This window comes from Podarcis gaigeae (genome assembly GCF_964106915.1).
Source record: "Podarcis gaigeae genome assembly, chromosome: 16".
NCBI classification, from domain to species: domain Eukaryota; kingdom Metazoa; phylum Chordata; class Lepidosauria; order Squamata; family Lacertidae; genus Podarcis; species Podarcis gaigeae.
In genome coordinates this window covers 6,730,383-6,802,318 of record NC_139693.1, presented here as the reverse complement: position 1 = coordinate 6,802,318, position 71,936 = coordinate 6,730,383, and the positions used below count along the sequence as shown (strand labels likewise).

Below are 71,936 nucleotides of genomic sequence, written 5' to 3'. Positions count from 1 at the left end.
CTTAACGGACAGTGCTGACACTAATTACACCCCCACAAGAGGTGGGAGTTGCCCCCTCAATCCCATATCGTCCCGCCCCAGCCAGAGGACCTCTGTCTTTGAAGGATTTAACTTCAACCAGCTCCCACGTAACCATCCAGCCACAGCTTCCAAACATCTGATCAGTGTGTCTGGGGCCGAGTCAGGATGGCCATCCATCAACAGATAGAGTTGGGTGTCATTAGCATACTGATGGCAGCCCAGCCCAAAACACCAGACAAGCTGGGCGAGGGGGCGCATAAAGATGTTAAAAAGCATCAGGGAGAGAATCGCACCCTGAGGCACTCCACATGCCAAGGAGTGGCACGATGAAAATTCCCCCCCAAGCGCCACCCTCTGTCCCCGACCAGAGAGAAATGAGCGCAGCCATTGAAGGACTGTGCCCTGGATCCCCACGTCGGCAAGGCGGTGGTCCAGGAGTTCGTGATCGACCATGTCGAAGGCTGCTGACAGATCTAGAAGAATCAGCAGCCCCGACCCGCCTCGATCCAGCTGCCTGTGGAGATCATCTGTTAGGGCGACCAGAGCCGTCTCAGTCCCATGACCAGCACGGAAGCCGGACTGGAATGGATCCAGAGCCGATGTTTCATCCAGAAACCCACCAAGCTGTTCAGCAACCGCTCTCTCAATCACCTTACCCAGGAATGGAAGATTCGAAACCGGGCAGTAATTGGATAGATCTAAGGGATCTAATGATATTTTCTTTAAGAGCGGGCGCACCACTGCCTCCTTCAGTTCCCCAGGGAATGTCCCGGTGCCAAGGGACAAATCGATGATATCCCCCAGGGTGGCCCACACCTCATCTGGACACGATCTAAAGAGCTCCTTCTCTTATTTTTCATAGCTTATCTGCTCAAGAATAACAAAAGCATCCAGTAGTGCAATGGTGAGTTTAGAAGTTCAGTGCCTCTTCATGATAATTGCAGCCATGCTCCTTTCTAAATCTATGCAATATAATTATGCAATAATAATAATAATAAGAAGAAGAAGAAGAAGAAGAAGAAGAAGAAGAAGAAGAAGAAGAAGAAGAAGAAGAAGAAGGGATGTGTTGCAATGATCAATGCAGATCTCCATGTATTGCCTTTCAATTTGATCTACTATATTTTGTGCATGAATATGGGCAGATGATTTGGAGTTTTCCAATATCTTCTTTTCAAGTGACTTAAGTTGTTCTTTTCTTGAAGTTCCTCAGTACATGAGAGAACTTGCACATCATTCCCTTGAAACAGGAGACCTTGTGTTTTAACATTCCTAAATGCTCAACTTTGGAGCACATAGAACAACTCCTCCTTGGTGTTCTTTCAACACACCTTCTCCTGAGGGACCTTAGGAACCCATCCCCAGTGGCCAACTCTCACTGATTGGCTGCAATCAGTGCAAAGAGTGGAAAGACTTCTTCTCAGTGGCTAAAAAGTTCCCTTTTGTTCTGATCCCCTGCTGGGGATCTTCAGCTGCCTGTGACCCTGATCCACTAGATCCACTGGACCTCTGAAAGTACTTAGGTTGGTTTGCTGCTATGTGCAAACACACTGATTGCCCCTATCTAATAGGGGTAGTCTCTATGTTTTGGAGGAAGTGAAGTGGCTCAATGGTAGAGCAACTGCTTAGCATGCAGAAGGTACCAGGTTCAACCCTAAACATCTCTAGGTAGGGCTGGGAAATACTTCTAACCCTGGAGAGCAGCTGCCAGTTGATGTAGACCCCAGCTAGATGGACCCCAGTGGTCTGACTCAGTTTAAGGCAGCTTCCTGTGTTGCTATTTTCCTGGTTACTTGACATACATTTTAATGCCATAACACAGTAATAAAACATCTGCTTTGCAGGAAGAGGGCTCCAGGTTCAATCCTCGGCATCTCCAGGTAGCTCTGGGAAAGAATTCCTGTCTGAAGCCCTTGTAAAGTTGTTGCCACTCAGTTTGGGAAATAATGAGCTCAATGGACTAATGGTCCAGGGTGTTATGGTCTGGCTTCTTATGTTCTGAAAAACCACTGCCCCCTTGCCTCTGACCTGCTATAGAGGAACATAGGGACTCTCTTCGCAAGCCAGTTTTCCCATGCTGGATTTTCTCCTCTGAAGTGACCATGTCCAAGCATTAAAATCACCAATTGAGGTTCAGCTCAGGAATAGACAATGTGGTGTCTTCTAAATGTCCCTTTGTGGCATGGTGGCAAGGTAGAGATTGAAACCCTTTGCTTCTGTTTCTTATTAACCATGGTTTGAGGTGTTGTCTGAACTCTCTGTAGTTAATAGCTCAGTCTACTTCATTCCACCTAGATGAATCATAACCATAGAATTGTTGGAAGGGATTAACTCACTCTACTGCAGTATTTACTCCCTCCCTCCCTAATCTTAATCCAATGAGCCAATTTAACAAAGTTAATTAAAGTCCAGCATTTAATTTCCCACTCAACTTTTGTGGACACCTCCGTTTCCCCCCAGTGTTGAGCTATGAAAGCTCTTGTTGCCAATTAAAATAATAGTGCCCCTATTTTCATTAAATGATTAGTGCCTTATGGGTTATTCAAAGACTGCCTGGCCCGTGGCAAGGTCTAGTGGAGTAGCAGAGTCATTGCTACATCCTCAGTCCTACACCACCTGGGGCAGAACATCTGAAACTGTCTTATACCAAGTAAGACCATTGGTCCATTGTCTCTGCTGTCTGGCAGCAGTTCTCCCTGGTTTCAGACTCAGGGGAAATTCACAGCCATACCTGCAGATTCTTGGGGTTGAAATTGTTTTTTTTAATATAATATTTATTAAGGTTTTTAATAATAATACAATAAAGGTAAAAATAAAATAAAAAATAAAAAATAATAACAAAAATACAAAAGTAAAAATATTTTTTTAAAAAAAGAAACATGCAGATTTTCCATTTCTCATTTTCCTTTAACATGTTTCCCGGACCTCCTCATACCTCCCTTTTTTGTATTCCAATTCAAATTGTTAGTTCAGCAAATCCTTGCCATTAAGTTTTAACCTGTTTCTAAGCCTGTTTCTCATATTCCCTTAAAGCATTACAGCTGGAAACCCCTTAATTTCTATCCAACATCATTCTAACATTCATTAATTTTACAATATTTCTGTAGGTAGTCTTTAAATTTCTTCCATTCTTCTTCCGCCGACTCTTCTCCCTGGTCTCGGATTCTGCCGGTCATTTCTGCCAATCCCATATAGTCCATCACCTTCATCTCTTTGGATTGAATTTTGGACCTTCTGCATCTAAAGCAGGTGCTCTACCATTGAGTTAGTAACCTTAAGGCTCATTCACACTTCTTTTTGGAATGAGATTTCTTTCGCTCATCCATGACTTCTAGGCATCGGTCCAAGTGGGGGTTATTTGGTTTTGCTGCTTTCCCAAGAAAAAGCCTGTGGCTTAGCACTGAATCAGAACAAAAGTCAATCCGCAAAAAAGATTGGCATTTCTTCCAATTCAGCACTAAACTGAGGGGTTTCCCGGGGAAAGCAGTGGAACCCCAAAATAACCCACCACTACTTCTGGGAAATGTGGGTTGGTTTTGATCCCAACCAGCTGTGTTGCATGTTATATCCCCTTGGTTATGTACTATGGAGCTCAATGACATTGCAATACCTGAGTGGGCTCTCGTTTGCATCCCACTTCCTTCATCTGCACATCTTGGGTTCTATTTATTGGTCACAGTCAAGTGTGACAGAATGCTGTGTAGTGTCAGGTATAAGCTTGACTTTCTGTTTGTAGTATTTATCTGCATTTGTGTGGAGGAAGGACCAAATGCTGGGTGTGTGGACAATAAAACAACACGAGAAGACTGGAATTATGATGCAAAGCAAGCTTTTATTTATTGGGTTGGTTATTATTCTTGTCGTTTGAAATTTGGGATCGTAAACTGGATTGTATCATTGCAAAATTGCTGGCTTTCATCTGAGTGAAAGGACATAGGCAGAGACCTAAAGAATGTTTCTATTGTCACGTTGGAGACAAAATATACCTATATTACAATAAGTGGCCACAGCATAAATCGTTGGATCTGCCTTTAGAGAGACAACAGTCCGGAGCAAGTGCAGAGCAGTTTAACAGAAGCAGGTACAGGATTGGTTTGCAGAAGTGCTGAGTACCCACTGATTCCTTCTGGGATTCTTCAGGGCTCAGCATTTCCGAAAGCAGAGCCCGGCAAAGCTTAATGATGTGTTTGGTTTTTCATGTTCCACTAGAAGGTCCTCTCCAGGGCTTAGCAGGGTCCGCAGGGTCCACAGGGTCCACAGATGCTGTTCCTTCGGACGATGGGGTAAGAGAAGCTTCCACGCCTGGATCCGTAGCCATAGCATGGCTGATAGCAGCTAGAGCCACGGCCATAGAGGCCCCCATAACCGCAGCTGCCATATCCGTACCCACCATAGCCCAAGCCGCCATATCCGTACCCACCATAGCCCAAGCCACCATATCCGCCTTGTGGGTAGCAACCACGGCCACCGTAACCCCAGCCGCCATAACTTATTGGCTGGTAGCAAATACGTCCGCAACCCTGACCACCATAGCCCCAGCCTCTGGAACCAAAACCGCCATAGCTCAGTGGCTGATAGCAACCACTGCCATAGCTGTAGCCTCGCCCGTAACCTCCTTGCCCGTAGCCACCATAACAGCTTCCGGAGCTAGAGCGGATTCTGCGCCCAGAGCCTCCATAACAACTTCCAGAGCTGTAGCCATGCCCAGAGCTGTAGCCATGCCCAGAGCCTCCATAGCAGCTGCTGGAGGAGGTAGTGGGTCTGCAATAACCTGGGTCACACTGGGATTGGTGCTTGAAGGTGCTCATGTTGCTTGGAGAAGGAGTTGGATCTGAAACAACACAATGCAGAGCAGAGTCAACTTGGAGGAACTTCAGACTAGGCATAGCGAAGTTCAGAAAGGGTCAAGTGCTGGAATGGAGTAACACTGAGGGGAACACAATACTGTGGGCTGGATCAAACTAAGGCCACATTCTCACCATAGATGTAAAAGCATTGTGGCATCACTTGCAACAATCATGGCTTCCTCCAAAGAATTCTGGGAGCTGTGGCTTGTTAAGGCTGTCAGAAGTCTGCCTCTTATTCCCCTCACAGAGTTATAGTTCTCGGAGTAGTTTAACAATACTTCTTCACAGGGAACTCTGGGAATTGTGTCTCTGTGAGGGGAATAGGGAGTCTCTTGACAATTCCCAACACTTTTAACAAATTACGCCTCCCAGAATTATTGCATACAATCCTGAAGGTTCTAAACCCTTTTGCCATTAGAGGGTTAAAGGTAAAGGCAAAGGGACGCCTGACCATTAGGTCCAGTCGTGACCGACTCTGGGGTTGCAGCGCTCATCTCGCTTTATTGGCCGAGGGAGCTGGCGTACAGCTTCCAGACAACTAAACTATATTCAGAGTATATCCACTGAAATTAATAGACTCTACTACGTTAACCACATGAATTGAGCTAATCTAATGTAGATGGATACAAGCCGGGTATTAAGATGGTTGAAAAATGGAGTTGAGTTTTGTTGGAGAACTGCAACTCCTGCCAGCCACACCAAAAACAGCCAATGGCCAGGGATGAAGGAAGATATATTTCAGCAACAGCAGAAGTGCCATATTCCCTAAACTGGAAATCCAGAGGAATTTAATCTAAGGCAAGAGGGAGGAAGTTGGACTCCACCTCTCATCATTCCTGGTATCTGGCAATGCTGACCAAGGCTGATAATTCGTTTGTTATATTTCTATCCCCACTTTCCTCTAAGGAGTTCATAGCATGTACATGCTTCTCTGCTTCCCATTTTATCCTCACAACAATCTATTGAGGTATGTTAGGCTGAGAGACAGTGGCTGGCCTAAGGTCACCTAGTGAATTTCCTGGCTGAGTGGGGACTTGAAACCTGGTCTCCCAGGCCTTAGTCCAACACTCTTCCTACAACACAACACTGGAGCCCAGCACCATCTGTTCTAAAACCTACAGCCAAGATATTTTCCAATAAGTAAATAAGGACTAGGAGAGGAATCATATGAAAGAGAGACAAAGTCAAGTAATGTACTTCTGAGAGCCAACCACCACTGCCACATTAGGAAAACAATAGGAATCAAATAAAGCTCTGAAGCATCACTAAAAGACTGGATCACTGCAAGGACTTACTTGGACTTCTGAACGATGGAGATCAAGTGAGGATCCTGGAGAAGTGTTGGATGCCTTGCCCTTTTATACCCTATCTGGGGCAATCTTTTGATTATGAGACATCCCTCGTGCACAGGATTTTCAAATCCTAATTAATTATCAGCCCAGGTAGGCCACGCTCACTCACACAGATGCAACATCCTAATTGCTTTAATTGTCTTTTCCTCCCTCCTTTGAGGCTATTAGTTTATCAAAGGCATCTCAGTGTCAACTCAGCATGCAATGCTCGTCAACACCCTCCTGCTCTTTCATATTTTAACAAGCTGGGGGATAGACATAATGCTACCCTTGGATGGTCATTGCTAAATTTTGGGTAGGGATGGTCATGCTGAACAGGGTGAACCCAGCATCCTACAAAACCTACTGTGGAAGAGCTTGACAAATCCTAGTTGGTCCGCCATGCCCTCCTTCTAGTCCACATGTGTCACAATTAAAAGCATGCATCATTTTCCTCATTGTATCTTGGTGTGCTTCATGTTGGTGTGCTCACACTACTTTTGACAAGGGATGCACCATTGAGCAGGAGTGACTTGCAATTGAGGAAAGGGTCCCATTTGGACCCCCATGCCTGGGCCAAACCTCCAATTGCCCTTATCAACATAGTGGTATGCCACAAGCCCAATCTAATTTATGATGGTTGTGGGGGTTTTGTAGACACCAAAAAAACCTTCTGATGATGACAGTGGACCAGATTACTATGGAAGGTGGTGGGCTCTTCTTCACTGGAGATATTTAAACAGATGTTGGATGGTCATCTGTTGGGGATTCTTTAGCTGTGATTCCTGCATTGGAAGGCATTAGACTAAATGGGGGCCCTTCCCACTCTTAGGGGTCCCTTCCAACTCTATAATTCTCTTATTCTGTAATTCTATCTTACTTTTTCTTTTTAAAGAAGATAATGGTTATAATGAGAATGCCATTTTCCGGAATGAAATCCCCTCCACTAGATTTATGTTAAAGTGATCAGACCACACGACCTACCTTTCAACTACACCAACAAGATGGACTAAACGATTCAAGCTCAAAGCTCTTAACAGAGCCTCCAAGTGTCCCTATTTTCCAGGGACAGTCCTGGATTTACAAAAGGCATCCTGGTTTCTTATTTAATCCTGGAATGCCCCACTTTCCCCTAGGATGTCCCTATTTTCACCAGAGAAATGTTGGAGGGTATGGAGTTATTTAACCGCCGAGCCATCTGAAGGCAACCCTGTATAGGGAAGGTTTTTTTTTAAATGTTTAATGTTTTATTATACTTTCATATGTGTTGGAAGCTGCCACTCAGTCAGATGGGTGTTATATAAACAATAATATTAATAAGATTATTATGGAATAGGGTACTCCTATTTTCATCAGAGAAATGTTGGAGGGTATGCACCTAACACTAATGAAGAGTGAATTTAATACAGTCAAATTTAAAGTCTGGAAGATGAGGGATAGGCAATGTTCATACATTCGGCAGCCATGACTTATCTGAAGATTTTATAAAGATCTACCAGCTTCCACCACTGAATGCAGTGGGGAGAGGAGGAGCTCCCTTTCATTTGTGGGGGGGCCCAGCAAGGCTGCAGCAGGAGCTCAGGGCTTCTTCCTAAAACCAGTTTGCCCTCAGACCCAATCCAGTTGCCATATTATAGCATGGAGCCCAACTCCAGAAGAGATCCTATCATCACCATCATGTGTGGTCAGTGCCCATCTTAACGTTGGTTCCATTTATGAGCAAACTATTCCCAATGTTGACAAGTGATGCCCAGTGATTATTCTTATACATTATATTAACATTGTCTCAATGTAGGTACATCTAAATAGTGCATGCATATTAGATATCAAATCAAATCAGAGGTGTTGACTTAGGTGGCTTTAATAGGACTTTAAGAGGAAGAAGAGAGGTCTACCAATGGCTCTTAGCCACACTAGTTAAAAGGAAGCTCTGTATTCACAGTGCTCTTCTGAATACCAGATGTTGAAGAGGACCAACCAGATGGATAGGCTGTTTTCTTCCTGCCCCACTTGTGGGCTTCCGAGAGGTATCTGATTGGCTGCTGTGGAAAACAGGATGCTGGACTAGAATAGACCTTTGGTCTGATCCAGCAGGGCACTTCTTATGCATCCAGAATGGGATTAAAGGGCCCTTCTTTGTCAGCACCACAGGACTGGGAGAAATGTCTCCTCATTCAGTGTGTGTGACTCCTAAAGGATGCAGCAATGCCCGTGAATCCATTGGGCTGGCATGGATAAGTCTAGCCATATCTTACAACCGTGATATCTCAATGGGATTCTCTACATTCAGAAGCAATGCACCTCTGAATATTTAATACTGGAAGCAAATGGAAGGGAAGGATATGTGCAGTCTTGATTGGCTTCTGGGAATCATTGTGCCAACCACATATGTGCAGGTTGGGCCTTTTGTTCTGATTTAGTAGGGATATTGTGTTTTTTATGTGACATCGTTCCTATGCCCTGCTCCATTTCTCTTTTTTAAAAGAAATATAAGGTTGTGTCCAGATATAACCTACTGAGAATAGATGCACTGAAATCAACAGCTGTGGCTGACTGATCTCAGAAGCCCACTCCACAATAACCCAAAGCAGGGCTGATAGTGTAGTTGCCCTTGTTCTGTGGAACAGCATTCCTGTCAAGATATGTGAGGCACCCATTAGATCTACTGTTTCCAGGGGGTGAAAATCGAAGGCATTTTTGTTCAAACAGCCTTTTCCAGCTGGATAAATGGTTCCTTGACATTGGTGTCTATTTCACATTGTTTTAGATTTGTACTGGGGACGCGGGTGACACTGTGGTCTAAACCACAGAGCCTAGGACTTGCCCATCAGAAGGTCGGCGGTTCGAATCCCCATGATGGGGTGAGCTCCCGTTCCTTAGTCCCAGCTCCTGCCCACCTAGCAGTTTGAAAGCACGTCAAGTGCAAGTAGATAAATAAGTACCACTCTGGCTGGAAGGTAAACAGTGTTTCCGTGTGCTGCTCTGGTTCACCAGAAGCGGCTTACTCATGCTGGCCACATGACCTGGAAGCTGTCTGCAGACAAATGCCGGCTCCCTCGGCCTTTAGAGCAAGATGAGCGCCGCAACCCCAGAGTCGTCTGTGACTGGACTTAACGGTCAGTGGTCCCTTTACCTTTACCTTTTAGATTTGTATAAAGTGTATCAGCTGTTTTTTTTGTTTAAATCTTTTTCTTTTCTTTTCTGTTTCTACTGTACATCACTTTGAGGCAACTGTAGCAGGGAATTCATTAGGAGCTGGACCTTTGGGTCCCTGGCAACTCTCCAGTTCTATGGAAGACTATGAGTCATGGGGGTGGGGGGAGAGAGAGTGTGTGAATTCAGCAGTGCTTAATTTGTTTTTTGCTTGTTAGTTTGTTAATGTTCTTAATATCGTTTTGTGGGTTATGAGGGCTGAAATGCTTTGTGAATTTTATAATAGGACTTGTGGTTGTGCCGTTCAGCCTATTTTCAGAAAGTTCTTTTGTTAATAGTGTTTTATAGAAGGTAGCTGTTTTACTGATGACTTGCAATTGTTTTACTGATTGTTTGTTAATTATTTATGTTGTACCTAATTGTGATGCTCTACTATGTCATTATTTACTGTATGGAAGCTGCTTTGTCACTTGTGTGAGCGAAATGTAACATACCCTCCAACATTCTTTGGATGATAATAGGGGCATTTCTCACTCTTCCCCAACTGACCCTCCTCGACCCTCCATTTTTTTTGTCCCCCCACTCACAAAGCATTTCCTAACAGAATAATGGTGAGTATCACCATCACTTCACCATCGAGAAACAGTACACATGCCCTCCACTGTCCTGAGAACACCTTTTAATCCTTATTTTATTTTATTCTTTAGTAGATTTACAAAATAAAGCACACACCAATAAATACATTTTAGAAAGGGGGCAAAATTAGACTCAGGTGCAGAATCAGATGCTGATGCTGATTTAAAAAGACTCATTGCATCCACTCTGCTCCCCTGCTCACTGTGTGTGACTTTTGGCCAGTCACTGCCTTCCAGCCTAAGCTACCTCACAGTAACCTTGTAGGGATTAAATGAGGATGGGTAGAGCCACGTATCTATATGCAGTAGATTTTATATAGTAATAATTTATATAGTAAATAAATTATATATCTTATATAATTATATATACTATATAAATTATATAGTAAATTGTATACACTATATTATATCGTAATAATAGATTTTATATAGTTATAATTTTACTTGTATGCCACCTTTCCACAGTTCAAGCTATGCTCAGGGCAGCTTACAACATTTCGTTTTATTTTTTATTTAATTACAAAAGTAGTCATAAACAATAAATAGAACATCACAACTGGACTGAATAATTTCCACATGAATCTCAAGATCTAAAATAAAAATAATAAAATCCAGCAACAACCTCCCTCAAGCTACCTTGAGCTCTGTGGAGAGAAAAGCAAGAAATAACTAAATTCAATTTCATTTATTTTAAGGGGTTTCCTCTGAGTAGGTCTTACCCAGATGCAACCTATACTGCTCATTCTTTCAAAGAAAAATGCATAATTCAATTTCAAATGAGGATTGCTTTGAGTGATTTGGAGGCCACATTTTGATACGGTTGTGATGTACCCTTGGCCCTTAGGCAGATATTAAATGCACTAAAGAAAAAGAAAAGAACAAATACATAAATTAAAAGGAGAAATGGGGTGGGGTGGAGTAAACCTATCAACTTTTCTTGAAAGGTGAAAAAAATGCCACTTCTTGCCTTAAATCAGGCAATCTCCACAGGGGTTGTCAGGGCAAAATGCCCCCTGTGTTCCAGGCTGCCAGTCCCAAGTTGTTATTTTATTTATTTCACAAATTTATAAATTGCTTGATTGAGGGGGAGGGGAACCCTCAAAGAAATATATTGCTTAGCGTGTTGGACTAGGACTTGGGAGAGGCGATGAGACTTTGGGTCAATCAACACCTCTCAGCCCAATCTAAGTCGCAAAATTCTTTTGAGGATTAAATAAGGAACAAGAGAACCATAAACACCCCATTGAGCTCTCTGAAGAAAGAAAGAAAGAAAGAAAGAAAGAAAGAAAGAAAGAAAGAAAGAAAGAAAGAAAGAAAGAAAGAAAATCTGTGCTATAGAATGTGTCGTTGCACACCATCAAGATTTTTTTAAGGTCAAAGTTGTTATATTGCATTGAAATGTATAAATACAAGTTAACAACTGGTTCTTAATACGATATTTTGCGCTGCCAGGGCTTTGAGTATCATATGATTCATGCACCGGAGATCTTTGAAGTCTTGGGGCCACGCCCTTTAATCAGGTAATCCCTGCCGCGTGTCTAAATCAGCGGGAACATGTGAAGTTGATCTTCCTCAGAGTGAACATTGACTCCTTGCTGACTCATCTGGTAACAGGATGGAGGAGTCCAAACTTCTAAAGTGTTGTCATTAAGGATGGAAATACTGACAATACTGACAATATATTATTTTTTCTTGCAACATTTTTTTGGGGTTATTATAGAATCATAGTTGGAAGTCATCCCAAAGGTCATTTAGTCGAAATCCCTGTAATACAAGAATCACAGTTAAAGAATCCCTGACAAATGGACATCCAAACTCTGTTGGATGAGAGAGAGAGTCCAAAACCATCTGAGATGGTCCATTGTACTCCTGAACAGCTCTTACCACCAGAAAGGTCTTCCTAATGTTTAGTTGGAATCTCTGTTCTTGTATCCTGAATCATAGGGATGCGGGTGGCGCTGTGGTCTAAACCACTGAGCCTCTTGGGCTTGCCGATCGGAAGGTTGGCTGTTCGAATCCCCGTGACAGGGTGAGCTCCAATTGATTCATCCCAGCCCCTGCCAACCTAGCAGTTCGAAAGCATGCCAGTGCAAGTAGATAAATAGGTACTGCTAAGGTGATTCTGTGTGCTCCGGTTTCCATCATGGTGTCCCGTTGCACCAGAAGCCATTTAGTCATGCTGGCCACATGATCCAGAAAGCTGTCTGTGGACAAACACCGGCTCCCTCGGCCTGAAAGCGAGATGAGTGCCGCAACCCCAGAGTCACCTTTGACTGGACTTAACTGTCCATGGGTCCTTTACACTACCTTGAATCCATTGGTTTGGGTTCTACCCTCTAGAGCAGTAGAAAACAAGCTTGCTCCATCTTCTATGTAATGTGACCGAATTTGGGATAGTATACTGGCATAAAGTTATTTCCTGCTGTTTTCATGGGGGAATAATAGGGGAACACAAACAAACATGCGTGGAAAGGGTGGCTAATGATTATTGTACACCATACCCACTGGTTAGCACAACATGCCGACATATTGCTCAAAAGCCACCCTTCCATAACACAACAGGTACTGCCATGTGAAAGGAATATTAGAAAACAGGGCAGAAGAACTAGCATTGTAATCAGGAAAACTAATATGATATTCCCTGAGTCTCTATGCACCCTCTATGGGTCTACTTAGAATAACTCAATTGGATACAATGCAGAATATTTAGAAGGTGTAAACTGAAATGATTTGGTATATGTTAGACATGCTCCTTAATTTCAATGGGGCTACTCTTAGTGGGACTAAAGTTGGACGCACCCCAAAGTGTCTACCTCCTGTGCCCTGAAGTAGCTTGTCTTGTGTTCTTCCAAAGTCAGGTGTGTTTAATAACCTAACCATGATGACTTTGAGGATAGGGGAAATAAACTTGATTTGCAAAGACTTAATCTCCCCCCGCAATCTTCTTGGGCTTATTACAGAATAGCTGGGTCCCAGTACACATTCAGCATCATTTGCTATCTAGATAAGAAGTCATGGGTTGGGGAGGAACAGAAGTGGTGCTCTAGTAATTGATGTTCAAGCAGCCAAGCAAGCATCAAGGTGGCTTCAGCTTGGAACTGGTCCCACGAGTGGTAAACAAGGAAGAAAACCTGAAGTATTGAGGTGCACCAGCACAAGCACAGTTGTCCCCAGACCTGTTATGCTGTTTAACAGTTCAAAATCAACCACCAAGCCTGTGAAATGGGAGGTTGTGCTAAACAGAGTGTGTGCTGTTGTTTTTGCATAATTCCATCCATGCATGTGAGTGAGGCTTTTGTTCATGTGCTGTAAACTCAAGATATGGCTCCCTCCTCCTGTGGGATTCAACCTATGCTGTGTAAGGGTCCCTGAACCTATTATGAAAAGAGCCCTCATCCAGTCTTGTAAAGCTCAGCCCTCAAGAACAGGGAGAAAGAGGTTCAAACCTATCAGAAAGACCTGCAGAGCAGTGTTACCCATGGAGAAGATGTGAAAAAGGTAAATTCCATGCTACGGATCATTAGGAAAGGAAAACAAAATGATATTACAGTGCAGATTACGATGTTACCACGTTTGCAATGCTATGTACTGTTCTGGTTGCCTCACCTGAGACCGGATATTGCAGAGTTGAAAAGTTTCAGAAAAAGGCAACGAAAACAATCAAGGGGATGAAATTCACATATAAAGAAAAGTTGCAGTGTGGGGGACTTTTTAGTTTAGAGGAAAGGTATATAAGAGGTGAGGGACACGGGTGGTGTTGTGGGTTAAACCACAGAGCCTAGGACTTGCCAATCAGAAGGTAGGCGGTTCGAATCCCTGTGACGGGGTGAGCTCCCGTTGCTCGGTCCCTGCTCCTGCCAACCTAGCAGTTCAAAAGCAGGTCCAAGTACGATAAATAGGTACCGCTCCAGTGGGAAGGTAAACAGCGTTGTCCGTGCGCTGCTCTGGTTCGCCAGAAGCGGCTTAGTCCTGCTGGCCACATGACCTGGAAGCTGTATGCTGGCTCCCTCGGCCAATAAAGCAAGATGAGCGCCGCAACCCCAGAGCCGGCCACGACTGGACCTAATGGTCAGGGGTCCCTTTACCTTTATATAAGAGGTGACATTATAGAAGTTTATAAAATTATTCATGGCATAAAGGAGGTGGAGACCTCTCTCACATTGCTAGATGTCAATGCAGCTGAAAGTTGGAAGATTCAGGGCAAATAAAAGAAACCCCTTCTTCATGCAGCACATAGTCACATTTTTGAACTTGTTCCCACAGGAGGCAGTGATGGTCACGAATCTGGATGGCTTTGGAAGAAGACTGGACAAATGCATGGTGAAGGAGGCTATGAATGAATCATAGAATCATAGAACTGTAGAGTTGGAAGGGACCCTGAGGATCATCTAGTCCAAACCCCTGCAATGCAGGAATATGCAGCTGGTCCATACAGGGATCGAACCTGCAACCTTGGTGTTATCAGCACCATGGTCTAACCAACTGGCCATGATGGTTATGCTCTGCCTCCTTGGTTGGAGGCGGCAATGCTTTTGAAAACCAATAGCTGGAAAGAGGAGAGAGGAGATGCTCTTGTGGTTGGTTACTGCTTTCTGGTTTTCCAGAGGCATCTGGTTCAGCCACTGTGAGATCAGGGTGCTGGACTAGATGGGCCATCAGTCTGATCCTACAGGCTCTTCTTACATTTTAATGTCAGCTGTTTTGCTGAGAGACCGGCAGATGTATTGCTGTTACGAAGCTCAGAGAACTCAGTGGAACTCCAGGTTGGGTTTGGAAAGACCCCTATTTGAAACCTTGGAGAGCACCTAGAGGTCAATATTCAATTTCCCAGTTCAATATTTGGCCAGTCATATAGTTCTTTATTCATGAACTCCTGGGGCAGTGCTGTGTGTGTGTGTGTGTGTGTGTGTGTGTGTGTGTGTGTGATTCTGCTATTGTTTCACTGTTCTAAGTGTCTAAAGTGTTTTTAAACATTTTTGAGCAGTTTTTAATCTGCGGGGTTTCAAGTTTTAGCTGTCTTGTTTTGTTTTAGTTAGGTTGTGGTTGTTTTTAATGCTTTAAAAGGTAATGGTAAAGGACCCCTGACAGTTAAGTCCAATCACGAATGACTCTGGGGTTGTGGTGCTCATCTCGCTTTACTGGCCAAGGGAGCCAGCGTTTGTCTGCGGACAGTTTTTACACATCATTTGGCCAGCATGACTAAGCTGCTTCTAGCGAACCAGTGCAGTGCATGGAAACGCCGTTTACCTTCCCGCTGGAGTGGTACCTATTTATCTACTTGCACTTTGACATGCTTTCTAAGTGCTAGGTTGGCAGGAGCTGGAACCGAGCAATGGGAGCTCACCCTGTTGTGGGGATTCGAACCACGACCTTCCAATCGGCAAGCCCTAGGCTCTGTGGTTTAGACCACAGATGATTTTAATACTTAACCTGTCTGTAATTTTAAATTGTTTTTCTCCCTATTAGTTTGCTGTTTGTTCCATAGTTGTTATACAAAAACTTGTATTTATGGGATAGGTTCAGGACTGCCCTTGGAGTGGGCCTTAGCCAACAGAATGGCTGAGGTAGGTTCTACACGGGGGTGGGGGGGTGATTCTCTGGGACACCTGATCTCAGTGATCATGGGCATGAAACTGTCATCTGAGCATACACAATGACTCCCTCAAATGTACACTCCTTATCTGAACTCCAGAGTGAATGTGAGTTACGTTTTCCAATTGAATAGAAGCTGTTTTAGGGAAAACACAACTAATAGCAGTACAGTGGTACCTCGGGTTACATACGCTTCAGGTTACAGACTCCGCTAACCCAGAAATAGTACCTTGGGTTAAGAACTTTGCTTCAGGATGAGAACAGAAATCGGGTGGCGGCAGCGCGGCAGCAGCAGGAGGTCCCATTAGCTAATGCGGTGTCTCAGGTTAAGAACAGTTTCAGGTAAAGAACGGACCTCCAGAATGAATTAAGTATGTAACCAGAGGTACCACTGTATAGCTTTAAAAAAACAACCTACAGGGGGTTGGGCTGTGTCTAATTTCATGTGTACACAGCTTAAAACACCAGCAGGAGCAGCACACTGGAGCAGGAGTAAATGTTAAAGTGTAAACAAGCTAACTATTTGAGGAAATTAATTTGATGCATGGATGAGTGGATGGGGAAAGCCCCACAAAAATGCAATTATAAGTGACCTATCTCCCAAGGATTTAGTCAAGCGGCGTTTTACAATCATGTATGTAAGTGATTTCTTCACAACTTCCTGAGGCAAGGAGTACCTTGGAGGAATGGTGTGTTGCGAAGAGAGGAAAACATTCCAGAGCACTGTCACATTCAGTCCGGGATCTTTTCCCTGTCAGTGGATGATAATTATGTTTTCATAACAGCCTTGTTTCAACCTCAGTTGGTTTCACTTGGAGTTACTCAGCCAACTGGAATCTGGAAGGTACCAGCAAGGGCTCTGAGTGGTTCATGTGCTGGTGGTCCAATTCAAGAATGAACGTAACCAATGAGAAACTATTGAAGGATGCCAAATCTACATGTTCTTATGTTCTGGATCTTTATCTCTTTGTCTCTCACTTTCATCTCTCTCTGAGAACATCTTCCAGCCTTGCGTCAGGAAACTGGAACAACCTTCCAAACTGGAAAAACCTCTTGAGGTTACTGTGAGGACAAATTGTGCAGAATGTGCTTTGCATATTCAATTTATTATTGTCATTCCTTTTTCTCTTATCATTTAATGCCTTGCTGACGTCTTCATCCAGGCAGTATCGAAATTGTTTGGCCTATTTTATCCTTACAGCAACCCTGTCAAATAGGTTAGGCTGAGAGACAGTGACGGACCTAAAGTCACCCAGTGAACATCATGGCTGCATGAACCCTTGTCTCCTAGGTACTAGTCCAACACTCAAACCACTTCACCACCTCTGGCTCTCATTCTATGTCTTCCACTGACTTAAATCCATTGGGGAATGCCTCTAAAAACATCTGTGTTTCAATAACTTGAGAACCACTTCATGTCTGAGTGGGAAATTGAGCTCTGGCCTCTCCCAGGTCTTAGTCTAGCCCTCCAACAACTACACCAGCTCTCACTTACCCAGTAAGACATATGGATGGTTGGATATGTGAATATTTATTTCGCCAGTCCAAAACTAGACGCTCACATGCCTGCACAAGTAATGACCTGGATGCATATGCAAACTTCAAAGCCTTGTGAATAATACCTCGATCATCCACTTTAAAACTTGTTCAGAGGCTATCCCATTATATTCTCACAGCAACATGAGGTGGGTGAAGCTGCAGAGAAGTGTCTGATTGGTTCGTGTTCACCTTGCGAGATTATATAGATGGCTGGAGAGTTGAACATAGCCACAATTGACACTTTCAGAACCGATGTGCATACCACGCTTAGCACACTCATATGCATGACAACGGACCTCACGGACATGGCAATAATATAATTATTACAATTATAAATGAACTGGCTAATGTTATAAATGTAGTACAATTATAATGGGATATGGACATTGCTATATTTCCCTGTTTGCATTTACTGGATGTCCGATCACTGGAAGGTATTAATTGATTCCAGTAGGAAGCATGCACCCCCTTCATGGATCACTGCCTTGCTGTGGTGAAGGGGCTTGAATAACTCAGAGAAGCTATGAGCTATGCCATGCAAGGCCACCCAAGATGGATCCATAGAGCCAAAAACATGGGGTGTATTTATTTCTCTGGTGATAACAGGGGCATGTTCTCCTTGATGTTGTGGTCATAAGGACTATAACAAGAGCCTGGTGCCTCAATACAATGGCTCACCTAGTCCAATATCCTGGATGGATAATGAATAAAAGTGAAATATAGTAGGTACAAATGCAGACAATTCCAACAAGAAAGAAAAGTGGGAGACATTTAAAGAAATGACTGTGGATGCATAAGCAGATTACAAATGAGCTGAGATTTAAGAAGGGCATGTATAAGAAATGGGGGGAAATCATGAAGGAAGAGTATACAGTGGTACCTCGGGTTACATACGTTTCAGGTTACATATGCTTCAGGTTACAGACTCTGCTAACCCAGAAATAGTACCTTGGGTTAAGAACTTTGCTTCATGATGAGAACAGAAATTGTGCTCCGGCAGCGCGGCAGCAGCGGGAGGCTAAAGTGGTGCTTCAGGTTGAGAACAGTTTCAGGTTAAGAACGGACCTCCGAAATGAATTAAGTACTTAACCCGAGGTACCACTGTACATGATTAGCCAACAGTTGTAGAGAGAATGCCAGGCGGGCCAAGCCTCAGAATAAGCTCAGGCTTGCAAGAGAGGTTAAACATAATAAAAGGGCGTCTGCAGCTAAGTTTGAAGCAAGAGGGAAAACAAGAAGAAGACAGAGAAATCCTAGTGGGTGAGAAGATGGAAAGTGGAACTGATCCAGTGGGGCTCTTCTTATGTTCTTAGGTTTTGTACAGCCTCTAGAATGTTGGGAAACCAGAGAATAAATGTTAAATAAATATAGATCATCCTTCATCAGTGATGGAAAGTTAAATCAACAACTGAGGTGTCATTCCAACAGCATACCAATCATATCATATTTGCAAATGACACATCTGGGGATGTGAGATTAGGAGGCTTCCTGATGGGGCAGCTTCATGAATCACCACAATATTAATATGGAGAAAGAGATCCCAACAACATCCTCTTTATATGACAATGCTAAGAGTGCCCTCGGGGCTGTATTGTACTGAAAATATCTCACAGCCCCCATCAAATCTTTGGTGTGTCAGTCTCAAGGTGGCAAAGGGAGTCTAGCTGACACACCCTGGAAGAAGAACCAGTTGCTCTTCTGAGGTGTCACTAGAGGGCAACTGTGCCTTCTAGTGTAGAGAATGAGATGGGAGAGGCTGTCTCTTTGGGAAAGGAGCAGGAAGTGAAGGAAATTTGGGTCCTACTTCAGGGATATGTAATAAAGCACTAGTTTTCAACTGCTGCGCCAGGATCCACTAGTGAGTCAATTAGAAAAGGAGCACTACCGCCAAGCAAATATATGGTAAAAAGATTAAGAATTGGGATCCCAAATGCATGTGTGTTAAAAGAGGGCCCTGGGTCTGAAAAGGCTGAAGTTGCCTGCAAATTACTGAACTGTGCTGGTGGGGAAATTGTATGACTCCTTAATCTTCATCATCATCATCATCATCTTTAAACTAGATGTAGGGGAGAGGAATCCTAGCTTAGTGTTCTACCTCACATACTGGGTTTCCCCTGAGTGATCCACCCCCTATCAAAAAACCAACTGCTTAATTCCAAGTCTAATCCAGAAACCATTGTTCTTCAACAATACTTATCCTTCAATACCAGGGCTGGATAACCTGCAACCTGTGGACCTAATGAGTCCCTCCTCATCTGGAAGCTGCCCTGAAAACTAGGGCTCATGGGAGTAGAGGAACATTTGGAGGTTTTCTATCTCTGGCCTAAAACTTCATCTCTTGTCACCACCACCTGCCATACTCATCACACTACTAGAACTCAATAGGGTCATCAAAAGAAGTTGAATAGTGGGAGTCTGAGGACAGACAAAAGGAAGCTCTTGTTCACAGTGCTCATTCATAAATTTAGTGCCACAGGAAATAGTGGTGGCCGCCAATTTGAATGGCTTTTAAAAGGGCTTAGAGGAACACGTTTGTCAGATTTGGCCACTGACAATTCAAGGGTCCTTGTAGTTGAGATTTGCCAACATTTCTTAATGATTTCAAGCATTTAAATTGGAGATGGCCTTTCCTTTTTGGAATCATTTGAAGCAAGAAGAGCCTACTGGATCAAGCCAGTTGCCCAGCTCCGTTGGTTAGCGCATGGTGATCATAATGCCAAGGTTGCAAGTTCGCTCACTGTATGGGACAGCTGCACATTCCTGTATTGCAAGGGATTGGGGCTAGATGATCTTCAGGGTCACTTGCAACTCTACAATTCTATGATTGCATGATCTAGTCCAGCTTCCTGTTCTCACAGCGGCCAACCAGATGAATCTGGGGTGTCCACAAGCAAGAGCTGAGAACAACAGCACCCTCCTCTGACGGTGGAGGGAGAACAGGTTTAGTAGCAATTGTGAGCTTATCCTACAAGTACAAGCGTGGTGTAGTGGTTAGGCTTTCGGACTAGGACCTAAGGAACCAGTGTTCAAATCCCCACTTGGCTACGAAGCTCATTGGGCTACCTTGGGCCAGTCACTATCTCTCAGCCTAACATACCTCATGGGGTTGTTGTGGGGATTAAATTAGGAGGTGGAGAACCATGTGCTCCACTTTGAGCTCCTCAGGGAAGGTGGGATATAAATGCAATAAAAAAAGAATACAACATAAATGAATGTTTTCAGTGTCACATTCAATAGATCTCTGGGTATAGGGCAGTATATAAATTCACTAGACAACCATTAACAGCAAGAAAACTCTTTCCAGTGTGAGTTACCAATGGTTTGGTTGAATGACAGGTGATAGAGGCAGAATAATAATAATGATGATGATGATGATGATGATGGAAGCAATCTTGGGATAAGAAGGAATCAGATTTTTGTGACAGTTAGCAATTGTCATGTGCATCGCATTTTCACATATCTTGCTGCCATTCACACACGACAACCATATGTGGAACAAGCAAGTAGAAAGGTAGACATGCATTGTCTGTAAAGATTTGCAATCCAAGCCCTGAATCATTTACTTTTCTTTATTTCGGCTCTTATCTCTGCCTGTGCTTTTTTAATAAACTGTGCTGCAGAGATGCTTTGAAGATTACTGTGCTCTATTGACTATAAAGTTCTTTGATACCTTCTGGTATTGCTTTGAAACCGAGAAGTTTGCATTAACTCTGTATGGGGTGTGACCAGAATGCTACATTACACAGGGCTTGGATGATCAAGTAATAATTTCAAATGAGAAGGGAAAATAATTACAGCAGTTTGAGAAGTTACACATAGCATCTTCTGGTTGCCTGGATAATTAAGAGTTGTAGAACAAAGAAGCTGCTTCACAGCCCCCTAAGGGTGCATTAGGAACGTATATAAGAGTGTCAACTATGATTTTCACAAAAAAACTCTTCCTCTCAACTTCATCTACTCCTTGAAGTCGGTAAGTGCAATTTGACTTGATTTATTGACAAAAGATTTTAAAATGTTGCTTTGCTGTCTGAACACCTTGGGTGGGGATTGGATTATGAAGACAATGTCCCTGAGATGTAGGATTGAATTGTACTGAAAATGGGTTGGCTTGCTCAAAAGTCCTCCTTCAGGTCTCGCCCACAGAGTAATCTTCATGTTACGTTGCGACAAACTCAACTATCAACCCATGGCTGTGTGGAAACCTTACCAGAGAAACTTTTGCTTGTCTCCTCAATATTCTCATTCTGAAAATAAAATAAAATAAAATCCTCAGTGTTTCATTTGAGGGTGGTCAGATGGAAAAGAGGAGAGGGCTCCTGAACATTTTTGTGTTGAAGAGGGAGTTTCATTGAGAAGCTACACCTTATTCTAGTCCACCATCAAAGGTACAGAAGCCCTGTCTTCTAGCCACCCTAGGAGGAAACTTCCTAATTGCCTAGAATTTTGCTTTAGGGGGAAATGGAGTGTGAATTCTTGGATGACTGTAGAAAATGAAAATGAAGAAATAGACGAGTCCTCCAATTTCACACCATGATCTGAAGCCAAAAGGAGGGAGACCCATAGATCCCCATGGTGTGATTTGAACTGAAAAGATCACTAATGATCTTCATACCGGCTTCCTGTGTACTTATTTATAGCGTTTTATTTATTTGAAAGCATTTCTAAACAATGTAATGTTTCAAAAAAATTCTAAGTGGTGTACAACATGTCAAGCAAAACAAAAATCCATTATGAAAACAGTGAAGAAGGAAGTATAACAGTATTTAAAAGAAAATGAAACAGACTTGGGGGATTCAAACAGATAACAAGCAGTCTAATTTTATGGATCAGAGTCACTTGTACCCAAAGTTTGCTGTTTGTAGCCAATGGCCATTGCAATATAAACATAAAACACATATGTGTAAAACACAGAAAAAAGAAAAGCATAGGCTCAATAAGAGAGGGATAAATGCAGGTAAACAGGACTTACAGAAATGTTCCCTTACTGACTTACTGGGAAATCTATTATGGATCAGAGGGAAGAATACTCCAAAGTGCAGGGCCAAGTGTTGAAAATCCCAATTTTGGGGTCGCTGCCATTTGATATTCTGCAGGATGCAGTGCCCCCAATTGAATTTCCACAGGTGATCTAAATTGTCCTATAGGTCTGTACAGGGGCAGGAGATCTTGCAGATACTTAGGGTGCACAATACAATCGCATTCCCATATATGGAGAAGTGGGTCCAATTCAAGTCAATGGGACTTACTCCATGGTAAGTGTGTCTTGAAGCTAAAAGGAAGTCCTACTGAACTCAATAGGAATAACCTGCCAAGAAGCCTTGTCAAACTCAGTGGGACTAATACCTGAGTAGACATGTATAGGGTTACACAATGCATTTAAGAAAGATTGTACTTCACATGTTTGGAACCATAACCAGAAATTTTACAGTGAGAGGGGGAGCTCCTAAGGAAATCATTGCAAAATAGCTTAAACATAAACTGTAGAAGCTTGACTTATTTAAGATGCTTTAATTGCATTTCTACAATTGCAATTATAATGACTAATAGTGGAGACTCCTGCTTGTCTGCTTCACCATATATTCATGTGGTGTTTTTTTTAAGGACCAGAATGACAGGGTCTTCAGGGAAGCGCAGGAGTAGAGCTGTAGTTTGCTGTGGGTTTGCCGAGTTGTTAGGCAACCTCTATATTCCCCTCACGGAACTTCAATATCCGAAATTCCCTGGGAAGAGGGATTGTTTGCTAAAAGACTCTAGGAGTGGTTAACTCTCTGAGAGTAGTAGGAGCCACCAAACAACCTTCAGCACCCTTATCAAACTAAAACTCCCAAAATCCTTTTGGGGGAAGCCACAATTGTTTTTAAAGCATCGTTATTGTGCTCTGAATGCATTATGTGAGTGTGACCTACGTTAGATGCAACCCAGACCCATGTTAGATACAACTGATTTTATTATTTGATTGTATGTATCGATTGACGTAACCTGTCGTGAGATCAATGGACAAGGGCGGAATATAAAATATATTCAAAAATGAATTAAGCACCACCCAAATTAATTCTGTTGACTTTCTCTCTTCTATTACAGACCCACCTCCCCATTTAGAAAGATGATGCTCTATAGGCAATCAAGCTGCTATCAGCCTTGTTATCAACCATGCTACCAACCTGGTGGCTATGGCGGTGGCTATGGCTATTCCAGTGGCACAAGCTGTGGCTATGGTTACAGTTCTGGCTGTGGTGGTTATGGTTCCGGTGGCTATGGCAATGGCCCAGCTTGCATGCCACCGTGCAGTTACGGTTACCGGTACAGTCGCAGAGGGGGCTGCTATGACCCCAGTGCCTACAGGTTGGGGTACGGAGCTCGGCTCAACTCTCCTTCAAGAAGATATGGCGGAAGCTATGGAGGAAGCTGTGGTGGAAGCTATGGAGGACGCTGTGGTGGAAGCTATGGAGGAGGTTACGGAGGAGGCTATGGAGGAGGCTATGGAGGAGGCTATGGCGGAAGTTGCGGATGGCCCTGCTAATCCCAGCAAGAGCACCCATGGGATCAAAGGCAGAGCAGCAAATCCAGGGCTAAACATGGTTTCAGAAAGGCTGAGGACCAACAAACTCCTTTCATTGGTTTCATGAGTGGTTTGGGCACTCGGCACTTCTGAAACACTGAGCCAGGACTCTCTTTCCCCCATGCTAAGGGAACAAAACCTGACAGCCATCATTTTCACCCAGTGACAATTGCATCTTTTTCAAGACTCGAGATGAAACTGACCTCTTTGCCTTTTTGACTTGTGGCTCTACCTGGAGGGGTGGGCAGAAGCTGGTTGAAGGAAAAGGAAAGGCGGGGCTGAAAGGTTGCCTGTGTGGAATGATGAAGACTTCTCTCACTGTTACACTTTCATGTGCCATTCAATAAAACTCAAACTTACCAACAAATTAGTAAAAATGATTTTTTATTGTTTGTGTATACTTGATATATCGTTTCTCATTTTGACACAGGACAGGGATTGTGGAAGTGCTTTTTTAAGCGGGGAGGGGTCAAAATTATAATCATGTTGCTTATTTTCCAGAAACACATTTGCCTAAGCCATAAATACATGGGATCGGTAACTTATCAGGACAGCGAGGAATGCTTCTGTTCAGGGTTCAAACCCAACAGATAGGTAGATGCCCTCTTCCATGAAACTCTCATTTTTTATTTATTTATAAGGGATTGCCCCTAACTAAGTCCTACCCAGAGTAGACCCACTGAAGTTAATAGGCACGACTAATTTAGGTTCATTAATTCCAATGAGTAGACATTCTACTGGAATAGAACGTAGTTGGATGCAACCCAAGATTTCTTACCTGATATTCACCACAATGTCCCCAGGAAGATAGGAAGCTGCCTTGTTCCATCAACACTGACTGGCAACAGCTCTCCAGGTTTTGTGGCAGGGAATATTTCCCAGCCCTTCTTGGAGACACCTGAGATTGAACCTGGAGCCTTCTCTTTGCAAAGCAGATGCTCTGTTTCTGAGCTATGGACCTTCTCCAGGGTGAGTTCCAATAATATAATTGACAATTATAAAAACAAATTTAAACAATTATATAAGAAACGTGAATGGAATAAAACAGCAACCGTATGCTAGATGTGGTCAAATGCCCATCTAGTCTACCATCCTATTTCCCAAAGTGGCCAATGAGATGCACACAAGCAGGGTATTAACACAAAAAAACCTCTCACCCCTTCTTCACCCTGAAGATAATATATACGTAGCCTTCTTGGCTAACCATAGTCATTTGATAGCTTTATTCTCCTTGGTGTTGTTTATCCGAAAAAGGTGGGCTTCCACTATAAAACTGATATACAATTTGTTGGGAAGGAGAGGAAGTTGCTGTTGTCCTCGGGATCTTCTTCCAGTCTTCTCACTGGGGCTTCAGGTTGGCCAGTGTGTGAACAGGACGCTGGAATGGATGGGCCATTGGTCAGGTCCAGTAGGGTTCTTCTTATGTTCTTAAGGCAGCCTTCATCAAACTGGTACTCTCCAGAGATTTTGCTTTGTGAGGCTGGATGTTGGTTCCTTTAGGTCTAAACCTGTATCAATTTATACATGGCATGGGTAAAGGCCCCCACACAAAAGATGTTGTTGTTGTTATTATTATTATTATTATTATTATTATTATTATTATTATTCAGTTTTCTTTTTCATTCATTACATACATCTCATATCCATAATATTTACTATGCATTCCTCCCTCCCTCCCTCCCCTCCTAGGCTTCCCCCAACTTCCGCTTCTGGTTTGTTTCTCCTTTCACCCACCTTCCCACCTCCTAAAAGAAAAAGTACTAATAACATATTTATACAATAACAACAAACCTAAAAACATAGAAATAACGGTGAATACACCATATTATTTCTCTATCTTCTACACATTTTCTAATACTAACAATGTGAATGTTTATTTAAATCCTGCCATCAAGTCTATATACTTTCTTTGTTTCTGCAAATATAATATAAATGGTTCCTATTCTTTTTCAAAGTCACTGTTGTCTTTTTCTCGTAGTCTGTCTGTCATTTTTGACAGTTCTGCATAGTTCATCAACTTCCCTTTCCATTGTTCTTTAGCTGGTGTTTCTCCAGTCTTCCAATTTTGTGCAATCAACATTCTCACAGCTGTAGTGGCATACATAAATAGAGTCCTCTTTTCCCACACAAAGGATTTTTTATTTCTCCCTGAATTCCAGTCGCTGGGAATCACAAGTGGGAGGACTCAGTGCTCAGGTTCTGCTTTCGGACTGACCATTAGGTATCTGGTTGCCCATTGTGAAGCCTCTGGCCTCACCCAGCAGCAGGGCTGTTCTTACGTAGATGACATTTGAGGTGGCCTCCAACTCATCATTATTCTATGATCAAGCAATTTAGTTAGATTTGTGGGACCCGCTCATCAATATTGTCATCTCGATGGGGTGTTAAATGATCTGCAACTGAGAGGAAAGCAACAAAAGGGAAAGTTGAGGGCATGGTGGAAAACAAGATTTTGTTTTTGTTTTAATTTTAGAGGAAGGAAGCTCAGGTAACCTACTACCCAAACAAGTCTGTTATTACATGTGTGTACGTGCGGAGCACAAACACACACACACACACACATTGTGGCTAATGTCTACCCATTGGAAGTCTGCTCCTTCCAATAATGCCTCCTCTTGTATTTATAATATCTGTTTGTGCTGTAAAAGCCACAGGCAAAAGCTATCCATCTTCATCTTGAAAGGCAGCAACTAATTTGTTTAGTATGCTCCCGAATCTGCCCCAGCACGTTGGTGCTGTTCCTACAGCCCCTGGGGCAAAGACACTCATGTTTACTTCAAAGTTCAGCATTATTCATTTGAATGCATATTTTACAGAAGCACAAGAACACAGGGTAGAGGCAATTATTCTACTCTTGTTCTCTCTCTTTTTCCATTTGCCCATTATATCCTCAGTGTCCTTGACTTCATCTGCCCATTATTGTCCTCATTGCCGTCTGGCTCATTGGCTCATTGTGGCCTTTATTCCCTTCTCACTTTGGTTTCATAATATTTAAGCTTGTCTGCCAAGCAAGTGCTAAACATATTGCTCTGCTTTCCTTTGGTCTACATCAGTGAGGCCTGAATGTGGGGTCTTCAGCCAACAAGCACATGCCTGACTTTGGGGAAAAGAATCATAGAATCATAGAATCATAGCGTTGGAAGAGACCACAAGGGCCATCGAGTCCAACTTCCTGCCAAGCAGGAAACACCATCAGAGCACACCTGACATATGGTTGTCAAGCCTCTGCTTAAAGACCTCCAAAGAAGGAGACTCCACCACACTCCTTGGCAGCAAATTCCACTGTTGAACAGCTCTTACTGTCAGGAAGTTCTTCCTAATGTTTAGGTGGAATCTTCTTTCTTGTAGTTTGAATCCATTGCTCCGTGTCCGCTTCTCTGGAGCAGCAGAAAACAACCTTTCTCCCTCCTCTATGTGACATCCTTTTATATATTTGAACATGGCTATCATATCACCCCTTAACCTCCTCTTCTCCAGGCTAAACATGCCCAGCTCCCTTAGCCGTTCCTCATCAGGCATCGTTTCCAGGCCTTTGACCATTTTGGTTGCCCTCCTCTGGACACGTTCCAGTTTGTCCGTGTCCTTCTAGAACTGTGGTGCCCAGAACTGGACACAGTACTCCAGGTGAGGTCTGACCAGAGCAGAATACAGTGGCACTATTACTTCCCTTGATCTAGATGCTATACTCCTATTGATGCAGCCCAGAATTGCATTGGCTTTTTTAGCTGCCGCGTCACACTGTTGGCTCATGTCAAGTTTGTGGTCAACCAAGACTCCTAGATCCTTTTCCCATGTACTGCTCTCAAGCCAGGTGTCACCCATCTTGTATTTGTGCCTCTCTCTCTCTCTCTCTCTCTCTCTCTCTCTCTCTCTCTCTCTCTCTCTCTTTGCCCAAGTGCAATACTTTACATTTCTCCCTGTTAAAATTCATCTTGTTTGTTTTGGCCCAGTTCTCTAATCTGTCACGGTCGTTTTGAAGTGTGATCCTGTCCTCTGGGGCAGTTTGGTGTCATCTGCAAATTTGATTAGGATGCCCTTGAGTCCATCATCCAAGTCGTTGATAAAGATGCTGAATAAGACCGGGCCCAAGACAGAACCCTGTGGCACCCCACTAGTCACTCTTCTCCAGGATGAAGAGGAACCATTGATGAGCACCCTTTGGGTTCGGTCAGTCAGCCAGTTACAAATCCACTGAGTGGTAGCATATTCAAGACCGCATTTTACCAGCTTCTTTACAAGAATATCATGGGGCACCTTGTCAAATGCCTTGCTGAAATCAAGGTAGGCTACATCCACTGCGTTCCCAGTGGATGGAGGACTCTAGGTTATAACAGGTGCTGAAATTTGCTTTAGAGGAAATCTGTTGAGAACACTGGCACCTCCTTCCCTTCTCTCTTCACTGGTCTTATGAAAACAAAGGTTTAGCCTCCCCTAACGGTCTGCAGATGTTTTGCCCAAAGGAGGAACACCCAAACTAGCTTTTCAAATCTCCCTTAAGGTGACATCTCAGAGCCAAATGTAATTCCAGTTCTTGTCTGGTTGGTGTAATAGCGTGTTTCTTGTTTTTAAGTGTATAACCCCTATATAAATAGGTATGGGCAAATGTGTCAGTTCCAGTTTTGCTCCATTGTTCACCCCACTCCCCTAACCTTAATTACAGTTTGCCCCAAAATTCACCATAAATTTGCATTTTAAAAAAAATTCACATGGAAGTCATGCACTTTGGGGTCTGCATACCAATACTGGCTGGGTTCATAATAAAAAGTGGGTGGAGCAATATATATGATTTTTTTTCTTTCATAAATAGGCTGGTTTGTTCATGCACCTCTAGCCTTCATGCAGGCAAGCAAGACTGTGTTCAAGGACAATTCCAGCCAGGCAAAAGCACTAAAGGAAGGTGTGAAGCAGGGTCAATAGAGGGTGTGGCCTGGATAGAGAGGGTGCAGTGTGGGGAGAGTTTGGGGGGCAAGATGGAAAGGCTTAGAGAACCACATTCACACCCCTGAGGCAGTGGTGGTCAACAACCTGGGTGGTTTTTAAAGAGTATTAGACAAATTCATAGAGGATGAGACTATCGGTGGCTACCAACCATCGTGATTCTGTTCACCCATGATGCTGCTGGGATGTCAGGGGTCATGCTGAAAAGGGCTGCACTGAGGAAGAATGGTGGGATCCACCCCCTCCCCCTCCTCCTGATCCTGAATCTTCTCAGGAGCAGGAGGATAGTATAGATTTGGAACAGTGGTTTGCAGAGGGGCAAATTTCAGAAGGCAGAAGCTGGGAAATACTGGATGGGGAACAGCTAGCAGAAGAAACTTTAGAAGAGAGAGAGTTAACAGATTCACAGTCTCTGGACAGCATTCCTCTGCTCAGCCCAAGGTCAAGAAGAGCTCAGAAAGTGTCAGAAGAGAAAACACAGAGGCTTCAAGCTCAGATTACAAGTAGGAGTGACGTATATTAATAGGGACGGAGGGGGGAGGAGTGAAATGAATTGGGAGCACCGCCATTCTGGTTAGATCAGGGGTCGGCAACCTAAGGCCCATGGGGGTTGTTTAAGTGGCCCATGGACCCCTGCCACCTGCTCGAAGACCCCCGCTGCCCACTTGGTTGGTTCCATGAGTTGTGCTAACCTGGCGCAGAGCAGGGAGCACTTTCTGTGATGCTGGCCAGCTTCCCATTGACTGCAGGAAGCTCTTGCAGCCAAGCTGTGCATGCCTCCTCCACACCGGAAGGAGTGCCAGAAATGGTGTTTGTGCATGCATGCACATGCATGTGTGTGTGCATGGACTCTGGCCCAGTGCAGTGTCTGCGAGATCAGAAACCGGCCCAAGCCACAAAAACTTTGATGACCCCTTTGTTAGATGCTTTCTTTTGTCCCTCACAGTGTTTATTAAAGAAACTAACTGGTAAGAATTCCCTTTAATTTGATCTGCTCATTTACAGCCACGGAGGACGAAGCCGATTCTCCAAAGACTGACATGGAGGCAGTGTGCCTCTGAGTGTTAGTTTCTGGGAATCACAAGTAGGCTGTTGCACTCAGATCCTGCTTTCAGACTTTCCAGAGGGATCTGATTGGTCACTGTGAGAACAAGATGTTGGAGCTTGTGAAGCAAGGCTGGATAGGGGTGCAGCCAGGCCAGAGGGAAGGTATGTGGTCTGGTCCAAAGGGTTAGATGAAAAGGGAACATTCAGCCATGGTTCCTGGGGTCCTCCACCCTGGTGATAAAAGATGAACACAGGTAAATGCTTCACTGCATACTTTAATGCTAATAAGAAAGTGAGGAAAGAACTATTCATTACAAAGCAGAAGACGTAATATCAAGGATACTTAAGAACATGATGTGTCATGATGGATGAGACCAAAAATATTATGAGCTTATCCAATCCATCACCCTGTTTCCTACAGGCTCACCATGTTCCCCAGAGAAATACACAAGGGTTGTGTGGAAAAGCAGAATACACTCCCTTGTGGTTAGTCTCCAGGAACATCTATTAATCAGAGATATGATGGGTTGCACACAACTAATTCCTACTCATAGTAGGTGGATTGATTTTGATGTTCATGCTCATTTATTTCAATGGGTACACTCTTAAGTAGGAGTAAACTGAATACAGCCCATAGTCTCTGAACATAGAGGTACAATTCTTAGCTATTCTGTTGAACAGCTGTGGCTAGATCTCTCCTCCATGGATCAATCTAGATGTGCCCAAAATGCCATCTAATCTTGAATGGCCATCTCCTGACCTCTGGAATCCTTCCTTCCTTCTCACATACTGACCTACCTAAAATGCACAGCTACCCTACCTAACTAACATGCAAAGGTCCCTCTTGTGCCCTATAAATCATTTTCTTTCCAACAGTAGCCAATTGTCTGGATCATGTTGAGGGCTTCTTCTGACACCCCTCCCTTTGTTCCATGATGAACAATCTCAACAAGCAAAAAGGGGAGGATATCTTTCCCTCTTAGCAATACATATCTTCCTCATACCACCATTCACTGGCCTAAACCACATTCTAGCTATGCGGTTTAGGCCAGATGGCATATATGCAAATTGTTCTGGCCATTGTAGGATGTGCCTTCACCAGAAATTCCTGTGATAAACTCACGCCGGCTAAAAATCTACACATTACTGGCTGGATGCGGAGCAACCACAAAAGCTGCCATGATCCTGCTACTCAATATAATATGCAAAATAGCCCTAAGCTGGTGGCCATCCCAGAAATGGGTTTGAGAAACAGTGGTTTTCATGGTTCCTATCTTGGGGAGAACACTTTCAAATAGTTTTGGAGGAGCAGATGTGAGTGGTGTGAAAACCAGTCGCCATCCCCTTTTAAATTTGCTTTGTCTTTTGTTTTGGGACAGTGGAGACAGCAACAAGAACATTCTTCTAAATGTTGAGCTGTAATTATATTTTCACTGTCCCAGCAGGAGTGCTTGGAGTGAACTAATTCTGATTTAATCAATTCATTGAAACTAATTCAAAGGAAATCTCTGAATTACACACTGTGTGTGTGTGTGTGTGTCCATTGCATTTGTCATTTATAACTACATGAAAAGTGATGTTGCTGTTTCAGTGCAAATGCCATAGTTGTTAGAGGGAAATAAATAAAACAATTGTTCACATCACGCTGTGTGTTTTGATGTTTCCTTACTCTTCTTAACTATATCTTATCCTTTGGCGACATCCACACCTTACATCTGAAGCACTGTGATACCACTTTAAACAGTCGTGGCTTCTTCCAAATGATTTGGGGAAGTGTAGTTTGTCAAGGGTGCTGTGAGTTTCTTGGGAGACCCCTATTTCCCTCCAAAGTCCCCTGGGAAGAGTGATTGATTGTTACGTTGCTCTGGGAATTGTACCTCTGAGAGTGAGAGAACCTTCCACAAACCACACATCCTAGGATGCTAGGTGGGGGCATGACTGTTAAAGTTGTCTAGCAGTGCTTCTAATGTGTGTTGTGGAGATGGCCTTTAGCACAGCAGCTTGTGAAAGCTGGGGGGGGGGGAATATGTCAAGGAACATGTGAATGAATTGTGAATCGAAATAGAAGGGGTGTGTGGAACTGGAAATGATTTTTCTTTTTAGAATGAGATTTCAAAGTATTGGTTCTTCAGTGATTCCCTGTCCTCTTAGCTCTGCTCACAGAGGTTGATGTTGTGTGTTGCTGTTTTTTAAATGCCCGCAAACCCCAAGTTTCCTCAGAACACAGTTTGAAAACCACGGTACAATACTTATTTCCCCCTCCCGCAAAAAGAAACAAGCAGAATAATTTATGGGCATCTCTGGGATGCTCAAGACTAGTAAGGAGAAAAATGTGTATATACGGTATTATATGCAGTGGCTATATAATAAAGAACATCTAGAATAGCCTTCAGCAACCTGATGCCCTCCAAGTGTTTGGGAGTACAATCCTCAACAGTCCCAGCTGGCTAGGACTTATGGGAGTTGTGGTCCAAAACATCTGGAATGCACCATGTTGGTGAAGGATGATCTAGAACCTGTCCTCTATTCAAAGGTGCAAGAAACTTAATTCTTGACTTTCAGAAGTACTGAAGACACACACCAAAACTGACTTCATTGAAAATAATCTGGGAGCCCATGTTCTTTGAAAGCTGTTCTCAGTCGTTACAGATCGTTTGTTCCTATTTGTGTTGTGTCTTCCTGTCTTGAGGACACTCCTGTCCCAATTTAGCATGGGGAGGAGTTGCTACGGCGGTATCTCCGGTATCCACCAGAGTGGCAGCAGCTTCCTGAAGAGCAGCCATAGCATGGTGAGCAATAGCTGGAACTGTAGCGGGGTGAGCAACAGCTGGAACTGTAGCGGGGTGAGCAACAGCTGGAACTGTAGCGGGGTGAGCAGCAGCTGGTACTGTAGCGGGGTGAGCAACAGCTGGAACTGTAGCGGGGTGAGCAGCAGCTGGTACTGTAGCGGGGTGAGCAACAGCTGGAACTATACCGAGGTGAGCAACAGCTGGAACTGTACTGAGGCGAGCAGCAGCTGGTACTGTAGCGAGGTGAGCAACATCTGGAACTATAACAAGGCGAGCAGCAGCTGGAACTGTAGCGAGGCGAGCAGCAGCTGGAACTGTACCAAGGCGGGCAGCAGCTGGAACTGTAGCGAGGTGAGCAGCAGCTGGAACTGTACCGAGGTGAGCAGCTGGAACTGTAGCGAGGTGAGCAACAGCTGGAACTGTACTGAGGTGAGCAGCAGCTGGAACTGTAGCGAGGTGAGCAACAGCTGGAACTGTACTGAGGTGAGCAGCAGCTGGTACTGTAGTGAGGTGAGCAACAACTGGAACTGTAGGGAGGTGAGCAACAGCTGGAACTGTAGCGAGGCGAGCAACAGCTGGAACTGTAGCAAGGCGGGCAGCAGCTGGAACTGTAGCGAGGCGAGCAACAGCTGGAACTGTACTGAGGTGCGTAACAGCTGGAACTGGAGTTATAGCCAGTAGGGCCACAGCTGGATCCAGATCCACCGCCATATCCAGGGGGGTAGCGGCAGCCAGAACTATTCCCCGAGGGGCGGCAGTAGCTTCTCACCCGGTTGCCTCCCCAATTCGAGCTGTATGGATTCCAGCAATCCTGGGGTCTGTAGCAAGTCATCTTCTTGGTTTGGAGGCGGATCTGGAATGGTGTAAAAGAAAGCGAAATGAGAGGAAAGTCCTTTGCTTGTAGAAACAGCATGGACAGATGTCTCCCACATTTCTAGTTCTTATGTTCTTGTTGTTATTAACCAGAATAACAACAACAAGAAGAGGAACAACAGGAGCAGCAACAATCAAGCCCACTCCCATTTGCTGTGCAGGTTCACCAATTGCTTCAGGGCTGAGAAGGAAGTGTCTCTGTCAACTCTTAGACTAATGTGTGCCTTGGAAATAAGTTATCCACAAGGTTTGGTTTATCTAATTGCCTTGATGCAGTTCTCAGCTCAGAGAGATCAATAGATACAGAGGTCTAGTTACCTAATCTCTCTCTCTCTCTCTCTCTCTCTCTCTCTCTTTCTTTCTTTCTTTCTTTCTTTCTTTCTTTCTTTCTTTCTTTCTTTCTCTATAAGAGCAAAAGTGAGGTATGTAGAGTTGTAGATAGATGATATTAAGGTTACCATATTTAAAAAAGTGAAAATCTGGACACTAAAGTTGTTGAGCTCTATTTTCCCCCACAAAGTTTTTCATTGTTTTTTTCTTTTCTTTTCTTTTTTCTTTTGCCAAATCAATACATCCAAAATGGGCCGCCATACACTCAGGCTCTCCTGGACATTTTGACTGATTTTTGTAAATTTCGCCCGGGCATCATTTTTGGCAGATGAATCCTGGGTATGTCCAATAAATTCCTGACGTCTGGCAGCCCTAAGATAGTTCTGTAGATCTACTTATCATCTACCTAGCATCTAACTGCCATCTATCAATTATTACTCTATTTAATTAAATGTGAAGTTAATTGAGATTATTGCAAATGGGGACAGCATGGGTTTATAGCTGAGCCAATGTGGAAGGACAGGGACAAGAACCAGACTGTGATAGCCAACTAAATTCTGCTCACAGTAGACACACTTCAGTTAGCCATCTCTATTCATTTCTGCTGGTCTACTCTAGATGAGACAAAGGACTTGTCCACACTTAGTTTTTGCTCTGCTCTTTCCAGGCAAATGTCTGCACTTTACAGCTGCTTGTCCCAGCATGCCTTTGTTTGTTTGTTTGCCCCAAACTTCCCCCACAAAAAAACTGAATCAGAGCAAATGTCAATTAAAGCTGAATTGAAACAAATGTCCATTCAGGTTTTCCACAGATTCGTGTTTGCTCCAATTGAGCTTTAAAGAGTGGGTTTCTGCAGGAAAAGCTCTGGAGCAGGGGTCAGCAAACTTTTTCAGCAGGGGGCCGGTCCACTGTCTCTCAGACCTTGTGGGGGACCAGACTATATTTTGAAGGGGGGGAATGAACGAATTCCTATGCCCCAGAAACAACCCAGAGATGCATTTTAAATCAAAGGGCACATTCTACTCATATAAAAACACATTGATTCCCGGACCATCTGTGGGCCAGATTTAGAAGGCGATTGGGCTGGATCCGGCCCCCGGGCCTTAGTTTGCCTACCCATGCTCTGGAGCAAAATAAAGGACACCTGGATGCAGGGTTTTAAATCATGGACCATGTCTGGAAAGAGCAGAGGAAAGGTAAGAGTGGATAAGCCACAAGGTAAAAGGGAAATGTAAAGGACCCCTGGATGGTTAAGTCCAGTCAAAGGTGACTATGGGGTTGTAGCACTCAGCTCACTTTCAGGCCAAGGGAGCCAATGTTTGTCCACAGACAGCTTTCTGGGTCATGTGACCAGCAGGACTAAACTGCTTCTGGCGTAACAGGACACCATGACGGAAACCAGAGTGCAAGGAAACACAGCAGCGGTATCTATTTATTTACTTGCACTGGCATGCTTTCGAACTTCTAGGTTGGCAGGAGCTGGGACAGAGCAGTGGGAGCTCACTCCTTCGCAGGGATTTGAACTGCCGACCTTCTGATTGGTAAGCCCAAGAGGCTCAGTGGTTTAGACTACAGTGCCACCCACGTCCCATCAAATAAGCCACAACATTGCATGCAGCTCTGAAGCTGCACTCCTACACTCACATGAGAATAAAGCTCAATTTAGTCACATTAGTTTTGAGTAAACACACTGTGATTTCCCTACCCCATATCTTTCTTTGAGTTTGTTATCTGATGGTGTTTGTGTTTGTTTTTCATTAATGTATCAGGCACAATGAGGAGGAGGAGAAAGATGATAACAATAAACAACAACAACAGCAACAACAACAACACAGGCAACTAAAATTCTCTTGTTTTGAATTTCAATTTTCCTCCCTAACCCTAACCCTTTTCCCTAAAATCTGTTGGCCCCACTTCCTTTTAGCTGATTTCAAGAAGGTATCTCACTATGGTGCAAACTTAGGTCCATTGATTTAGTTAAATATGTTCTTCACATGTCTCTGTGTAAGATAAATCAAAAGTGGACTTACCTGGATCACGGTTGATAGAAATCATCGAGATGTTTCTGAGAGTTCTCAGCGATGCTGACCTTTCTTATAGAGTTTCCCTTGGGTGTATAGAGTGTACATGTGGATGGTTAATAAACCGGAAGGCCAAAATTAGCACCCACATATTTTCCCTTATTTTCAGAAAGATAATTTGGTTTAGGCTGGGCTCACCATCACACCCTTGCAGTCTCTCTAATTTTAAGAAATTAAGTGTCATTTGTGTTCCAGGAGTCCATATATTAGACTTATGAGCCGCATTAGCCAAACAGATGGCTGACTCCAAGGTATATGTGACCCACATATCATGCCTATTGGGCTATTTACTACTGGAGAGGCTTCCAGTGAGGATTCTTGTTTCACTGAAATGGAAGTTACCCATAGCCCCAAAGGCATTTGCCTTTCACCTGTGTGGTGCTCCATAAAATGTTGGTCTACATCTCCTATTGTTTAGTGGCCATTGGTCAAGGGGCTTAGGGGAGTTCCCGAAAGTATCTGGAGTGATACCATATGTTAGCTACCTCTGTTTTAACTCATTAATTACATGCTAAAATTTTATAATATTTTAACTAGGATTTATATATTGTAAAGTTTGAAATACGAATTTGGTATTGTTGATTACTAAGTGGTTTTTCTCTTCTTTCTTTTTCTTGTTTCTTTTCTTCTATCTTTCGTTTCTTTTCTTTTCCAGTCTGCATTTTGAAGAATGCATAGATAAATATGTATTTTTATGTATTGTTTCTATTTCTTTTTTCTTTTTATATTCTTGTAATATTTAATAAAAATTAATTAAAAAAATTAATTACATGTTGAAATTTGAGGAACCTAAGAAGTCACAGAGAGAGAGTGAGAAGTGCCCAATCAGAACCAAATACCTCCTATCTGAGTATCATGTTCCTTACCGAGGTTAAGCAAACATCTCAGGTAAGCTCACAAGCAGGATAGGATGACAGAGGAAGCTGGTTCATCAGGGCAAGGGGCCACTGCCCCGTGAACCTCAATTTGCCCTTAGCCAGCTCCTACAAACTGCCTGCCTTCTTACTTACAATCAGTCCAGTGAATGGTCTGCCTGCTGGCTCCATCCTCCTTAGTGTCACTAGGGGACAACACTCAGATCAGGTAGGTCCACCTGTCATTGTCTCTGGCTCCAGAATTTGTTGGCTTCCCTGCATTCCACCCCACCAGTCTCAATAGACACCAACCACCACTGAATAGCCTTCACTTGCTGTTCCCCTCAGCCCCCAAATCCCTGGTATTAAAAAAATAAATAAAAATACACTGCCACCAAACATTGAAGTTCATTCATTCTTTATTATTATTATTATATACATCCCACTTTATCTCCAAGGACCTTTAGGCGATGTTTCCCATTTTGTCCTCACCACAATCCTTTGAAGTAGGCGAAGACCAAGTCCATGTCATATACAGTGGTACCTCAGGTTAAGGACTTAATTTGTTCCGGAGGTCAGTTCTTAACCTGAAACTGTTCTTAACCTGAAGCACCACTTTAGCTAATGGGGCCTTCTGCTGCCGCTGCACCGCCGGAGCACGATTTCTGTCCTCATCCTGAAGCAAAGTTCTTCAGCCGAGGTACTATTTCTGGGTTAGCGGAGTCTGTAACCTGAAGCGTATGTAACCCGAGGTACCACTGTATTTAAAACATGGTGATACCACTTTAAACAATCATGGCTTACCCCAACAATTATAGGAGATGTAGTTTGTTAAGGGTGCTGATAATTTTTTAGGTGGAGCCATTACTGTTTAGAGTGGCACCTTAGTACTACTACTACTACTACTACTACTACTACTACTAATTTATTTATAGCCCGTCCATCTGGCTGGGTTTCCCCAGCCCCTCTTGGTAGCTTCCAGCAAAATTTTAAAATACAATAATTCATCAAATATTAAAAGCTTCCCCAAACAGGGCTGCCTTCAGATGTCTTCTAAAAGTCAGATAGTTGTTTATTTCCTTGACATCTGACAGGAGGTTGTTCCACAGGGCGGCTGCTACTACCGAGAAGGCCCTCTGCCTGGTTCCCTGTAGCTTTGCTTCTCGCAGTGAGGGAACCACCCTTGGAGCTGGACCTCAGTGTCCGGGCTGAGTGATGGGAGTGGAGACGCTCCTTCAGGTATACTGAGCTGAGGCCATGTAAATGTGTGGATGTTGCATAAGAGATAGTGAGCGACTCAAGGAGACCCAGTGAGCTTTGTGGCCGAGTGGAGGATTTGAACCCTAGACCAACACTTTAATCACTGGCTCCATTTAGCCAATGATAATTGATAGACTGATACCCCATAAATGTGTCAATTCTTCTTTTAAAACCAGGCCATCTTAGCTTGAGTACATCACATTAATTATGTGCTATGTGTGAAGATGTTCTTCGTTTTGTCTAATCTTTGGGATCAGTTTTGAGAACATTGACCTTTTTCCTTCTGGCAGAATTTGCTAGAATCTGAATTTTACCCTAAATGTATGTGGACCAAAGACCAAACAGCTTTCCCAACCCCACCCCCCAGACTTCAGCATTTACATTCGCATTACTTAAAAGAAAACTTTCAAAGAGAACTAGAAGAGAGAACATCATGACCTTGTGCCTCACAAATTGCTGCTGAAATTAGCAGTTTCTCGTTTCAAATTGGTAGCTGCATGTATGCATTTTGGTCACACCTGCAGTGCTTCATGGGTTATGTAGTCATTCCCTTTAGCTTCTCTGATGACCCCTCCCACTTCTTTATTGATTTGATCATATTGACATGTACCTTTTCAATGAAAATAGACCAACATTTGGTGCTTGTGAAGGAAGGAGAACTGCTGTCCCACCCATGCCCTGTTTGTGGGTATCTAATATTTATTTTGGGAGAAAAGCAATGACCAACCTAGACAGCATCTTAAAAAGTAGACACATCACCTTGCCAACAAAGGTCCATATAGTTAAAGCTATGGTTTTCCCAGTAGTGATGTATGGAAGTGAGAGCTGGACCATAAAGAAGGCTGATCGCCGAAGAATTGATGCTTTTGAATTGTGGTGCTGGAGGAGACTCTTGAGAGTCCCATGGACTGCTAGAAGATCAAATGTATCCATTCTGAAGGAACTCAGCCCTGAGTGCTCACTGGAAGAACAGATCCTGAAGCTGAGGCTCCAAGACTTTGGCCACCTCATGCGAAGAGAAGACTCCCTGGAAAAGACCCTGTTGTTGGGAAAGATGGAGGGCACAAGGAGAACGGGACGACAGAGGAGGAGATGGTGGGACAGTGTTCTTGAAGCTACCAGCATGAGTTTGACCAAACTGCGGGAGGCAGTGGAAGACAGGAGTGCCTGGCGTGCTCTGGTCCATCGGGTCACGAAGAGTCGGACACGACTAAACGACTAAACAACTAAACAACAACATTTATTTTTATATGGCTAAAAATACCTCATTTTTTAAAATAATAATAATAATAATAATAATAATAATAATAATAATACAGTGGAACCTTGGTTTCCCAACTCAATCTGTTCTGGAAGTCAGTTCGACTTCCAAAACATTTGCAAACCAAGGTGTGGCTTCTGATTGTCTGATTGGCCCTGGAACCAATACCGTGAGCCAAATCAGACGTTTGGCTTCCAAGAAACGTTTGCAAAGCGGAACACTCACTTCCGGATTTGCGATGTTCGGGATCTGATTTGTTTGGGACCAAGCCGTTTGGGAACCAAGGTACCACTGTAATGAAACATGAGATTGTGGGGTTTAAGAAATAAATGCATGTACATTTGCTTCTGATATTTGTTGATCAACCAGTCCCCAGTGATTGGTTGTTCTGCAGTCCTAAGGCAGAGGTTGAAACGTCATTCTAATTAAATCTTGTGTCTCCATTATTGACTGGAAAAGGCAGCCAACCTTCATTAGCGAGAACAGAATTGAATCCCTGGATTATGCTTCTGAAAGGGCCAGACATTTACTTTGTCATTTTGACCATGCCAAATATCAACTAATTACCACTTCAGTGGGTGAAGGTTATGAAAAGGTCCTCTTAATACCACATGTCTAGAAGGCATCGCCCCTGGTGATGCTCTACATGCGCAATGTACTGTGTTATTTCACTAATAGCTGGTTCCATTCCTTTTGTACACCCGCTTCAAATTATATGATGGAAGACTATGAAAAAGGTTGTTCTACCCAAACCATCTCTTGTCCTTCCATAAACCAGGCCACAATCATCATGGCGATCTTCCAGATTTCCTGAACAAAACTTAAATGGGAGAAATAAGAAAATATCTTAATCCTTAGCCTTCTATCATCTTAAAGTAAAGGCAACACATTACATTAATTGCTGCCATTAATGTCATATAGGATTAGGATTTTTCCTTAAATCCCCATGGATATTTTTCTTCTTCTAATGCCTATCTCACTTTGATGTAAAGGAAAGATGTGTCTATGGGATTTCTTTGCTGGCTCCACTATATGAACAGTTCTCAATTATCAAATGCATTCTTATACATATTATTATAGTATATAATACACTCTGGAATTCCTAAATTAGCAAACACATAAAATATATAAATGCAACAATTTCATGTTAATATAAAATTATGCTGCAGAAATATGGGACTTTTTTTACAAAATATGTTTATTTCTTTTTTATTATTATTAAGGTTGCAGAAATATATATATATATATATATATATATATATATATGGATAAATTTATTGTTTCCCTCAGGTATACATTGATTCAAGGGTCCCTAGAGTTTTGATAAATATGTTCCAAATATCATTAAATTTATCCATGTATAATCTTTGTCTGAAAGTGATCCATTCATTGTCACAAGAGTTGCAACAAGAGTTGTTGTCGTTGATCGCAAGAGTTGTCATGTCATCTATTCATTGATCGAAGGGGACCATATTTTTTGTCCTTCCAATATATCAATATCAATCTTTTTGCAGATGCAGAGGTTCAAAGAATCCATTTGCGTTGACTGATTCTCAAGCCACATATACTAGATAGTTTAAGATGTTATCTTCAACAATTTTCTTTTTTTTTTAATATAAATTTTTATTGAATTTTCAATTTTTTTTAACACACAAACACACATAAAAACAAAAACAAAACAAAACATCTCAAATTTCATACCCTTACTTTCGTTGCCTTCTTTCATTGACTTCCCCACACCCCCCTTCCCACCTTCCAATTTCATTAATTATCTCAGCAAGTTATTTCCTCTCATCTCTTAAATACCATTCTTATCTTTTCTTAAAATTTATCATTTTTACTTGGTCCAGTTTTACTTATCCAATTTTACACATTTAATCCTTTTTCTAAGGTCGGCCCAAATTCTCTCCCACGAATTCCTCCCTTCTTGTGTTAAACCAAAGATCATAGTATTTCAATTCAAAATCTCAGATTCTTACTACTCTACTCTCCCCTCCCCCCCCTGGCCCGGTTCCTGTCCCTTCCCAAACCAATGTCCTCAAAAGAGAAAAAAAAAGACAGTTTAGCCCGGATTTCTCACATCAGAGGCCCTTAAGCCCCAGTTAGTCTCTCTCCACCAGTTTTGTTGATATTCCTTTTTGTTGGCCCTCTCTTCTCGAGGAAGTTCTGTCACAAGCCCCTCATATTTTCCTCCTTCCAAATCAGCCAGAAACAGTTTCTGCCCAGGATCCACCAATCTCCCATGCTCCAGCCTGAAGAAGAAGTCCCCAATATACTTATTTGTTCTTTTATAGTCCAATATTCCAGTTATTCCAGGGGTTTCTTCTTTTAACTTTCTCTCCTTTTGCAGATTTGTAATCCACTGGTCATCTTCTTTGTTTCCTTTGTTCCCAAAGGTTACAGGCTCTGGATTGATATTCTCCACCTGGACTTCCTCTTCTCCTTCTTCTTCTTTTTCCCCCAGTTCCAAAGTTATCTCTTCTTCTGCAGCTGCAGAGTTTTTTTCCATTCGCTTAATGCCATCCACAGAGTTGTTTAATTTAAGATTGAAGGTCACCAGCTGTTTACTCATGGCCATACTCTGCTCTTGTAGAATTCCCACAAAAGAAAACATTTTCTCTATCTCTGCCAGTAATTTTCCTTCAGCAGCCATTGCAATGTCTTTAGTTTCCTCCAGGGGGATTACCATCATAATTCTTTTCCAACAGTCTGTTACTTTGTTATTCAGAATTACTTTGTTTCCAGTCAATTCAGTTTTATTGTAACACTTTTAATCCAAAAAGATATTTGTAACACAGTTCCAGGCCTTGGCCAGCCGTTTGACAGCTCTTTTGACAGCTGTCAAACTCTTTATTCTTTCCTCGGGCTCACACGCAGGGCGCTCCCGGGTTCCCAAAAAAAGGGGGGGGGGTTAACCAGAAAAGAAAAACTTCTGAAATTTCTCTCTCCTCCTCTCCAGCACAGTAACTTCTTAGTCCAATTCGTAAAAGTTATCTGTTTAAACACCAAAGTCTTTCCGCCTTAATGCTCCTCTCCTTGCTTTAAAACTTTTGGTGGGGGGGGAGTGTGGACTTCCTTTTTAACACGTCCCCCGATCGTACTCGAATTCAAGGATAAAAACTTTAGTGCCGAAATTTCATTTTACTCACGGGTTGCTTGTTTCAGTCCAAATTTCAGGAAGAAAGACAGCGCTCTTCGGTCATGGCTCGCGGCTTCGCTCCGCCGAGGTAGCGATGAACTCTCAGCACCGCGCCGCTCTCCAGTCCACTCCGTAGCCTTTAAAAAGGCTCTTCGCGGGTCGGGGAGGGCGCTTAAGGTGCCCACCGAGTTACCAGGTCCGCAGGCTTCCGCGCCTGCGGTTTTTAAGGGTCCCCGTGTCGCCGGCACGGCAAGACCCATCCTCGACGGAGCCGATTCCCTCCGGAGCTCGGAGGGAATCCGCCATTACCCGTTCGCGCTATCCCGGAAGTCCTCCTATCTTCAACAATTTTCAACTCTTTCTCCACAATAATATTTATACATCCCAATATTCCCCCAAATTTACCAACATTGTATAAATATATATGTTTCAAATAAACATTTTCCTTATTACATACACCTCCAACACCATGTCATCATTGATAGGCCCTGTGTATGCAATTATGATGGAGTCCATTAACTCAAAATAAAATCTTTCGCTATATGAGAAATAATTTATATATGCATCATTATACATATTATTATGTAATATATAATACACTCTGTGATTTCTAAAGGACCAAATACATACAACAATTGTATGTTAATATAAAATTATGCAGCAGAAATATAGGGACTTTTAGACACAATGTTTTTATTTCTTAATGTTTCTATACAGCTTGATTTTAACAAGTGAAGAAGCACTCAAAGCAATTTACAAACAGAATAACACTGAAAATATCAGTAAAATAAATAAATCTCAGTTATAAACAGCAATTTAAAACCTTTAACAATAATTAAAGTCAATGCAGAGCAAACAAAAAACAGATTAAAACACATGTAAACTTTCTAGATATCTAGGCAGGCTAGTTTTAACAAAAATGTTTTTAACAGATGCCAAGAACAGTGCAGTGAAGGCATCTGCCTAATGCTAATTGTCAGGGAGTTCTGAAGAATGGATGCTGCCGCACTAAATGACGAATTTCCTGCAAAGGCAAAATGGAGATCATTTGCAACCTGGAACAGCGCCAGTTCTGCAGTGGTAGAATGGGACAGGTATATTGGGTGAGGGGATCTCACAGGTAAACTGGTCCCAAGCTGCTAACATCTTGATAACATCTTGAACTTTGAGGATATATGTGATTTTCTGCATATAATTCTGTCGCATTCTACTAGTCATCCATTTTAAAAATAATACAGTGGTACCTCCGGTTGTGGACGGGATCCATTCTGGAGCTCCAGTCGGATCCCGAGGTTTCTACAACCAGAGGGACTGCTTCTGCGCATGTGCGCATGGCAAAACACTTCTGGGTTTGCCGCTTTCGCAACCCGAAGTTTACATTACCCGCGGGTAACGTAAGCCGAGGTGCTACAGGCATTGAAAAATGTCAGTGAATTTGGATATAGGCAAGTATTCAATAAAATAAGTGGTCTACTGCAAGCAGAGCTCAAGTAAGTCAAATTGCTCTACGATTCTGTATTCTTTAGCTGTGGTTCTTGCATTGCAACAGGTTGGGGCCCCTTCTAACTCTAACAGTTCTATGATTCTGGGTTGGAAGAGTCAAGTCCCATGTGGAAATCTGCTTAAAATGGATTCCTCTTCCAACCCTCATGCTGGCCATATGTGTGACAACCTCCTCTTCTGAGGGATGGGGAAACATGCTCGTGCACCACTGTTGTGTATTTCTTTGTCCCAGTCATTGTTGGTTGCCTCCAGCCATCTAAAGTGGTGGCTGGCCCACAGCAGTATGGCAGCATTCAGAGAACACTTTGTTCCATTTCCCCAACATTTCCTTACGCATATGTGCCAGCTCCTAGGGGCTGAGGCACTGTCGCCCACCCCAATGGTTGTGGTTTTTTGAGGGTCTGGGCCCCTTAATGTTCAGAGGGTGTTCAGTTCCATCTCCTGGCTCCTTGCAACATGACACACATGATGTCAGGATGTTGCCTCAGGCCCCTCTCAATCATCTTGAGAAGATGGCACCTCTGTCCTTACCTGCTATTATTATTATTATTTTGCTTTTGCACAGTGTAAAAGCCACTTCTGGAAATGTAGCAGAAGTTCAGCACTCCTTTCTGTGTTAACTGCTTCCAGAAAAAACAAAACAAAACTGTTTGCAACCCCATTGCCCTGGGGTGGAATTTGAGGATATATGAAGACATGCAGTTATTTCCCACCACTTTCATGGGTGAATCATGAGGAAGTGTTCCTATGTATAAAGGGTGGTGGATGGTGACATGTCCAGAATGACACCTGCTGTTGTGTCTCACCACGTCCACTGCTGTGAATGACATGACAGTACATCGATCGGAAAGCCACACAGCTCCATTATGCACCAGGTAATGTAGTGCGGATGTTCAAAACCAGGACAGAAGAGCTAAAATTATAACCAGGGAAACTAACACAATAATCCTCACAACTAAATGTGCTCTTGGTCATTGACACGGATGGGCAGAATAGCCCTTTCTGTTCTGTTTTGTTGGTGCTCAAATTTAAGTCTGTTACATCCCATTTTTCTTACTGATCTTTCAAACACACACACACACACACACACACACACACCACCACCACCACCACCACAACCTGCACAAGGCCCATTTTATGTTCAGATGTTCTTCTGAATACAGTGGTACCTCAGGTTACAGACACCTTGGGTCACAAACACTTCAGGTTACAGACTCCACTAACCTGGAAGTAGTACCTCGAGTTAAGAACTTTACCTCAGGATGAGAAGAGAAATCGTGTCCCGGCGGCGTGGCAGCAGTGGGAGGCCCCGATTAGCTAAAGTGGTATCTCAGGTTAAGAATGGTTTTAGGTTAAGAATGGACCTCCAGAATGAATTAAGTTCATAACCAGAGGTACCACTGTACCAGTTCCTGGAAATTGCAGGAGAGCAGAGTGCTCTTGTGTTCAGGTCCTGCTTGTGGACTTCACCCAGGGGCACCTGGCTGGCCACTGTGAAAAGGTAAAAGGTAAAGGTAAAGGACCCCTGGACGGTTAAGTCCAGTCAGAGGTGACTATGAGTTTGCGGCACTCATCTCGCTTTCAGGCCGAGGGAGCTGGCGTTTGTCCACAGACAGCTTTCTGTGTCTTCTAGCCAGCATGACTAAACTGCTTCTGGTGCAACGGGACAGCTTGATGGAAACCAGAGTGCACGGAAATGCCGTTTACCTTCCCGCCACAGTGGTACCTATTTATCTACTTGCACTGGCGTGCTTTCGAACTGCTAAATTGGCAGGAGCTGGGACAGAGCAACAGGAGCTCACCCTGTCATGGGGATTAGAAGCACCGACTTTCCGATCAGCAAGCCCAAGAGGCTCAGTGGTTTAGACCACAGCGCCATCCATGTCCCTATTGTGAAAACAGAATGCTGGACTAGATGGGTCATTGAGCTGATTCAGCAGGGCTCTTAGGTTCTTGTAATGGCTATGTTCTGCCTCCACTGTCTTCTCTTAAACAAGACACTAGAAACATCCAACTCCACCCATCTACAACTGAGTCCAGTGCCACATAGTGAATTAACTATTTACTAATGTAGAATCATAAAATTGTAGAGTTGTAGAGGTATCCCAAGGGTCATCTAGTCCAACGTCTGGCAATGCAGGAATCACAACCAAAGCACCCAGGGCAGAAAGAAAGTCCACAACTCTCTTCCTGATGCTGAATTGGAATCTCCTTTCTTTTAACTCAAAACCATGACTTCAAGTTCATCAATCACCAGCATCTCCACCTAGGGCTGGGAAAGATCCTTTTTGAAACTATGGAGAGTTGTTGCAAATCAGTGTAGGCAATACTGAGCTATATGGACCAATATTCTGACTAGATATAAGACAACTTCCTAGGTTCCTATATTACATCTTATAGAATGCCCTCCCCATAAAAGCTAAAGGTAAAGGGACCCCTGACTGTTAGGTCCAGTCGTGGCCGACTCTGAGGTTGCGGCACTCATCTCGCTTTAATGGCCGAGGGAGCTGGCGTTCAGTTTCCGGGTCATGTGGCCAGCATGACAAAGCTGCTTCTGGCAAACCAGAGCAGCGCATGGAAACACCATTTACCTTCTCGCCAGAGTGGTACCTATTTATCTACTTGCACTTTGATGTGCTTTCGAACTGCTAGGTTGGCAGGAGCTGGGACTGAGCAACGGGAACTCACCCCATTGCGGGGATTCGATCCGCCGACCTTCTGATTGGCAAGTCCTAGGATCTGTGGTTTAACCCACAGCACCACCCATGTCCCTCTTGTTATAAACTATAATGTCCAGGTTGTGGCTTTGAGGCTTACCTTAGCATCAAGCTAAGAGCTTTTGAAGAGATGCCTTCAAAAAAAAAAAAACTTTTGAAGAGATGCCTTCAAAAAAGTTACCCTCTTGTTTTCTTTACTTTATTTGATCTGCTTTGTGATACCTGGTGCAAATAATGCATGTTAGCCAGGGATACATCTCCCAGAACTCCTGTCTGTTTGCATGGATTTAGGGAAAGTATTAATAACATAGTGCAAATCCCTTCTCCAGCGAGTCTAAAATTACAAGGGTAGAGAAGCATGTTAACTGCAAATTAATAAGGTGCAAAAGCACTAAACCAGTATATGAGATTAGTATGAACACTGGGTTGACATCTAATTAGATTTTCTTTTTGTAGATGAGGTCCCTTAGGCTGTGTGAAGATCTATAAAAAAGAACTCGTGGGTGAACAGTATTCCAGAAAAAGATCTCATCTGAAATATCTCTTCAGACATCAAGGTAGGCCCAAGTTGATTCGTGCTTTTAAAATTTGTGAACTGTTTCGGTGCATATATTTTTTAAAAAACTGGGGGTGGGAGCCAAGGTTAATTGGGGATGGGTCATAAGTTAGTAGCAGAGCATATTGGCATGCTTTGCACAAGAGATATTCCGGCCTTCCATTTTTTATTTTTTATTCTAAGGGAGCAGGTAGCAAGAAAGACCTTGGATGGAGACCCTAGAAAGCTGTTGAAACTGCAGGGATGTCAAAGAATTCTGACAAAAAGATAAATAGAAGCAGATGCTATAAAAATAAAAAATAAAAATTGTCCAGTAGCACCTTATATAGACCAGCTAAGTTTGTTCTGGTATAAGCTTTCATGTGCATCTACACTTCTTCAGATACTCTGAAACAGAAGTCACCGGACCCCTATATATAGTGAGAGGGTGGGGAGGGGTATTTCTCAGAAGGCTAGTAGGAGATGGGTGATAGGCTCAATGGGCATGGTAAACCTGTTGATGGCTGTTAACGACTGCAATTAGTCCTACAAGAAAAAGCAAGGGATAATATGCAAATGACCAAAAATAGCTTTAGCATATGTAATGAGACAAGAATCCAATATCTCTATTCAGACCAGGTCTCTCCATAGTTTTCAGTTTGGTAATAAGTTGTAATTCAGCAACTGCATCAGACCAACACGGCTACCTACCTGAATCTAGAAGCAGATGATGTTTGCTTTATCATCCTATATCTGAAACAGAGATTAATCCAGAGAATAGGATTGAGATTCGTTATTGTTGCTGCTTTCAAACCGTGAGCAATCCATAATGGATTAGGTTTCTCTTTCCCGCTTGCCTTGTGTTTCTTTTGCACTGAAATAAAGGGGGTGGAATAACGTATGGACAATGTAACTTGCGTAATTAATGGTGTGCGTCATGTAATTCCACCACAGTGGACAGTGAAATGAGTAATGTTGGTTTTGACAGAAGGCAAATGGCAGAGGAATGGGAATGGTGCTTTGCCTGGAATATCGTGTCCAGTTCTGGGCACCACAATTTAAGAACGATATGGACAAGCTGGAACATGTGCAGAGGAGGGTAGCCAAGATTATCAAGCGTCTCGAAATCAAGCCCAATGAGGAACGGCTGAGGGAACTGGTTATGCTTAGTCTAGTAAAGAGGAGACTAAAAGGAGATAGGATAAAGGTAAAGGGACCCCTGACCGTTAGGTCCAGTCATGGCCAACTCTAGGGTTGCAGTGCTCATCTCGCTTTATTGGCCGAGGGAGCCGGCATACAGCTTCCGGATCACGTGGCCAGCATCACTAAGCCGCTTCTGGCGAACCAGAGCAGCACACGGAAACGCCGTTTACCTTACCGCCACAGTGGTACCTATTTATCTACTTGCACTTTGATGTGCTTTTGAACTGCTAGGTTGGCAGGAGCAGGGACCGAGCAACGGGAGCTCACCCCGTCGCGGGGATTCGGAGATGATCAAGGGTCTGGAAATCAAGCCCAATGAGGAATGGTTGAGGGTACTGGTTATGTTTAGTCTAGTAAATAGGAGACTGAAAGGAGATAGGCTAGCCATTGCCAAATATCTAAACAGCTGTCACATGGAAGATGAGTAAGTTTGTTGTTTCCTACTCCAGAGGCTAGGAACTAAACCAATGGATTCAAGTTACAAGAAAGGAGTGTCTGGCTAAACAGCAGCAATAACTTTATGACAGTAAGAGCTGTTCAACAGTAGAACATACTCCCACAAGAGGTTGTGGAGTCTCTTTCCTTGGAGGTTTTAAAGCAGAGGTTGGATGGCCATCTGTCTTGTATGATCTAGTTGACATTCCTGCATTGTAGGTTGAACCACGTGATCCTTGGGGTCTCTTCCAATTCTGCGATTCTATGATTCCATGGAACACAGAGCAGAAATGGAAGCAATGCCTCCTTACATTCTTGTTGCCAACCGGAATAGATGTACTAATGAGAGGATTAAGTGCAAAGTAGCCACAAGTGCTCATGTAGAAGGTTCTAGGCAATTTAGTAGCAAGTCTGTTAATCCATTGGCTGCCTATCTTGTGGATTCATCCTTCACTCCAAGGCTGAAGGCTTTGGAAGGCAAAATGTCTCATGGAGAATCAGAAGGGAATGAAGCAAAGTGAGGTGTAGAGCAGTGTTTTTCAACCACTGTTCCGCGGCACACTAGTGTGCCGCGAAATGTTGCCTGGTGTGCCATGGGAAAAATTGAAAAATTCAAAAGATTTAAAAATAAAGTATTTTATAATTTTTCATATTTCTGTTTACTTACTATTTCATAATAAAGTAATTATAAAATACTTTCTTTGTGTTTATTTGATTCCTATTCAAGAGAATTACTTTATATATAGTCAATATAGGCACAGAGTTAATTTTTTTAACATTTTCTAATGGTGGGGTGCCTCGTGATTTTTTTCATGAAACAAGTGTGCCTTTGCCCAAAAGAGGTTGAAAAACACTGGTGTAGAGAGTCCTCTCAAAAGTGAAAGTGCTGGTCAGCTAAACTTCACCAACAGCAAATCTTTAAGCACCTTTATTTATTTATTTGTTTATTTTTAAAATGCTTATCTTGGCCACTTTCCCCTCCAATGTAGATCTTCATTCTCTGAGCTGGAGAGCTGATTAACAAGGTACAGGTTTTTAGCTGCTCGAAACTATACTGTCTTACTTGTTTTTAACTGACCACATGTGTCAGGTCTGCCTCTAGATCCCAGCTCACAGAGGACCAACGCCCGGTGCATATAATGTACAAAAGTCTTTATTGAAGTTTAGTTTCCATTTCAAAGCTCTGGGCGCGCAGACCCACGTCTTGACGCTAGACCGGCTAAGTCCCCTCTGACTCACTGCTCCACCCACACCAGTTTAAGATTCTAGCCCGGCTCCACCTCTTACGCTGTTCTTTCCTTCGCTGGGTCCTTCTGCCCTCTGGGGTTTCCTCCTTCCTGGACTCCTCTGACGCTGAGCCCCCTGAGTCTTGTCCCTCCCTCCGGCGGGCTTTAGGACCTGGCTCCCTTCCCGGGCTCCCCGCTGTGCCGCGCTCCTGTACATTTGAACTTGGCGCGTGCGCCCAGCCGGTGACTTTCCTTCTGACCGTTTCCCCGCTTCCTGATGTGGGCGTTGCCAAACCTGACTCCTCTCCTCCCTCTGGTGGTGAGGACACTGGTCCCGACTCCTGGGACTCCCCCTCCCCACTGCGCTCTGGTGGAGACGCTGGTCCTGATCTCCAACTGCTGCTCAGGGACTCCCCGCTGGCCCCTTCCTCCTGGGGCTTCCCCCCTGGAACCCCCCTCGCTCTGGCCACCGGCGCTCCCTTCTGTGAGTCCTCCGATTCGCTAGAGAGGCTTGTGGAATAACTCTGGCCACTGTCACTGCCTGCGCCCCCCTCGTACTCCTCCTCCTCACTCTCCATTTGCTCCCCCTCCTGTGTCTCTCCTTCTGAACCCCTGACAACATGTTTTAAAACAACTATCTGCAGCTGCTACTTCAATCGCCTCGTTTTAGTTTGAATTGTATTGCGACTGTAGGCTATGATATGCAAGGTTCCTTGTGTGGTATATGCATCTGCCCAAAAATATTGTGGCCTACATACACATTTATAAATACCGTTGCATGCGTCCTCATCTCAGAGCTGCGAGACAGTCCATTGGTTCCAGCACTTACCCAGAATTCAGTTTCCTTGGAACGAAGGTCAGTGGAGACTGTGGTGCCTTTGGGGTATAGGGTTTTATTTACACATATACAACCTGAACGTAGGATAGAGGGGCTCACAGCATTAGCACGCCACAGATCTTGCCTCCACAATAGGTTCCCAGGGACTTCCCACAGCTTTGGATTCAGCACAGAGCAAGGCAAGCTTCTGTGTCTCCAGTTTCCAGCATCACACACTAAAACTAGGTCCCCTGGCCTATTGTTCTCCTTCCTAGGATGATACAGCATCCAGTCAGGTCAGATGGGAAATGCCTACCCCATCCTGGAAGCATGTTCAGTTGTCCCCAATCTCTTCTTAGCTAACTCTTAGAGATGCTGACAAGGCCAGCCAAGGCCAAGAACTGGGCTGACCGGTTCACCAGGTTTCCACTCATAGATGCTAAATTCACAAACACATAATCAAAGGACTGGAAGGGGCCCATGGATATTATCCAGACTGACTCCCCAAAAGCCCCACCTATAATACTATGTAGAGTTGTATTCAGTGTTCATCCTATTTAGTATAAACCCATTGAAATTAATGGGCCTGATTTATATGGGTAATAGGGCAGTTAATAAAAACTTTTTTTAATGTCTGCTCCAAAGGTCTTATTTTACTAGACTAGGGATTATATAGCTGTATCTGAAATTTCATGCATATCAGTTAATATATTGACCCTGCTCCACTGAATTGAAAGTTCGGCTTTCACAACATAGGAAAATGGCCAAGTAAACAGCTATTTTCATGGAGGAGGGTCAATATATTAAGTGATATGCATGGAATTTCAGATATCGCTATATAATCCCTAGTGTAGTAAAATAAGACCTTTGGAGCAGGCATTATTTTTTTTAAGAAAAGTTTTTCATGAACCGCCCTAATGGGTACATTAATTTCAAGGCATCCACTCAAAGGGTGAACAAGAGCATAGATTTTTATCTGCGTGTGAAAGAAGGAAGAGTGGTGGTGACTCCAAGTTTTCAGGAGTCCTTTGACACCCCTAATGCCCACCTCTCCTGAGTCTACCCTCTCACTGCCATTCTAGGCAGCTGCTCTTCTTTGGCATCACTGCCACTACACAGAAGTGACAGCTACTTCTATTTCTCGCCACCACTGCTTGTTCATCTCATCTGGGGCTAGAGTGAGGGGCAGGTGAGCAGGCTTGTCACAATTGCAAAGAGGAGGAGCAAGTCCAGGGGGACTCTTGCCAATGCTCTCTGGCCCCCACTAGTGTGCGGGCCCTCAGAGGCTGCCTGGCTGCAGTAGCATGGCATGGGTTGCCAGTGCCTGGGACCATGTGGAATTGAGGAAGGGAAATGGACACAGTATGCATGCGCATTCAACTGCCTAATGACATCCGTGTCACCCAGGAGATCACAGCCATGGAGATAAGAATAGAGAAGTCATTCCGTTGTCTGGAGAGGTCACTTTCTGGTTCACATGGAAGAAGCCGTTTTCAGCTGAGCTCAGCGACTGAAGCGCACAGCTGTATTGAGGCAGTACTGGGTGTTGAAATTTTGCACCCCTAAGAATTTTGCACCTGGGGCAACTACCCCAGTGCCCCCCCCCCCACATGCTATATCTCTGTCTGGCTGCGCAAGTAGTTGCTGCCAGTTCTGAAAAAATAGGAAGTTCTTTAGGAGAAGGAGGTGGAGGGAGTTAGAAGTAAAAAAATGAAATTAATCAGGTGGCAAAGAGGAGCACAACGACTTGTTGCTGGTCCTCCCCTGAACTAGATAATTCCCACCAATGATTTTTTCTGCTTTTTTGGGTTTCAGGTGTGCCTCTTTCCAAGAAAGATGATTGGCATCAGTCTTCTAAGCAACTATCCACCTGGTGGCCTTCAAATGATCCACACACCACAAAGCATCAGTAGCTCAGGCCCTAGCATCTCTCACACGAGCTGCCACAGACCCTATCACGGTGGCAGCAGCTGCTACAGACCACAAGGTTATGGTTATGTCTCTAGCTATGGCGGAAGCTGCAATAACCCTTGTGGCTACAGCAGGCAATCCAGTTATGGAGGAAGCTGCTACAGACCACAAGGTTATGGTTACGTCTCTGGCTATGGCGGAAGCTGCTATAACCCAAGTGGCTACAGCTGCCAATCTAGTTATGGAGGAAGCTGCTACAGACCACAAGGTTATGGTTACGTCTCTGGCTATGGCGGAAGCTGCTATAACCCAAGTGGCTACAGCTGCCAATCTAGTTATGGAGGAAGCTGCTACAGGCCACAAGGTTATGGTTACGTCTCTGGCTATGGCGGAAGCTGCAATAACCCTTGTGGCTACAGCTGCCAATCTAATTATGGAGGAAGCTGCTACAGGCCACAAGGTTATGGTTACGTCTCTGGCTATGGCGGAAGCTGCTATAACCCAAGTGGCTACAGCTGCCAATCTAGTTATGGAGGAAGCTGCTACAGACCACAGGGTTATGGCTACATCTCTGGAAAATCCTGCTATGGGCCACGTGGCTATAAATCCCTCTGCGGTTATAGCGGAAGCTGCTATGAACCGTGTGTCCATAGTCCCCTCTACAGTTACAGCAAAAGCTGCTCTGGGTCACATGGCTACGGTTACAGCTCTGGCTATGGCGGAAGCTGCTGCGACCCATGTTATGGCGGAAGCTGCTACAAGCCACAAGGTTGTGGTTACCTCTCCGGCCAAGGCAGCAGCAGCTGCTACAAGCCACGTAAATACAGCAGTGTCTCTGGTTATGGCGGAAGCTGCCACGAACAACGTGGTTATGGGTACCACTGCGGTTACGGAGAAAGTTCCTGTGACCCGTGCTATGCTCCCAGCTGCCACCAGCCACGCTATGCCTACAGGCGCCGTTACAGCTGCCGATCTACTTCCAGTGACCCGTGTTAGTACGGCTCAGGATCATCATAACCATCCAGTCACTGGAGGCATGACAGTGGCAGCTCTATTGGTTGTGGGCCATGCTAAACCCAGAAGAAGAAAAAATCTCCAGGAAGACCAAGAAGACTCAAGATATTTGAAAGCATTGCTGAGCTTAGTACATATTGTTTCTTCTGAGAAATGCTCATCGCCTCCGAAACACACACGCACACCTACAATTCAAGTTGGAGTGAACCCAAAGTTTTGATGTCTGGAACCTTTGAAAATTAAGTTTTCTTTTTCTCAAAGTTCTCAATCGCATAACTTTACAAATTGCTTTGCAAATCACACCTTGGTGAGCCAAACTTTGTTATCTGTATGTCATTTTCCTGCATTCTTTTTATTCACACCCTGTCAGTAATGTTACGAGTAGCTACATTCCACACCCTTGTTTCCAATAAAGCTTTGCATCGCATAATATTGCTTGTCTTCTCCTGGATCCTTTCAATCATGTGTGGGGATGAGATTAAGAAATGCCATTGACTTGTTTATGAATTAATAAAAAAAGTTAATGCAGGGCACAGTTGAAGTATGGAATTCTTTCCCACAAGAGACAACACTGGCCACCATTTTGAATGGCTTTAAAAGAGCAGTAGAAAAAAATAATAATAATAAAGGAGGACAAGGCCATGCTCCACCTCCATAGTCAGAAGTAGTTTCCTTCTGAGTACCAGTTTCTGGGGCTCACAGGTGAGGAGAGTTGCTGTTGTAGTCAGGGCTTTCTATTGACATCTGGTTGGCAACTGTGAAAAGAGTGTGAGACTAGATGGACCATTGACCTAAACCAGCAGGTTCTTATTTTTTCCCCAGTTTCAAAATGGGGATGAGTGGGATTTGCTTCAATTCACATTTCAATGTGTGCCCGCCTAATGTGTACTTCCCAAATGAATATCTGAGCTAAAAAACACCTATAATTAGAAATTCACACTTCCACAAATTTGGTTGGCAATTTTAGTCTGAGCACTCTCTTGACAATCTTGCGATACTAAGGGTAGTAGACCAGTGGGTTCCTGTGCCAAATCTGTAATTCAGCAGAGGGGAATTAGCGACTAAGTGCAATGAAGAATTTGGAACACAGGATGGAACAGGGAAAAAATTGCCTTAGGAATTTAGATTGAACAGCTTCTGTAGATCCAAAGTGAGTGTCTGGCCAAATCTGAGCCCCATATAATAACTAAGCTAGGGGTTTAGCTTTAAACACTTCAAGGGGTGATGGTATGTGATTGACACCTCTTTAGAAGAAATGGTCAGCAAAATGCTTAAGACTGATTGCCATAAGCTAAGTCATGCCCATTAACATTAAGGGTGCTATTCTGAGGATGGCAAAGATTATAGATAGATGATTAAGAAATTAGTGAATTGTACTGAAAACTAGAAAAAAAGAAACTGAAATGGACAGAGTGCTGTATGCAACATTATAGTGTATACAACATTATAGAGTAGACCCATGGGAAAGGATGGACTTGAATTTCAATGGGTCTACTCCAGGCATGGCCAAACTTGGTCCTCCAGCTGTTTTTGGACTACAACTCCCATCATCCCTAGCTAACAGCACCAGTGGTCAGGGATGATGGGAACTGTAGTCCTAAAACAGCTGGAGGGCCAAGATTGGCCATGCCTGGCCTACTCTGTGCAGGATAGAACTTGGATACAACCCAGATTCTCCCATGCACAGCAGAAGCACCCAGAAGCAGCAAGAAGGACCTTTTCTGAAGAATCAGGCTAGAAGCAATTAATTTTGTTTCCTCCTGACCCATGACAAGCCACATGAAAGGAGTAGCAGGGTGTTGTCCCTTCTATTACACCGAGATTGTGATCTGGCATTGTAAACAAAGAAGCCTGGGTAATTACAGGGATTTCAAAGCATGGCCCTTCTGACAGCCTTGGGTCACTGATGAATGAGCAGCTTCAACAAGGGTTCATTGCTAGGTGTTTACCTTGCAATGCTGGCATGGAGACTCCAAATAAAAAGGGGGCAGCATTTTGGATTTAGGACAATGGCATCAAAGATTCCATGACCACGTGAAATTTCTCAATATGGAGTCAGACTATTGCTCCATCTAGAGCAGACCTGGGGCACCTGAGTTCTCCAGATGTTCGAAAATGCAAGTGGATGGATGGCATTTAAAATATACAACAGCTAGCTCATAAGGAGGAACGTCTCTTACTGATGAGTAAATGAAGCAGTCTTCCCCCTCCCCAACGGGAAAGGGAAGCTATTTAGATCAGGAGTGGATAATCTGGTGCCCACTAGATGTTTTTCTTAGACTCTAAGACTCTAACTCCCATCAGCCCCATCCAGCATGCCCAATCATCAGGGTTGGTGGGGACTGAAGTCCAGCAACATCTGGAGGGCCACAGCTTCCCCATCCTTGCCATAAACAGCTTGTGGTGGGATTATTTAAAGGGCCATCTATGTCTATATGAATTTGTGTGGTCCCACAGGGATCTTTCTTATAGGCTTATCACTAGAATCCATCAAATCCATGGTAGGCACAAGAGACATAACCTTTTCAGTGGTGGCCCCATCCCTATGGAACTCTCTCCAATGAAAGATATGTGTGTGTCCCTCTCCAGTTGTTTTTGAATAGGTCTTAAATACCTTGTTTCCCCAAGCAATTCATATCCAAATATGGTTGCTGGTGTATACCAGTTCTGGAAAACCTGTGGCCCTCCAGTTTTGGTTGGTCTCCCAACTCCAATCGGCCTCAGCAAGCATGCCCAATGGCCAGAGATGGTGGGAGTTCTAGTTCTGACGGTTGCCTCTGTGAAGAGCCTTGAGAGGATTTTTGACCCTCAAAGAGACTCTGTACAGAAATAAAGAAGCTGGAATTCTAGAATGATTTTTGCATGTATTGAGGAAAAAGTTGGGGGGGGGGTATGATATTTCCATTTGTACTGCTCAGGGTATAAAGCAGGTTTGGGGAACCTTTGGCCATCCAGATGCTACCAAACTACAACTCCCATCTCCTCTAGAAATCACTGCTAAATGGCCAGGGATGATGAGAACTGTTGTTTAGCAACATCTAAAGGGCCCAAAATTCCCCAAGCCTGTTATAAGCAATGGTTATAAGGTTTGCTCATGAGAAGAGAAGACTCCCTGGAAAAGACCCTGATGTTGGGAAAGATGGAGGGCACAAGGAGAAGGTGACGACAAAGGATGAGATGGTTGGACAGTGTTCTCTAAGCTACCAGCATGAGTTTGACCAAACTGTGAGAGGTAGTGGAAGATAGGAGTGCCTGGCGTGTTCTGGTCCATGGGGTCACGAAGAGTCGGACACGACTAAACGACTAAACAACAACAACAATAATGTCTGCACCAGATTGACACCAAAGAATCACCTTTCCTCTTTATCAAAAGCAGAAGACCATTCAAGGAACTGCTGCGTTTTGAAGTTCCTGAGTTGTCTTCAAGGACAGTCCCACACAGAGCACATTGCAATAATCCAGTCTGGATTATTTTGAGGGCGGTTGGAGAAATTTCAGATAGAATCTCTTAGCGATTCCATGCAACTTTATCCATTTCCACTGGTCTTAGTGCATCAAGCATGGGTGTTCCCAAGTCGCAGTTGCTAAGCCTCTATTGAAAGCACAAAATTAGTGTGTTTCAGAGGAGTTCACCTGCATTGTCTCTTCTGAAGAAAAAAAAACTGCTCAGAGAAGCTCAGCTGCCTTTGCAATTACTTCTAACTGCTGTAATTATGCTTATTAAAAATCCCAGTTTCTTTGTTTGAGTTGGTTCCTCCCCTGCTCCCACCCCAATACAAGCTACCTGGAGAAGTAGTTTCATACCATGACTCTCTTGTAGAACATGTCTGTGTGTCAGCGTCATAAGACACATAAAAATCCAGACATCAAAATCCTTAGGATTTCTGCTTGTTTGTTTGTTTAAAGGGGGAACTAAAGCCCAGAGCTGTGTTGTTGTTTTTATGAAGTTAAAACTGTAAAAAAATGTCAGCTTTGATTACACAGTTTCAAAGCCTGCATGGGTCCAGTTTTAAAGCATCTGACTTGCATGCAGAAGGTCCCTGGCATCTCCAGGTCTGGTTGGGAATGTATCCAATCTGAAACCCTGGTGAGTTGCTGTTGGCCAATACAGACCAAGCTAGATGAACCAATAATCTGACTTTGCATAAGGCAACTCCCTAGGTTTCTCTTTAAGTCAACCCTTCATCCAGAACCCTGGGGGATGGAATCGTACTGTATTTCTAGAAGAAGGACCATGGGGTAGAACACATGCTTGGCCAGCAGAAGGCTCCAAGCCAGGTTGAATCACCTGTAGGGTATCTCCAGGTAGGGCTAAGGATGTCTCTATTCTGAAACCTGGAGAGCAGCTGTTGGACAGTGTTGGGAATACACATTGGATGGACCAATGGGCCTGAGAAGGCAGCTCGTGTTGGCTTCTTACCCAAAGTTCACCTAGCTAGAAGGACATAATCTCTTCCCCGTCTTTACTGGGGAGCCACCACTTGCCCAGGCATCTAGGCATGAATCCTCACCTGCCTGTACTTTTTAAAATGGGGTAAAGTTGGTTAGCAGTTCCTCCAATTATATATCAATAAATAAAACCATTTCCCCAATGCTTGGGACTCATGAGTCTGCTTTGCAGGTGTGTGGGCAGTAGGCCTTTGGTTTTATCCAGCGGAATTTTGGGGGAACAGGGAATTCCATAATGTCAGCCTTGAACTGGTGGCTTCCCCTTCGCTTGCCTTGGGCTTCGCTTGCCTACCACCTTCGTCAGGAGATAATGACCCCATCTGGGAGAGGTTTCAATTTCTTATTCTTTAGAACAAAGGAATCCCATGAAGCTTCACAAACACTCATTAAGGTTACACACATGCAAAGTGGCACATTATATGGTGAGAGAGATTGCGGCCACACCTTCCTACTGCATTGCTCAATATGCCAATATTCCAATATTTTATAGCGTAATCCTATATTCATATACTGAGTAAGTTTAATTGGACTTCCTCCCAGTTGACTATAGCTTGGTTTGTGTTGTTATTTTTTTGTTCTTGTTTTTAGTATGTGTTTTGAGTTTTTAAATTACATTTTTATGTTGTGAACCACCCTGAGATCTATGGATGAAGGGCGGTATACAAATTTTAGAAATAATGAACAAAGGTGTGGAATAGGAGGTTCGCATTTCATCGGAGCAATGTTGGAGGGTATGGGCTCAGGACACATGGCTGTATTGTGTTCAGGGATCTGCATCAGAATACACAGTTAGCTGCCCTCATACTTCTTTGTGTCAATGGAGTCCTCAGAACCCAGGGAAGCGTCCTAACTCAAGTCTCTGCAAACTGGGGGGTGGCTAACCCGTGTGCCTCTAGATGTTGCTGAGCCACAGGTGCCATCATTCCTGACCATTGTCCATACTGGATGGTTCTGATGGGAGGTGGAGTCCTAACCACATCTGGTTGGTTACCCATGAAATGATAGTTCAGAGATAAACCTTCCATCACTACTAGGCTGCCTCAAGGTGCCTATCAGCCTACGCTGTGCTTCTCCCCTGATAACCACATTGAACCAATGACCCAATTAGGTGTGCCCTCAATTAGCCAAATCATCCTCAGTTAAGTAATAGAATTTCTCTAATCCTTTTTTTTTAAAGCCATCTGATATATATTGTCACTACATTTTGTGGGACTTAATTATGTAGCACATGAATGCAGTATTCCTCATGCCTAGCCAGAGCTAAGTCCCATTCAATTAAATGTGGGATACTCCCAAGTAAGTGGGACCGTAGCTGCAAATTTCATCAGCTTATCAGTAATACCACTGAAGTCGCTTTGAAGTGGTTGAAATGCTGATGTGTAAGTGTAAATATTTCCCAATGTATTCAAGTCAATGGAAGGACATACCATGAGAGACAGTGGTGGTGCAGTGGTTAGAGTATTGGACTATTAGCTCGGAGAGCAGAGTTCCAATCTCCACCCAGTTATGAAGTTCTCTGAGTGACCCTGAATCAGCCAGTATCTCAGCCTAAGCTATCTCATGGGGTTGTTATGAACATAAAGTTGAAAGAAAGAGAGTCATGCACACTTCCTTAAGCTCCTTGGAGTAAAAGTGGGACAATCATCAGCATTATACTACTACTGGAGAAAGAGAGGATAGGAACATTGTCAGATAAGAGACAACAGTGGATAGAAGGCCTCTTTCTGTCAGGAGTCCAGGTTCCCAGTTCGATAACGCAGTAAGCGTAGGTAATTAAAAAGGAGGATTTATTGCAAAAACAAACAGATAGCTCAGGACGGCTCCAACAAAGCCTCTGGCATCATTACTCAAGATGACCCTTCTGAAAACTATTTCCGGAGTCTACAGAAGATATTGAACTTACGACCCCTGTGTTTCTTCTTTTGCTTCCTATCTAGCAGCCCTCCCATCCACTGACTCTTCAGACTTAATGGATCAGCTCCAACCTCTTCCTGTTCTCAGAGGCTGTCTCTGAGTTTGTTCGTGCCTTTTTGTGCTTCCAGTGAGCTTTGGCTGTGTTCTAGCCTGCTCTCAGCTACTGCCTTAGCAGCCTGCCCATCAAGGTCAGTCAGAGCTGAAGTCTGCAGCTGCCGGCTCTCCCCTTCCTGACTAACATCTAAGCCTCTCTGTTCCAGGCTGCTTTCTGCAGTTGGCTGCTAACCTTCGCTAGGAGCTGGCTCATTCCTGACACTTTCTAAGGATCATTGTCAGATGGCAGTGCATAGATTCCCCTTCTAATCAATGCACTCCTCCTATTGGAGCAGAAAAGACAGTGCACCAGAAGTCCAACGTGACCCAAAAGGCAAAATCTAAATACATATGATATCCTTGCTCAGTTTTTATCTTGTGGCGTGCATCTCAGAAGGTAAACACTGGCAGCTGGGAGGATTTGTTCTTTCAAACAGATTTAGGCCGTAAGACTATCAGAATAGTTCAGCTGGATCACTCTACAGGGGGCAAGAAGGCAGTGGGCTCCCCCCACTGCATTCTTCTCAACAAGTGGAATTCAGAGGTAGAGTCCCCCAGAAACTGGAGATTTAAGTTACCATGTCCATGTGGCAGACCTGTCCTTATCCACAAATTTGTCTCATCTCCTCCTGACTCTGTGTAAGTCAATGGTTATACCTTCCTCACCACGATCAACAGCTCATCTCTTCTCTATCAACAGGGTTGCTGTGGGGGGTTAAAGGAGGAGGAGAAGCATGTATGCCGTGTTGAGCTCTTGGAGGAAAACAAATCATAAATATATGTGAAATTTAAAACAAATAAAGATGATCCAATCTTATGGGCCTGGCCAGCATAAGGAGGTCCACCGATTGCCTATGTTGCCTTAATCACTCAGTAGCTATTCTTTGTTCCTTTCTCAAAGCTTATAAGTCACAGAGCAACTCCTTATTCCCTGCGATGCTAGGAGGGAGGAAAAGAGATGTCACAAACAGGCCAGTGAACAAAAGTTGCTGCAAAGTATCTGTGGCCCAACCCTCTGAGGAGGGAATACCTCAAGCCAGATATCTCGCAAAACCTCATCATCACAGGCGCTCCGCTCTCGATATTCCAGATCATTTGCTGTTTGGCAGATAGGCATTAAGCACAGTGATGATTCATCTCTCTCTCTCTCTCTCTCTCTCTCTCTCTCTCTCTCTCTCTCTCTCTCTCTCTTAAAAATGCTGCCATCTGACAAAGCCAGGGCAGGCATCTGAACATGACTTGATAAGCTGCTGTTGACAGGCATTCATATCCCATGACAAGGAACAAACCATTACAGGGATCTTGCGAAAGCACTTCAAAGATCCTTCTTTCCCTTTGCTGGGAATCCAACCAGTACCTCTCCCTGCCTCGAGGGTGTAATTATCCCCTGTTTTGCCTGCCTGGCAGAAAAAAGGGCAAGCAGTAGTTATGACAATTACTCAAGGCTAATAGTGCAAGGCTTGTTTTGAAGAAGCAATGAAGAGTGGCAGAGATGAACGCTCTCTCTCTCTCCCCCCTCCAGTCCATCTCACCCCAGAAAAATTGAGTCCATTGAATATTTTAAGAAATTGTCACAATTTTAGCCTCTTCTTGCTTGGCTGCTCATTCCACACCATGAATAAATGCAGACATCCCCCCCCCCAATGTTCTTATTTTCCAGACACACTCCTGGATTTACATAAGCTGTCCCAGTTTCTGACTTGATCCCAGAATGCCCCACTTTTCCTTAGGAGGTCCCTAGTCTCATCAGAGAAATGTTGGAGGGTATGGAGATATGCAACCCCCGATCCAACTATACAACATTTAGAAGACATCTAAAGATAGCCCTGTTTAGGGAAATTTTTAAAATGTTTTATTATGCTTTTATATATGTCGGAAGCCCCCCAGAGTGGCTGGGGCAATTCGTTCAGATGAGTGTGGCATTCTTTATTTATTTATTATTGTTGTTATTATTATTAGGGAATAAAAAGGTAAAGGTAAAGGTACCCCTGCCCGTAGGGGTCAGTCTTGCCAGACTCTAGGGTTGTGCGCTCATCTCACTCTATAGGCTGGGAGCCAGCGCTGTCCGCAGACACTTCCGGGTCACATGGCCAGCGTGACGAAGCTGCATCTGGCGAGCCAGCGCAGCACACAGAACGCTGTTTACCTTCCCGCTGGTAAGTGGTCCCTATTTATCTACTTGCACCCGGAGGTGCTTTCGAACTGCTAGGTTGGCAGGCACTGGGAACGAATGACAGGAGCGCACCCCATCGCGGGGATTCGAACCGCCGACCATGCGATCGGCAAGTCCTAGGCGCTGAGGTTTTACCCACAGCGCCACCCACATCCCTATTATTAGGGAATAAGATGTCCTTATTTTAATCAGAGAAATGTTGGAGGGTGTGTAATAGAGAGAGTAGCCATATTCACATCATACACTGAAAGCACTAATAACCCCTTCAGACAATCATAAGGTAAAGGTAAAGGGACCCCTGACAATTAGGTCCAGTCGTGACCGACTCTGGGGTTGCGGCGCTCATCTCGCTTTACTGGCCGAGGGAGCCGGCGTACAGCTTCCATGCGGCCAACATGACTAAGCCACTTCTGGAGAACCAGAGCAGCGCACGGAAACACTGTTTACCTTCTCACCACTTTACCTTCTCTACTTGCACTTTGACGTGCTTTAAAACTGCTAGGTTGGCAGGAGCAGGGACCAAGCAACGGGAGCTCATCCATTACGGGGATTCGAACCGCCAACCTTCTGATCTGCAAGTCCCAGGCTCTGTGGTTTAACCCACAGCGCCACCCAGATCCCTCAGACAATCATGGATTTCCCCAAAGAATTCTAGGAGCTGTTGTTTGATAAAGGTGCTAAGAATTGGTAAGAGGCCCCTACTACCCTTGGAGAGCTATAGTCCTAGGCTCTGTGATTTAACCCACAGCGCCACCCGTGTCCTATGATGGATATAGTTCACTGCTATCGTTCAAGAAAGTTTCCTGGGAATACCAGCTCCTGGGACTCACAACTGCAGAAAACTACTGCTGTGCTCAGGTTCTGCTCGCAGACTTTCCAAAGGCCACTGTGAGAAGACAATGCTGTACAACAGGGGTCACAACCTTTTTCAGCTGTGGACCGGTCCACTGTCCCTCAGACCTTGCGGGGAGCCGGATTATATTTTGGAAAAAAAATATGAACAAATTCCTATGCCCCACAAATAACCCAGCGATGCATTTTAAATAAAAGCACACATTCTACTCATGTAAAAACACACTGATTCCCGGACCATCTGCAGGCCAGATTTAGAAGGCAATTGGGCCGCATCCGGCCCACGGGCCTTAGGTTGCCTACCCCTGCTGTACAAGATGGGACCCCTTTCACCTAACCTAGTAAGGATCGTCTGATGTTCACCTGTTAAGGATACCGTATCATCTTTGCAATAATTCGCTATACTTAAAATTAACCTGTTTTAAAAGGTTTATCTAGAATTACAAAACCATACAGAACCTCGCTGCGCCTTGTCCAAATCTGTCAAATCAAACGCAGTCATCCAGATGATTAAATCAGTATTACAGGCTTCGGGCTGTGACTTATTTGTTTTTCTTTCCTAATTGGCCTTCTGATACATGGGCTTATGTCAATTGTGCAACCTGGCATTTCAGTTTCCTTACACGTACATCCCAGAATGATTTAATTATTTCCTGGGTTCAGGTATATGTGTGTAAGACTTGAAAGTTTCAGCCGAAAGAAAGAGGAATCTACACAACCATGATATCAGTATTGTAGTCCTCACAAGCATAGCATCCAGGGACTCAGCTACGTTAGTCAAAAGCCACACTTTGAATGCATTACAAGCATGCAATGCCAGATGGCGCCAGAGAGCAAACAAATTTTCGATGCGATTTTTACATAGGTTATTTTTCTTTCTTTTGTTATAACTATTTAATTTCTGACTTATTTATAGCAAGGGGGGGTTCTGTGTGTAGATCCACCCCAGGTCATTCCTATCATTTGGAATGTCATGGGGTTCTCCATACCTTACATTAGAGCGGTGGCCTCACTCACAATGCAATGTTGTAATTATGGTGAAATTAGCACATCATTTAAAATCTAGACAAGGACTATAATTTCCAACTTGGTTTTTTTGGTAAATATAGCTTGACATCATTTTATTACTTACACAGCCAATAGTACATTTTCCATACAACCTCACATATTTGGCATTTGACTTGACTGACATGTAATATTCTGGCGCTTTTTAAAATTTCAGATGTCACTCCTGATGTAACCAGTGTAGACAATGGTGATCTAGATGGACCCAAGGTCTCACTCAGTTTAAGACAGCTTCTTATGTCCCCAATTGTCTAATCAACCAAATCAGCCAGTCCTTCAGATATTCTCATACTGTCTCAGACCCCGCCATAAATAACCAAATAATGGGAAGATAAAAGACTGTTTATGTATGCAATAACTGCGGCAAGAATTCTCTTAGCCCAAAAATGGAAACAACGAGAAGTACCAACAAAAAAAAGAGTGGCAGATGAAGATGATGGACTTTGCAGAACTGGCGAAGCTGACAGGGAAAATCCGAAACCAGCAGGATCAAGTATTCCAAAAGGACTGGAGTAAATTTATACGATAGTTGAAAGATTGTAAGCAATTAACATCACTAGCAGGGTTGTCTGAAGACTTGTAATGAGAAATTTTCTAATTTTCTATTTTCATTTACATTTTGAGCTATTTTGTAATGAGTGTAATTAGAACTGGGAAACGTACAAAATGCAATGATATAAAGGTTAATTTTTAAAGCCATGAGGTGGGAGGGAAGGAAGCTGATAGGCTCTAAAGAGCCAGAGTATATATAACATTAAATAGTATACAGGCAACTCCCTGATTGTGTGAGGGTTGCATTCTGGGTCATTGCATGTTTGTGAAATCACGCGTAATCAAAATACCCATTGAAGAAGCCTGCAAGCACCCCATTTTAGCCCTGCCCCATTCTGTCCCTTTTTGTGACGTTTTGGGGTCACTTCCAGGTTTAGTGTGATGTGTGTGTGTGTGTGTACAGTTGCGCACATATCAGACGCACCTAAAACGGTCACTGCCTGCATTTGTAGTAGTCGTAGTATTGATGGTAATAACAAATTCACTGTCAATTATATCATTTTTTACCCAAGAAATCCCAAAATTGGGGAGACACCAAAAATCTAATCGGAGTTTCTGTTAAAGTAAGGTGGTGAGTGGTTGTTTGGAAGACCCTGAGTGAGAGGCAGGGAAGGCAAGGTCCCAGGGTGAGAGACTGGGAGAAGAAAAGGAAGGTCCTAGGTGAGAGCTGAGAGGGTCTACCTCTTTCTGTGCATAGCTGTCAACTTTTCCCTTTTTAAAAAGGAAATTCCCTTATTCCGAATAGGATTCCTCACATGAAAAGGGAAAAGTTGACAGCTATGTTTCTGTGTGTGACAAGGGTTAAGGGCTATGGACTCTGTATTCTTTCTTTCTTTCTTTCTTTCTTTCTTTCTTTCTCTCTCTCTCTTTCTCTCTTTCTCTCTTTCTCTCTTTCTCTCTTTCTCTCTTTCTCTCTTTCTCTCTTTCTCTTTCTCTCTTTCTCTGTTTTTGTTTTTATGTAGATTAGCTCCTTTTATTTCATTGTATTAGGAAAAACTTTTAATAAAATATTATGGGTGAATGAATAAAATAAAGAAAGCAGGTGTGAATAAACATGACCCTCCAGATCACGGGTAGGCAACCTAAGGCCTGGAGACCGGATGTGGCTCAATCGCCTTCTAAATCCAGCCTGTGGATGGTCCGGGAATCAGCATGTTTTTACATGAGTAGAATGTGTTCTTTATTTTAAATCCATCCCTGGGTTATTTGTGGGGCCTGCCTGGTGTTTTTACATGAGTAGAATGTGTGCTTTTATTTAGAATGCATCTCTGGGTTATTTGTGGGGCATAGGAATTTGTTCATTTTCCCCCCTTCAAAATATAGTCCGGCCCCCTACATGGTCTGAGGGATGGTGGACCAGCCCACAGCTGAAAAAGGTTGCTGATTCCTGCTCCGGATGTTGCTAAACTACAATTCCAATCATCCCCAGCCATTGGCCATGCACGCTGTGGTCGATGGGAATTGTAGTATACGAGCAACAAGGAGAAGGTCCCGCTCCCGTAGCAAAGCTTTAAAAAGTGGAAATGTGCTGCTACCTTGTGGAAGATGAGAGTACTCCTCAGCACTTGTATTTTTATTATAAACACAAGTGGGACCTGTAAACAAAATGTCAAGCAGGCAGTGTGTGTGTGTGTGTGTGTGTGTGTGTGTGTGTGTGTGTGTGTGAGAGAGAGAGAGAGAGAGAGAGAGAGAGAGAGAGAGAGAGAACTTTCCAGGAAGCATTTCTGAAGCCCTCAACCACCTTCCCTGGCTTCCCACACTTCCTATTCTGAAAAAAGCACAAATGGTGGGACTGCGGTGTTTTGCTTTCCCCAGTTTTAAGTGAGGCACAGACACTCAGGAAGGCTAAAGCATACAGACCACTGTTGAGATGATTCGTAGAACTGAGTTAAAACAGTGAAGAGGGTTAAAGCACCTTCACTGTTGAGGGAAGACTAAGGGTTGTATCCCACCAGGTTCTACTCAAAGCAGACCCACTGAAATTAATGAGTCAATCATGCCCATTAATTCCAACCAGTCTACTCTGAGTAGGACTAGCATGGCCTACAACCCTACATTCTCCAAGGTTTTGGGGGGTGGATACTTAAAATTGTGCTATAAAACAAATCATCAGAATTTGGAGGATATTAGAAGTTATTGCAGTTTATGGCCACCAGGAGGCAATGATGCCTACTAAGAACTTGATGTTATGGATCAGAGTTTCTAAGAGTCTGAGGGATGCTATGGAGCCAAAAGGCTCGTCCGTCTCAAAATCTACCTTGTGTGTTACTTGCTCCATCGTTTTTTGCAGATGAACCGCAAGATGTTTCTACTGACTTTACAATAGACAGATTTATGTCAGGCAAAAACACCACTTCCTGCTAATTAGCAGTAACACAAAAAAAGGTTTTTGGAATTGGTTACATGGCAACTTGCCTGGCAGTGTAGTGATGTAAGATATGACAGCCACCCTCAAGCTGTTGCCTTCCAAATGTTGTTAGACTACAGCTCCCATCAGCCGAAGGCTGGGGTACAATCAGGCAGATGGCTTCTCAACAGCTTTGGGGTTAGCTGGTGCAAATGTCTTTGTCTAAGAGGAGGAGGACCCTACATACAGTGGTACCTTGGGTTAAGAACTTAATTCATTCTGGAGGTCCGTTCTTAACCTGAAACTGTTCTTAACCTGAGGTACCCCTTTAGCTAATGGGGCCTCCTGCTGCCACCATGCCACCACCACACAATTTCTGTTCTCATCCTGAATCAAAGTTCTTAACCCGAGGCACTATTTCTGGGTTAGCAGACTCTATAACCTGAAAGCATCTGTAACCCAAGGTACCCAAGGTACCACTGTATTGAGTTGGGATGGCTTCCCATCCCCCCCCATTCTTAAGTGTAATACCATAAGAAGGGCCTGATAGATCGGGCCAATGGTCCATCAAGTCCAGCATCCTGTTCTCACAGTGGTCAGCCAGATGCTTGTGGTGAACCCTCAAGGAGCACCTGAGCACGAGAGCACTCTCCCCTCCAAAAACTGGTTTCCAAAAACTGGTACTCAGAAGCATTACTACCGCCAACCGTGGAGGCAGAGGAAGGTCATCTTGGCTAGTAACCATAGGTAGCCTTATTCTCCATGAACTTGCCCCACTTTGACCACTGTTGCTTAGTCCAAGTGTCTTCCCTAAGCCTTTTAACCAGGGAAGACTTTAGCAGAATGCACCATAGATTCCACTTGGGCCCTTTTTTCCCATCCTGTGACCACCTAACTTGGGAGAAAACCCAACAGAACACAAAAAGATTTGCTCCTGAGGGAACATCTGTAGGATCCTGCAGTTACCATAATGTGTTTCAAGCTATTTCATTGTATCAAACACCAATAGCATGACTCCACCCCCTAAATTTGAAACAAAACAAGGGCATGCCACTTATCCCAGTACTTGTCATTCACAGGACAGAACAGAAGGAGGCAGAAGCGAACCTGTTTCTTTGTTATTCTCATTTATTTTGAATCAGCTGATACATTTATTTACTTCTGCTAGTGATGCCACAGGCCTTTTCAAAGGACAAGAAGGTGGGGTCTCCATCCCAAGAACCTTCCCATCTAACATTCAGCACAAGGAACACAAAGGAGCATTTGAAGCAATCCTTCATTCTTGCATGCTTCATTGTATATTTTCACATGAGTAAAAAGCCCAGAAACTTTAAAATCTAAACAAGGGGTCTGGAATATCCATGGGGTGGTGGTGGATAGGTTTCTCTGTGGCTACACCTCTGCACAGATATTCTTCTTCTTGTCCCACTAACCTTGTGGTTCCCAGTGAGGACTATGGCTCAGTGGTAGAACATCTTCGTAGCTTGCAGAAGGTTCTGTGTTCAATCTCTGGTATCTCCAGGTAAAGCTGAGATTTGTATCCTGTCTGAAAACCCCTGGAGAGCCGCAGGTGATAAACATAAACAAAACCAAGCTTTATGGACCTCAGTATAAGGCCAGGCCAGATTATTTTAAGTAGCACACTTTCAATTGGAATTTTGCATGGTTTGCGGGTGGGAAATAAGACTTTAGAAAGATTGTCCTTGTAGTGCTTTATAGCTTGTTTTCACTGGATGTTCCTGCCCAGTTAGACTCTTATATACCTGTATGAGAGGAGAGGTGGCTTCCTTCGAAGAGTGTAAGATTTTCCATGAGTGGCTTTTCTTCCTTTAAAAGACTCAGAAGTCGGTAAGGAGGAATGAACAGCCCTGCGTGGCCAAGAACTTATGTCACACAGGGAGCCATAGCAGGGTTGATGTTTAGCAGTGGCTACCTCTTTGGAAGCATTCGGAATTACCGGAACAACCACATGGATGGATGGCGGTGTTAACATAACATCTGAGTTGCGAAGCTGGGAGGAATGTGTGACACTGAGTCTGTAGCGAGCCATGTTGGTGGAATAACCAGAAAGATCTACAATGACAGCCACAACAAAAATGCAGATAATTAGATTATATCATTTCTATAGCATTTTTCTTTTAAAGTTGTTTTTTTTAAGGAAAGGTTGTTTAAGATGAAGAAGAATTAGAACACAATAGAGGTGACATGATGGAAGTTTGTAATATTATGCATGGCATGGATAGAGAAAAGAAGAAGAAGAAGTTAGGAGCTGAGAAATACAGATCATAGGAGATTAGGAACTGCTTAAAGAACAGAAGAAGAAGAAGAAGAAGAAGAAGAAGAAGAAGAAGAAGAAGAAGAAGAAGAAGAAGAAGAAGAAGAAGAAGAAGAGAAGAAGTTTAGGAGGAGGAGGAGGAGTTTGGATTTGATATCCTGCTTTATCACTACTCAAAGGAGTCTCAAAGCGGCTAACGATCTCCTTTCCCTTCCTCCACCACAACAAACACTAGGTGAGGTGAGTGAGGCTGAGAGACTTCAGAGAAGTGTGACTAGCCCAAGGTCACCTAGCAGCTGCATGTGGAGGAGTGGGAACGTGAACCCGGTTCACCAGATTATGAGTCTACCACTCTTAACCACCACACCATGCCGGCTCTCACTCTCTGCTCCCTGTGATTCAGGGACATCCAATGAAGTTGAATACTGGAAGGTTCGGAACAGATATGGCTTCTTTGATTCCCATAGAATCATAGAACTGAAGAGTTGGAAGGGACCCCAAGGATCATCAAGTCCAACGCCCCTGCAATGCAGGACTATGCAGTTGTCCAATAAGGTGATCAGACCTGCAACCTTGGCACTGGTTAAACTTTGGAATTTGCTCCCACCGGAGGCAACAGTTGGCTCCAACTAGGAAGGCTTCAAAAGAGGATTAGACAAATTGATGGAGGAAGAGAAGGATATCAGTGGCTACTGGACATAATGGCTAAGCTTTGCCTCCACAGGCTCTTCATATGTTTTGAAACAAACAATGGGCATATTGCCCTCACACATTATGCAGGTTCTCAGTCATCTGTGCAATATAAGCCGTTCACCAAGCTGAAACACTATGAATCACCAATGCTGTTCTTTATTCCTTTCTGCTCTTTCATGCTATTTCTGTCTGGGGTTTACCGCTGCACAATTATTTATTATTTATACACCACCCATCTAAATGGGTTGCCCCAGCCACTCTGGGTAACACTCTCTCTCTCTCTCCTCTCTCTCTCTCTCTCTCTCTCTAACATTAAAAAAAAAACAACTTTCCTATGCAGGGCAGCCTTCAGATGGCTGGGGGGGAGGGGGTCACATAACTCCACATAACTCCATAACATCCAACATTTCTCTGGTGGAAGTAAGGATGTCCTGTCAAACCCTCCAGCTTTCATTGAAAATTTCAATGAAAATAGGGACACCCTAAGGAAAAGCAGGTGGTGCTGAGGGTTAAACCACAGAGCCTAGGGCTTGCCAATCAAAAGGTGGTTCGAATCCCCGCAACGGGGTGAGCTCCCATTGTTTGGTCCCAGCTCCTGCCAACCTAGCAGTTCGAAAGCACTCCAGTGCAAGTAGATAAATAGGTACCGCTCCGGCGGTAAGGTAAACTGCGTTTCTGTACACTGCTCTGGTTTGCCAGAAGCAGCTTAGTCATGCTGGCCACATGACCCGGAAGCTGTACTCCGGCTCCCTCGGCCAGTAAAGCGAGATGAGCACCGCAACCCCAGAGTCAGCCACGACTGTACCTAATGGTCGCATGTCCCTTTACCTTTACCATTAAGGAAAAGCGGGGCATTTCGGGAACAAATCAGAAACTGGGACAGCATCTGTAAATCCAGGACTGTCCTTGGAAAATAGGGACTCCTGGAGGGTCTGCAATAACTAAACAGAGTCCTGTTGGATCAGACCAAAAGCCTATCCAGTCCAGTATCCTGTTTTCACAGAGGTCAAGTGGATGCTTGTGTGAAGCTGACAAGCAGGTCCAGAGTGCAACAGCGCTCTTCCCACCTGTGATTCGTGCCAGCTGATATTCAGAGACACATTGCCTCTGACAGTGGAAGGAGAATATGGCCATTTAGTCAATGTTCATCCTTGACCAGCTCTAAAGTGCAGGCAAGAAAGAAAAACAATTTAGAGTCTTACCTAGTGATTGAAGAGAAGCAGGTTACATCTGTTCCAGCCAAATTGCTTGCTGACTTAGGAATGACAGACACATATATACAGCCTTGAATAATAACACACCATCTAAAGGAGGGCTCTGAGGACAACTCAAATTGCTCTAAATTAATGTTTTCATCTTCTTTGCTGCTGTTAGCTCATCCCCCGCAGAATGATGTTTAGGCTCCTGCCCAATGTGTATAATTTTGTAATGGAATGAGCCTGGAAACAGACCAGCAACGTTCAGTCTACAAACTCCAGGGTGCATTTAAGTCAGTGATCTGTGTCTGACCTTAGATACTGCCTTCAACCATGAAGGATGAGCATAGCTATCATGACTGGTAGCCATTGGCAGCCTGGTTCTCCGTGAATAGGCTTACCACCCATGAAAAACGTACACAAAGGTGACCTGCACCCAAATGTGTGTGAATTTCCTAAAGGTATGTTGGTTGCAGTGGCATAGTGTGGTTTGCCAGTGCCCGGGGCCACACAGAGGGGTGGGTGGGAAACGGATGTAGTACACATGCACATTCAACTGCCTAATGGCATCTGTGTCACCCAGGAGATCACAGCTGCAGAGATAAGAAAAGAAGACTCGGCCCAGACGCTCACACAACCAACCAGTGGTGTAGCATGTAGGGAACCACAAGGGTGGTTGTCCTGGGCACAACATTTTTAGGCGTGCAAAATTTCAACACC

At 43.7% G+C, this 71,936-nt stretch overlaps 2 protein-coding genes and 2 long non-coding RNA genes across 15 annotated transcripts; 1 reads left to right on the top strand and 3 right to left on the bottom strand.

The window, feature by feature from the left end:
• Positions 1–3,830: 3,830 nt before the first annotated feature.
• On the bottom strand, positions 3,831–6,371 carry LOC310833495. The gene is made up of 2 exons (XR_014558709.1): positions 6,161–6,371; positions 3,831–4,849 (listed from the first exon to the last, which is right to left on the bottom strand). It is a non-coding gene; the product is annotated as an uncharacterized lncRNA (long non-coding RNA).
• A 23,547-nt stretch (positions 6,372–29,918) lies between these two features.
• LOC310833360 (uncharacterized protein) lies at positions 29,919–36,380 on the bottom strand. The gene is made up of 2 exons (XM_083716063.1): positions 35,682–36,380; positions 29,919–33,301 (listed from the first exon to the last, which is right to left on the bottom strand). The coding sequence occupies exon 2, from the start codon at positions 33,278–33,280 to the stop codon at positions 32,366–32,368; it is 915 nt and encodes a 304-aa protein (XP_083572189.1). The 5' UTR covers positions 33,281–33,301; positions 35,682–36,380; the 3' UTR covers positions 29,919–32,365.
• LOC310833316 (uncharacterized protein) lies at positions 32,418–54,037 on the top strand. Of its 12 annotated transcripts, none has more exons than XM_083715954.1 (4): positions 32,418–32,502; positions 32,665–32,691; positions 46,923–47,023; positions 52,498–54,037. In XM_083715954.1, the coding sequence occupies exon 4, from the start codon at positions 52,673–52,675 to the stop codon at positions 53,825–53,827; it is 1,155 nt and encodes a 384-aa protein (XP_083572080.1). In that variant the 5' UTR covers positions 32,418–32,502; positions 32,665–32,691; positions 46,923–47,023; positions 52,498–52,672; the 3' UTR covers positions 53,828–54,037. The 12 variants fall into 12 exon arrangements, with proteins under 12 accessions (XP_083572080.1, XP_083572088.1, XP_083572087.1 ...); XM_083715958.1 differs by lacking the exons at positions 32,418–32,502; positions 32,665–32,691 and adding exons at positions 32,832–32,931; positions 33,067–33,093; XM_083715959.1 differs by lacking the exons at positions 32,418–32,502; positions 32,665–32,691 and adding exons at positions 32,832–32,931; positions 33,040–33,093.
• Positions 54,038–68,162: 14,125 nt separating this feature from the next.
• LOC310833588 lies at positions 68,163–71,758 on the bottom strand. The gene is made up of 2 exons (XR_014558822.1): positions 71,223–71,758; positions 68,163–69,125 (listed from the first exon to the last, which is right to left on the bottom strand). It is a non-coding gene; the product is annotated as an uncharacterized lncRNA (long non-coding RNA).
• Positions 71,759–71,936: the final 178 nt, after the last annotated feature.

What these genes read in the sequence shown, in the direction of transcription:
- LOC310833316 (XM_083715954.1), top strand. Translation starts at nt 52,673, where the DNA reads ATGGTTATGTCTCTAGCTATGGCGGAAGCTGCAATAACCCTTGTGGCT.
- LOC310833360 (XM_083716063.1), bottom strand. Translation starts at nt 33,280, where the DNA reads ATGACTTGCTACAGACCCCAGGATTGCTGGAATCCATACAGCTCGAAT.